The 72,089-nt window shown below is 46.2% G+C and overlaps 1 protein-coding gene across 1 annotated transcript; it reads right to left on the reverse strand.

Annotated features, from left to right (window-relative positions):
• Positions 1 to 7,160: 7,160 nt before the first annotated feature.
• On the reverse strand, positions 7,161 to 35,229 carry LOC137374179 (uncharacterized). The gene is made up of 6 exons (XM_068039967.1): positions 35,108 to 35,229; positions 33,582 to 33,953; positions 31,879 to 32,187; positions 30,606 to 30,695; positions 12,449 to 12,565; positions 7,161 to 9,272 (listed from the first exon to the last, which is right to left on the reverse strand). Exons 1-6 carry the CDS (start codon positions 35,160 to 35,162, stop codon positions 9,109 to 9,111), a joined length of 1,107 nt encoding a protein of 368 aa, XP_067896068.1. The 5' UTR covers positions 35,163 to 35,229; the 3' UTR covers positions 7,161 to 9,108.
• Between the last annotated feature and the right edge of the window lie 36,860 nt (positions 35,230 to 72,089).

A 72,089-nucleotide genomic window follows, 5' to 3' on the forward strand; every position in this document is an offset into this window, starting at 1 on the left:
TCAAAATTGCCTGACAAGAACTGTTCTAGGAAGATCCCAGTGACAGCCGTCTATACAGATTTGGGACGCAAACCATAAAGGACTTCTGACATCTTTTCATATCTCCTCTTCTTTCTTCAAGAATTAGCAAATATTTTAGCCAACATATTCTTTTTGTTTTTTTGTACTAAATCTCTGAAGAGCAAATCTCTATTTTTTCAGTTAACTGGTGTCTCTGTGTGTGTGTGTGTGTGTGTGTGTGTGTGAGGGGCGAAGATAAAAAGGGAACTTTTATATTTTGTTCTGTGTGTATACGCTTTGCTTCATTACTGGTTAAGACTTGTTTATAATAAGTCTTTATAATAAGCTCTAAGTCTGCCAAATGATGCTTCACCTCCCGAAGGACGTGGATGAGCTTTCCGGACGTCGATGGTGGGCACTGAGGAAATGGCTTATTACCTGCACCAGATTCCACCCCCCCTCCCCCCCCCCTTTACCCCCCTTCCACCCCCCCCCACCCCCGTCCCCTTCCCTGCTCCACCCTCTCAGCTCACCCCCACAACCCCGTCCCAGCCCGCCCCCCCCTCGCACCATCTTCACCCCGCACCCCCTTCCCCTGCACCCCCCCCCACCCCCTCCCTCTACCCCTCCCCCTTGCATCCCCTCCTCCCACCGGCACCATCCTACACCTGTGTAGGGGCCCCAACAACCCCACTGCCTTGTGGGCGTCTCGGGAGAGACCAAGGCTAAGGGAGTAAACCCTAACAGAAAATCCGGAGCGGAACCCCGTAGGCGGTCATGTGTCACCTTTGGCATGTTTCCGGCAGTTCCTGCAGCCATACTGGTGCCAAACGTCGTGTCCTGCACTCCTTTGGACCCCACCAGAAAGGCCGAGAGGGGGGTTTTGACGACTGGGCAACTCTCAACCTCCATAAATTTGCCCAGGCATGCGCCATGGAGAGGTCACTCCATAGTTGCCTCACAGCGACTGAAACAACACGGAAGGCAGCAGTTACGGGTTATAAGTCCAGATAAATTGGCGTAGAAACTGGGCGCCACGGGTTGCCTTTGTCGGTGGGAGAGGTCATTGCACCTCACTGGACAGCTACCGCCCGCCTCAAACCGGGCAGCCCCCGGTCAATAAGGTTCTGTCCCGCCACAGTCTGCCTGCTTCAATGGGTGCTTGGAGCTCAGGGTCATTGCCCGAAAGGTGGACTGATACACCGCACCAAACAACATGAAAAAAGGAAAGAAGGTACCAGCCCTTCGCTTTGCAAGCTGGAACGTCAGAACTATGTGTCCTGGCCTGTCGGAAGACCTTACACAAATCAACGATTCTCGGAAGACCGCCATCATTAACAACGAGCTCAGTAGACTCAATGTGGACATTGCAGCACTTCAGGAGACTCGCCTCCCCGCGAGTGGCTCTCTAGCAGAGCAAGACTACACCTTCTTCTGGCAGGGCAGGGATCCTGAAGAACCAAGACAGCATGGAGTGGGCTTCGCCATCAGAAACTCCTTGCTCAGCATGATAGAGCCTCCCTCAAATGGCTCGGAACGCATACTGTCCATCCGACTGCTCACCACCTCTGGTCCAGTACACCTACTCAGCATCTATGCTCCAACACTCTGTTCCGCACCTGAAGCTAAAGACCAGTTCTATGAACAACTCCATAACATCATTAGCAGCATCCCCAACACCGAACACCTATTCCTGCTGGGGGACTTTAATGCCAGGGTTGGGGCCGACCATGACTCATGGCCCTCCTGCCTTGGGCGCTATGGCGTTGGAAGGATGAATGAGAACGGGCAGAGACTGCTTGAGTTGTGTACCTATCATAACCTCTGCATCACCAACTCGTTCTTTCACACTAAACCCTGTCACCAGGTTTCATGGAGGCACCCAAGATCACGTCGTTGGCACCAGCTAGACCTCATTGTCACAAGGCGAGCCGCCTTAACCAGTGTTCAAATCACACGCAGCTTCCACAGTGCGGACTGCGACACCGACCACTCCCTGGTGTGCAGCAAGGTTAGACTCAGACCAAAGAAGTTGCATCACTCCAAGCAGAAGGGCCACCCGCGCATCAACACGAGCAGAATTTCTCACCCACAGCTGTTACAAAAATTTCTAAATTCACTTGTAACAGCCCTTCAAAACACTCCCACAGGGGATGCTGAGACCAAGTGGGCCCACATCAGAGACGCCATCTATGAGTCAGCTTTGACCACCTACGGCAAAAGTGCGAAGAGAAATGCAGACTGGTTTCAATCTCATAATGAAGAGCTGGAACCTGTCATAGCCGCTAAGCGCATTGCACTTTTGAACTACAAGAAAGCCCCCAGCGATTTAACATCCGCAGCACTTAAAGCAGCCAGAAGTACTGCACAAAGAACAGCTAGGCGTTGCGCAAACGACTACTGGCAACACCTATGCAGTCATATTCAGCTGGCCTCAGACACCGGAAACATCAGAGGAATGTATGATGGCATGAAGAGAGCTCTTGGGCCAACCATCAAGAAGATCACCCCCCTCAAATCTAAATCGGGGGACATAATCACTGACCAACGCAAACAGATGGACCGCTGGGTTGAGCACTACCTAGAACTGTACTCCAGGGAGAATGCTGTCACTGAGACTGCCCTCAATGCAGCCCAGCCTCTACCAGTCATGGATGAGCTGGACATACAGCCAACCAAATCGGAACTCAGTGATGCCATTGATTCCCTAGCCAGCGGAAAAGCCCCTGGGAAGGACAGCATTACCCCTGAAATAATCAAGAGTGCCAAGCCTGCTATACTCTCAGCACTATATGAACTGCTATGCCTGTGCTGGGACGAGGGAGCAGTACCCCAGGACATGCGCGATGCCAACATCATCACCCTTTATAAAAACAAAGGTGACCGCGGTGACTGCAACAACTACCGTGGAATCTCCCTGCTCAGCATAGTGGGGAAAGTCTTTGCTCGAGTCGCTCTGAACAGGCTCCAGAAGCTGGCCGAGCGCGTCTACCCTGAGGCACAGTGTGGCTTTCGTGCAGAGAGATCGACTATTGACATGCTGTTCTCCCTTCGTCAGATACAGGAGAAATGCCGTGAACAACAGATGCCCCTCTACATTGCTTTCATTGATCTCACCAAAGCCTTTGACCTCGTCAGCAGACGTGGTCTCTTCAGACTACTAGAAAAGATCGGATGTCCACCAAAGCTACTAAGTATCATCACCTCATTCCATGACAATATGAAAGGCACAATTCAACATGGTGGCTCCTCATCAGAGCCCTTTCCTATCCTGAGTGGTGTGAAACAGGGCTGTGTTCTCGCACCCACACTTTTTGGGATTTTCTTCTCCCTGCTGCTTTCACATGCGTTCAAATCCTCTGAAGAAGGAATTTTCCTCCACACAAGATCAGGGGGCAGGTTGTTCAACCTTGCCCGTCTAAGAGCGAAGTCCAAAGTACGGAAAGTCCTCATCAGAGAACTCCTCTTTGCTGACGATGCTGCTTTAACATCTCACACTGAAGAATGCCTGCAGAGTCTCATCGACAGGTTTGCGTCTGCCTGCAATGAATTTGGCCTAACCATCAGCCTCAAGAAAACAAACATCATGGGGCAGGATGTCAGAAATGCTCCATCCATCAATATTGGCGACCACGCTCTGGAAGTGGTTCAAGAGTTCACCTACCTAGGCTCAACTATCACCAGTAACCTGTCTCTAGATGCAGAAATCAACAAGCGCATGGGTAAGGCTTCCACTGCTATGTCCAGACTGGCCAAGAGAGTGTGGGAAAATGGCGCACTGACACGGAACACAAAAGTCCGAGTGTATCAGGCCTGTGTCCTCAGTACCTTGCTCTACGGCAGCGAGGCCTGGACAACGTATGCCAGCCAAGAGCGACGTCTCAATTCATTCCATCTTCGCTGCCTTCGGAGAATACTTGGCATCAGGTGGCAGGACTATATCTCCAACACAGAAGTCCTTGAAGCAGCCAACACCCCCAGCTTATACACACTACTGAGTCAGCGGCGCTTGAGATGGCTTGGCCATGTGAGCCGCATGGAAGATGGCAGGATCCCCAAAGACACATTGTACAGCGAGCTCGCCACTGGTATCAGACCCACCGGCCGTCCATGTCTCCGTTATAAAGACGTCTGCAAACGCGACATGAAATCGTGTGACATTGATCACAAGTCGTGGGAGTCAGTTGCCAGCATTCGCCAGAGCTGGCGGGCAGCCATAAAGACAGGGCTAAATTGTGGCGAGTCGAAGAGACTTAGTAGTTGGCAGGAAAAAAGACAGAGGCGCAAGGGGAGAGCCAACTGTGCAACAGCCCCAACAAACAAATTTCTCTGCAGCACCTGTGGAAGAGCCTGTCACTCCAGAATTGGCCTTTATAGCCACTCCAGGCGCTGCTTCACAAACCACTGACCACCTCCAGGCGCGTATCCATTGTCTCTCGAGATAAGGAGGCCCAAAAGAAAGAGGGGGAAAGAGGGAAAGATAATAAACATAATTTTGTTGTTTATTAAAGAAACCTGGTTGGTGTTTTTTATTCTGGGGTAAAAAGAGTCTATGATTGACCATATCGGTAAGGGGGAAAAAATTTAAATATATGTTGTGACCTGTGGAGAAGTGGAACTAGAATAAACAGTGCACTCCTCCTGCCTCGGTTGTGAAGACTTTTCCTTTAGAAACTGTGAAAGTAGAGGTTTCACTTTGGCACATCTTCCCAAAATGGCCAACTTTCTTGCAGTGAAAGCATTTTACTTTGTTTGCAGGACACTGTTCGTGCCTATGGGTTTTTATGGTGCCACAGCACTGGCAGAGTTTCATGCCATCTTGCACTTTCCTTCCCAAGTGTGCCTTCTTTTCTGGTGCTTCTTTTACAGCCCTGTGCTTTAAGTATCGCCGTGATACTAAATGCAGCAGCTCATTTACATGGCTGGGGCTGACCGCCCCCCCCACCCCCCCCCACAAAGATGTGGAGGACGTTCCATCCCCAGCAACGGCGTCCGGGGCCACTGCCATTTTTAAAGGGCTTCCAACCTGTACATTTAATTTAAATTTTTAAAGTTACATGAGTGTTAAAAATTAAATAAAGTTATCCCGAACCTCTCCCACCATCCCCCCCCCCCCACCCCCGCTCAATTACCATTAAATTTATTACTTGCCCTCTCCCCCCAGAAAAGTTTACATTGTGCTCCCAACCTCCCCCCCAATAAAGTTCATAAACTATGAACTTTACCCCTTCACACCACCCTCGAGACCAATCAAAAATGTTTAACCCTGCTCCCCCCTCCTACCTTGAAAGCTTACCTGCCCGCCCCTCCCAACCTGTGTTCCACCTCGTATCTCCAAAGGCATGGGAGTGCTGGCTGCCGTAACCAATATGGCCATGACGTCGAGAGCGAGGAAGTATTTAATTCAGGAGTTTAAATACATTAACATATTCAAATTGTGCTGCCGGGCGATGGGGGGTGTTGCCGGCAATATGGGGGTGGACCTTCCCGGTGTCGATACCCTTGGCAGGCCTAAAGGCCTGCTCAGGTCGGGGAAAAAGAACCCGACCCAAACCCGACTGAACCACAGCGGACCCAAGCCCAACCCTGCCCGGGTCCCTCCAAATTTGCTCCGCGCCCAACCCGACCCGAGCCCGACCCGACCCGACCCGAACCCAACCCGACCATCCTTTTACCTACCTTCCGACTTGGAACCTCCAGGAAGCTGCAGCCTGTGCATGATGATGTCATAGTGACATCACTCACTCACTGCGTAGACTCAGTTTCGTCCCGGACTCCCAGCTCAGGTAAGTTTTTTCATTTTAATGCTTACCAGCAGAGCACTTACCGTGTGCGCCCAGCCCGACCCGAGCCCGGCCCGACCCGAGCCCGAAAGCCGGACCGGGAAGAGGGGCCCGAACTGACCCGAACCTGACACAGGTCATTGGGTCCCGTCGGATTTGGGTCGGGTAGCAGGCCTTTAGGCTGGCCTCTCCTGGAGCCATTTTCTGGGCACCCTGCCATGACCCCCGACATTGGGGTGGTGTTGGGGGGGGGCGGGGGGCGGTAAATTCCAGCCCTGTATGATCGTTGTAGGTTTCCTGAACCAAGGTTTTTCTTCCCCTCTCAGGATTGCTTTGTTCTGCTTATGGACCTCTGCTTGTCTCACCAGCTGTATTGCTTTTTCTAGGGTGAGGTCTTCCTTTGACTGCAGTAAATCCGGCAGCGGCATCATAATAAATCATCAGCAATACCTACTACAGTGCAGGCTCATATAAATTCTGATTTTAGGTCTCCATATTCGCCTCCATCAACAAGCCTGTAAATGTCATTAATAATAACATTTACCTGTTCACCTGGTTTCTGGACCCTTCTGTTGAATTTGGCCCTTTCTAGAATCCTGTTGCTGCTCAGGTTGAAATACTTATCAAAGGCATTTGAGACTTCTTCAAATTTATCTTCTGTCTCATTAATGCCTTGTCTTGCAATAACATTGTCTGCTTTTGTTCCTATAGAATAAAGTAATGTATTGACTTGTTCTGCTTCAAATTTGCTGACTAATTTTGATGCAATTTTGTACCTCAAAAATCTTTTTCTCCAAAGTGACCAGTTTTGAGTTTGATTTGGTCCTTCCATGTGTCCAAATCTCTCTGGTAGCATAAAGTCCAGACCCATGGTTTTTCTAAGCTTTCTAGGCAGTTTATTTGCTGTTTGAAATTTTTCCTTCCAGTATTGAAGGTTTTCCCATGCTTCTCGGGCCCATGTAATGGTGCTGACCTTGGAACCACCCTCACAAAGGATTCCGTTTTCTCGGTGCTGCCTGTCTAGTGTGCTGTTAAAACAATTTCCTACCATTTTTTAAGGGTTGCTCACCAGATCCCTGAACGTTGCTTAGTTCTCCGACTTGAAACCTGTGATTGCTGGACCAGGAATTTTTTCACAGAGCACCATGCCTCTGCGGTGCAGCCTCTCCGTGCCTCCACTTCATCCATGGAGCAGCTCTGGAGCTCCTCACAGCCTCTTTTCGAGTTCTGCAGTTTTGGTACCTTCAGGTCAGACTTTCCAACTTTCTTGAAAGTAATTGTTAAAAATTTTCTGCTTGTTGTACGGCAAGAACCACCGCTTGTTTACCATGTTGTATGTTTGGTTATTTCAGCCAGAAGAGATTTCTGAGTATTCGGTAGGTTTTAACAATAACTAGTTTATTACATATTACAGAACTATATACAACTTCACTTAAATAAAAACAAAAAATGTTGAAAATACTCAGCAGGTCTGGCAGCATGTGGGGAGAGAAGCAGAGTCAACGTTTCAGGTCAGTGACCTTTCATCAGAACTGGCAAAGGTTAGAAATGTAATAGCCTTTAAGCAAATAAAATTGGGGTGGGGCAAAAGATAACAAAAGGGAAGGTGTTGATAGGACAGAGGATCACAGAGAATAACTCACCAGAAGGTCATGGAGCAAAGGCAAAGGGTGTGTTAATGGTGTGGTGAAAGACAAAGCATAAGTGCAGAGAGGGTGTTAAATGAGAGAATCCTCTGGTGCCATGCTGCTTCTTCTCCTTCAAGTCTCTCTCTCATGTGATCGCTTACATCATCATAAGCAAGGTGTTACTCACACTGTCCCAGACAAACCCTTTAGCACAATAGCAGTTAATATTTTATGGATGATATGTTAAATTGCATGCACCCCCCCCCCCTCCACCCCCACCAAACCTCAGGAGATGTAAGGGTGCAACAGCACTATTTAAAAAGGGCAAGTAGGTTCTTCTGGTGTCCTGGACAACATTTATCCCTCAACCAACATCACAAAAGTGCTGATTGTCTGGTCATTTACCTTCATTAGTTCTGACACACTTCGGAATATCCTCAGCTCGTGAAAGGCGCTATATAAATGCCAGTTCTTTCTTCCTTTCTATGACTATAAATAATCGCAATCTTGGCCTTTGAAACAATTACACATGTAGGCATCACTTTCAGCTTTACTCACCAATAAATGATTAATCAAATGCAAAATGAAGTTGATGGTATATACTTCAATACACAATCAGAATAGGCTCAGCCAACCAAAGATTACCTGAATGGTCATGTGAGACAAACTTTCCTGTTTGTATGCTGTCAGTGCAGATATTCGGAAATTCACATCAGTTCATAATGTTCTATCCATTAATTGTAGTCCATTTAGTTAAACTTAATTTTAACAGTTGGAACATTTTGGGTTGTATTTTTCTGATATACATTCCACGTGAGGGGTGGGGAGCACAAGTGGAAAAAGCAGCCCAATGACTAAACAACCAGTCTCTGTGCTTTTACTTAAAGGTAAGCACAAGATTTTGTGATGGTATCCTCTGTTAAGGGATACTGAGTGTCAGTTTCTCCTTTCAAATGTTTTTAAAACGTGGGGTATAGTTCATTTTACAGCAGATCGTGCATGGTCTTTGTTTAAGGAAAGGGTTAGAAGGCCACATGGTGTTTTTACATGCCATATATTATCTTCTTAGCTGCATCCCCAATCAGCCAATCATAGAGCATCATTATCAGTGAAGATGGAGAAGTCCCTGGTGGTGAAGGCTGTCCTTTTCTGGTTGAAGCTGAACACTTGACTGGGGAAATTATATACAGTTATCGTAATGGATAATGTGAGTGCCTTTTAACTGTTTTCAAAATTAAACTCTTTTTAATTTTCAAAAGAGGTTCCATGACTTTACATGAACTATGGTCTTTGTTATATAGCATATTATGCAGAGTTATTCCAAACAGAATAAAAGTATGCCAATACGTAAAAGAATACAGCGATGAATAACTTACAACAACGTAATGTTATAAACAGCAACATAGTGGAAATGTTCTGTATAATAAATGCAAGGAAAACATTTTAAGCTCCCTGAACATATCACCCAGAATTAGCAAAGTAAGAACTCCAAGAAAGTTAAGTGTAGGAGTGTGCATCAAATTGGCGTATTCGTTCTGATTCCGTTACGCATTCCTCTTGATAGCTTATGCGAGGTAGTGCACAAAATGGCCACAGAGAAACACCACAGCCCAGCTGCAGAACAGCAGTTACAATTGAGAAGACAGATAACAAAACAGAATCATAAAATAGCATTTTTTTAAAAAATTGATGTCATTTCAACCTTCTGAAAAAGTATTTTCATATACAACCAATGGAATATGTCGAATAAAACTATAGTTAGAATTTGAATTTCGATTAGAGTGCTGACATTCTGAGGCAGTCGTTTCTTTTCTTGATCCAGCGACAAAATTAACATAGATCTGAATGTCTTCAGAATCAACTAAAATGAAAGAAAAATTGACTAAAAGTAAATTGCTGTCATTTAATTCATTCTGTGATATAAATACAACAAAAGAACATAAAATCTCAGAGGAATCAGTATCAATGCTCTGAATGAATGTTGTAAAACCCAAAGCAAACTGACACGGAAAGCAGATTTTATCATTTTGTATGAGTGTATGAAGTTTGCCATCTGCTAATGAGACTCTTGTTCTGTCATTGCTAGCAAAACCATCACTCAGTTTTAGTCACTTGAAAAATTACTCAGCTAAGGCAACAAGAACAGTCTTTCAAGAAGAGTTTTTCAAATTCCTTTTTAAATTTGTAGCTGCCTGTCAATTAATTGTTTTAAGAAGAGTGTTGTAATTATTTGTTTCACAGTCCTGAGCCATATAATGTAAGAATAGTCACAAATCAATACTATATGTTGTATGATTCACAGAGATCTATACTCTTGGAGGTTTACATGTGATTGGTTGCCTTTCTTTGGATGCTGGGAAGGTTAGGTAGACTCAACAATTTGTGTATGGTCTGAGGAAGGAATAGCTTAATGAGTGAATGGTCAATTTGTTTCATATCTTTTTAATAATTATTGCCGAACAAACTCATTTCTTCCTGTCAAGTGTATACTTCTCACTTGGTTTTATGTTCTTTCTGCACCAGTATGCAACATCCTCAAATTAAATGTTGTACCTGAGCGAATGTGCTTATACTGAACTCTACAAGAAGTTTTGTCGTGTAAACTGTATCTGTACCTGTACTGCACCCAGTATGACGGTGGAGAATAGCAGAAGTGACCTTATCGATGTAGCAATTCACAGGTACAGTGAAGAATATCCCCTGCTAACAGTGTCAGCCAAAAGCTGGGCTAAATCCAATGTCAATATAAACTTAAATTTTTGACTCTGAATGTGTCTTTGTGTAAAGTAATTACAGCTCTAGGTTAAATTGCCAGGATATTTTGGGAGACAGTCTAATGCGAATAGTTAATGATACAATCTGAAACATTGGGCCGAATTTTAACAGGCTGTTTTAGATGGTGCGGTCGGGTGTGGGGGGGGGGGGTGTGGGGGGGTGCATTAAGTAGGGATGGAAGGTGTTGGACAAGAAGTCTGATGTTGTGACGTCCCTTCCACATTTTATTGTCGGCAGCCAACATGGAGGGCGGGCTTCACACATTCATGAGGTGGGAAGCCAATTAAGGTACTTAACATCCCAATACACTGCAATTTCAGTGTTTCAAAACTTTCTGATGGCACACAGGAACCATGGGACTTCAGGGCCTCGCCTGGTGAAAGGAGGTGACAGTGTTGGCTTCACTGGGAAGCCATTGGGTGAGGCAGCATTGCTTGGCAGGAAAGGTGGAGGAGGAGGGGATCATCGGGAAGCACTGTAAGGAGTGGGGGCTAATGTGGCAGAATTGTGGGGAGCCATACCAGGGTGGCATCAGGGAAGTGCCACCTCATCAGAGGTCATAAGAAAGGAGAGGGAGGAGGGTCTGTTTGATCTGAAGGCCTTGCACTTAAAGAGAGGCAACCTCACATGGGCCTCATTCACCCTGGCTTCGAGGCTGCCATGAAGGAGGAGCAGCAGCAAAGAGGGAGGGAGGAGCATGAACTGGCAAGGGCAGCAGTGCAGTCTTGAGGCTCACAGGAAGGTCAGCTTCAGCCACTGAAGGCTAGAGAAGGATGCAGAGGGGCCTGCCAGCTGGTTCCAGCACTCAGAAGAAGTTACCCTCCAGAGAGGGACTACTGGCTGAGGCTCGGCTACCTGCAGATGTCCAAGCGGCAGTGTCTCCGAAGACTCTGCCTCTCCAGGGGGGCTGTCACTGATCAGTGGGCCATGATTTAGGACCAGCTGAGGCCCATGGGACTTGTTGGCTACCCAATGCCTGTAGCGCTGAAAGTCACCATGTCACTGAACGTCCAGACCACTGGATCATTCCAGGGATCCACTGGAGATATGTGTGGGATCTCTCAGTCTGCAGCAAGGAGGTCACCAATGACTTGTTCAGGACAGCCAGTGAATATCTGTGCTTCCGCACTGATTCAAACAGTCAAGCTGAGAGGGTGATAGGAATTGGGCCCATTGCTGGATTCCCCCAGGTGCAGGGGGTCATCAACTGCATGCATGTGGCCTTCAAGGTTCCCACAGACCAGCCTGCTGCCTTCCTTAACTGGACAGGCTTCCAATCCCTCAACATACAATTGGTCTGCAGGTGTGTGCACGATACATGGGAAGCAGCCACAACGCCGACAGGCTAAGGCAGTTCCAGGTGTCAGAACTTTCCCCCCGCACGCCCCCTTGGGGATGGATCCTAGGAGACAAGGGCTACCCACTGAGAACATTTTCTGGGGACAGGAGCATACTGGTAATGTTACTGGATTAGTAATCCAGAGATCCAGACTAATGCTTTGGAGACATGTGTTCAAATCCTACCATGGCAGCTGGGGGAATTTAAATTCAATTAATTAATAAATCTGGAATAAAATGTTAGTCACATTAATAATGATCATGAAAATACCGGATTTTTGTAAAACAACAATCTTGTTCACTAATGTCCTTTAGGGAAGGAAATCTGCCGTCCTTACCTGGTCTGGCCTACATGTAACTCCAGATCAACAGCAATATGATTGACTCTTAACTGCCCTCTGATATGGCCTAGCAAACCACTCAGTTGTAGGTAGCTCACCACCACTTTCTCAAGGGCAATTAAGGATGGGCAATAAATGCTGTCCTTGCCAGTGACACTCACATCACAAAAATAAATTTTTAAAAACATGGCTACTGATGCCTGAGAGGAACCCATATACGCATGCAGAGGAAAAAAGGTACAATATTTGCTTTGGATCAACCAGACCGATCATCAAGCAGGCCATTGGTCTCCTAAAGATGAGATTTAGGTGCCTAAATTGATCTGATGGAGACCCTTGGTGAGGGTTCGTGTATTGTGGTGGTTTGCTGTGCACTGCACAACCTGGCTGTACAGAGGAGGGAGGAGTTAACCAGTAAGAATATGGTGGAGTGAGATGCCTCCTCCGATGACAAGGATGCGGAGGATGTTGCCCAGGCAGTGCCAGATGAAGGGCCCCAGGCACAGCAGGAAAGGCGCCATGAGATATAGCACAAGGAAGGTAGAAGATGCCCTTATATATTCACAATTCCTTTGAGCCTTACCGTTAAGCAGCCCTGTTGTTGCCTTCTTCCTTCTGTTATGAAGCACCCAGGTGCACCTCACAGACTGGTAAGGCTGAAGAATTGAACTCTCAGGGCTTGCTCCCTTGCTTCCAGCCCCTTGGGTGGAAGGATTCAAATTAATTACCAAAGGGCATCAACAACAGAAAGGAGATGTGCTGAATTAATACCATTATTTTATTGCACATCACAACCAATGCACGACTACCCATTTCTATTGCATCTTCACCTGTGATCCTCTAAGTGAATCAAAGTGCTCTTGTTACATTTTTTAGGGTGCACCTACCTGGTGCTCCTCCTGCGCTGTCAGCTGAGGTGGAGACCAGCTGCTGATCTTGATGCCCACTGGCTTGGGATGACATTATTATTCGTTTATGGGATGTGGGCATCACTGGCTAGGCCAGCATTTATTACCCATCCCTAATTGCCCTGAACTGCTGCAGTCCATGTTAGGTAAGTACACCCATAGTGCTGTTAAGAAGGGAGTTCCAGGATTTTGACCCAGCGACAGTGAAGGAACGGCGATATTGTTCCAAGTCAGGATGGTGTGTGGCTTGGAGGGGAACTTGCAAGTGGTGATGTTCCCATGCATCTGCTGCCCTTGTCCTTCTAAGTGGTAAAGGTCGCAGGTTTGGAATGTGCTGTCTAAGGAGCCTTGGTGAGTTGCTGCAGTGCATCTTGTAGATGGTACACACTGCTGCCACTGTGTCGGTGGTGAAGGGAGTGAATGTGGAAGGTGGTAGATGGGTGCTAATCAAGCGGGCTGTTTTGTCCTGGATGGTGTCGAGCTTCTTGAGTGTTGTTGGAGCTGCACCCATCCAGGCAACTGGAGACTATCTCATCACACATCTGATTTGTGCCTTGTAGATGGTGGACAGACTTTGGGGAGTCAGGAGGTGAGTTACTCACTGCAGGATTCCTAGCCTCTGACCTGATCTTGTAGCCACTGTATTTATATGGCTACTCCAGTTCAGTTTCTGGTCAATGATAACCTCCAGGATGTTGATAGTGGGAGATTCAGCGATGGTAATGCCTTTGAATTTCAAGGGGAGATGGTTAGATTCTCTCTTGTTGGAGATGGTCATTGTCTGGCACTTGTGTGGCACGAATGTTACTTGCCACGTACCAGTCCAAGCCTGGATATTGTCCAGGTCTTGCTGCATTTCTACACAGACTGCTTCAGTATCTGGGGAGTCGCAAATGGTGCTGAACATTGCGCAAACATCAGCGAACATCCCCACTTCTGACCTTATGATTGAAGGAAGGTCATTGATGAAGCAGCTGAAGATGGCTGGGCCTAGGACACTACCCTGAGGAACTCCTGCAGTGATGTTCTGGAGCTCAGATGATTGACCTCCAACAACCACAACCATCTTCCTTTGCGCTAGGTATGACTCCACCCAGTGGAGGGTTTCCCCCCTGTTTCCCATTGACTTCAGTTTTGCTAGAGGTCCTTGATGCCATACTCGGTCAAATGCTGCCTTGATGTCAAGGGCAGTGACTCGCACCTCACTTCTTGTGTTCAGCTTTTTTGTCCATGTTTGAACCAAGGCTGTAATGAGGTCAGGAGCTGAGTGGCCCTGGCGGAACCCAAACTGAGCGTCAGTGAACAGGTTATTGCTAAGCAAGTTCCGCTTGATAGCACTGTCAATAACACCTTCCATCACTTTACTGATGATTGAGAGCAGACTGATAGGGCAGTAATTGGCTGGATTGAATTTGTCCTGCTTTTTGTGAACGGGACATACCTGGGCAATTTTCCACATTGACACCCGTCCTCTGGCTGCCTAAGACCTGGAGGGTCCAGACACACTGAGGGCCTCCTGCAAAAGTGCAGGAACAGCAGGCAACATTCAGGCAGGGAGTCTGGAACTGCAGGCAACATTCAGGCAGGGAGTCTTGAACTGCAGGCAACATTCAGGCAGGGGGTCTTGAACTGCAGGCAACAATCAGGCAGGTGGTCTGGAACTGCAGGCAACAATCAGGCAGGGGGTCTGGAACTGCAGGCAACAATCAGGCAGGGAGTCTGGAACTGCAGGCAACAATCAGGCAGGGAGTCTTGAACTGCAGGCAACAATCAGGCAGGGGGTCTGGAACTGCAGGCAACAATCAGGCAGGGAGTCTGGAACTGCAGGCAACAATCAGGCAGGGAGTCTTGACATGCAGGCAACAATCGGGCAGGGAGTCTGGAACTGCAGGCGACATTCAGGCACGGGGTCTGGAACTGCAGGCAACAATCGGGCAGGGGGTGAGGAACTGCAAGCAACATTCAGTCAGGGAGTCTGCAACACCAGGAAACATTCAGTCAGGGGCTCTGGAACACCAGACAACATTCAGTCAGGGGCTCTGGAACACCTGGCAACATTCAGTCAGGGGCTCTGGAACACCAGGAAACAGTCAGGGGCTCTGGAACACCAGACAATATTCAGCCAGGGACTCTGGAACACCAGGCAACATTCAGTCAGGGGCTCTGGAACACCAGACAAAATTCAGTCAGGGGCTCTGGAATACCAGACAACATTCATTCAGGGGCTCTGGAACACCAGGATACAATCAGGGGCTCTGGAACACCAGACAATATTCAGTCAGGGGCTCTGGAACACCAGCAAACATTCAGTCAGGGGCTCTGGAACACCTAACAACATTCAGTCAGGGGCTCTGGAACACCTGACAACATTCAGTCAGGGGCTCTGGAACACCAGGCAACATTCAGTCAGGGGCTTTGGAACACCAGACAACATTCAGTCAGGGGCTCTGGAACACCAGACAAAATTCAGTCAGGGGCTCTGGAAAACCGGGCAACATTCAGTCAGGGGCTCTGGAACACCTGGCAACATTCAGTCAGGGGCTCTGGAACACCAGCAAACATTCAGTCAGGGGCTCTGGAACACCAGACAACATTCAATCAGGGGCTCTGGAACACCGGAAAACATTCAGTCAGGGGCTCTGGAACATCAGGCAACATTCAGTCAGGGGCTCTGGAACACCAGCAAACATTCAGTCAGGGGCTCTGGAACACAAGGCAACATTCAGTCAGGGGCTCTGGAACACCAGCAAACATTCAGTCAGGGGCTTTGGAACACCTGACAACATTCTGTCAGGGGCTTTGGAACACCAGGCAACATTCAGTCAGGGGCTTTGGAACACCAGACAACATTCAGGCTGGGGTTCTGGAACATCAGGAAACATTCAGTCAGGGGCTCTGGAACACCAGGCAACATTCAGGCTGGGGTTCTGGAACACCAGGAAACATTCAGTCAGGGGCTCTGGAATACCAGACAACATTCAGTCAGGGGCTTTGGAACACCAGACAACATTCAGTCAGGGGCTTTGGAACACCAGACAACATTCAGTCAGGGGCTTTGGAACACCAGACAACATTCAGTCAGGGGCTTTGGAACACCAGGCAACATTCAGTCAGGGGCTTTGGAATACCAGGCAACATTCAGTCAGGGGCTTCGGAACACCAGGCAACATTCGGTCAGCGGCTTTGCAACACCAGACAACATTCAGTCAGGGGCTCTGGAACACCAGGCAACATTCAGTCAGGGGCTTTGGAACACCAGACAACATTCAGTCAGGGGCTTTGGAACACCAGGCAACATTCAGTCAGGGGCTTTGGAACAACAGGCAACATTCAGTCAGGGGCTTTGGAACACCAGACAACATTCAGTCAGGGGCTTTGGAACACAAGACAACATTCAGTCAGGGGCTCTGGAACACCAGGCAACATTCAGTCAGGGGCTTTGGAACACCACAACATTCAGTCAGGGGCTTTGGAACAACAGGCAACATTCAGTCAGGGGCTTTGGAACACCAGACAATGTTCAGTCAGGGGCTTTGGAACACAAGACAACATTAAGGCAGGGGCTTTGGAACAACAGACAACATTAAGGCAGGGGCTTTGGAACAACAGGCAACATTCAGTCAGGGGCTTTGGAACACCAGACAACATTCAGTCAGGGGCTTTGGAACACAAGACAACATTAAGGCAGGGGCTTTGGAACAACAGACAACATTCAGTCAGGGGCTCTGGAACACCAGGCAACATTCTGTCAGGGGCTCTGGAACACCAGGCATCATTCCGTCAGGGGCTCTGGAACACCAGACAACATTCAGTCAGGGGCTCTGGAATACGAGGCAACATTCAGTCAGGGGCTCTGGAACACCAGGAAACAATCAGGGGCTCTGGAACACCAGACAATATTCAGTCAGTGGCTCTGGAACACCAGCAAACATTCAGTCAGGGGCTCTGGAACACCTAACAACATTCAGTCAGGGGCTCTGGAACACCTGACAACATTCAGTCAGGGGCTATGGAACACCAGGCAACATTCAGTCAGGGGCTTTGGAACACCAGACAACATTCAGTCAGGGGCTCTGGAACACCAGACAAAATTCAGTCAGGGGCTCTGGAAAACCGGGCAACATTCAGCCAGGGGCTCTGGAACACCTGACAACATTCAGTCAGGGGCTCTGGAACACCAACAAACATTCAGTCAGGGGCTCTGGAACACCAGACAACATTCAGTCAGGGGCTCTGGAACACCGGAAAACATTCAGTCAGGGGCTCTGGAACATCAGGCAACATTCAGTCAGGGGCTCTGGAACACCAGGAAACATTCAGTCAGGGGCTCTGGAACACAAGGCAACATTCAGTCAGGGGCTCTGGAACACCAGCAAACATTCAGTCAGGGGCTTTGGAACACCTGACAACATTCAGTCAGGGGCTTTGGAACACCAGGCAACATTCAGTCAGGGGCTTTGGAACACCAGACAACATTCAGGCTGGGGTTCTGGAACATCAGGAAACATTCAGTCAGGGGCTCTGGAACACCAGGCAACATTCAGGCTGGGGTTCTGGAACACCAGGAAACATTCAGTCAGGGGCTCTGGAATACCAGACAACATTCAGTCAGGGGCTTTGGAACACCAGACAACATTCAGTCAGGGGCTTTGGAACACCAGACAACATTCATTCAGGGGCTTTGGAACACCAGACAACATTCAGTCAGGGGCTTTGGAACACCAGGCAACATTCAGTCAGGGGCTTTGGAATACCAGGCAACATTCAGTCAGGGGCTTCGGAACAACAGGCAACATTCAGTCAGCGGCTTTGCAACACCAGACAACATTCAGTCAGGGGCTCTGGAACACCAGGCAACATTCACAGGGGCTTTGGAACACCAGACAACATTCAGTCAGGGGCTTTGGAACACCAGGCAACATTCAGTCAGGGGCTTTGGAACAACAGGCAACATTCAGTCAGGGGCTTTGGAACACCAGACAACATTCAGTCAGGGGCTTTGGAACACAAGACAACATTCAGTCAGGGGCTCAGGAACACCAGGCAACATTCAGTCAGGGGCTTTGGAACACCAGACAACATTCAGTCAGGGGCTTTGGAACAACTGGCAACATTCAGTCAGGGGCTTTGGAACACCAGACAACATTCAGTCAGGGGCTTTGGAACACAAGACAACATTAAGGCAGGGGCTTTGGAACAACAGACAACATTCAGTCACGGGCTCTGGAACACCAGGCAACATTCTGTCAGGGGCTCTGGAACACCAGGCAACATTCCGTCAGGGGCTTTGGAACACCAGACAACATTCAGTCAGGGGCTTTGGAACACAAGACAACATTAAGGCAGGGGCTTTGGAACAACAGGCAACATTCAGTCAGGGGCTTTGGAACACCAGACAACATTCAGTCAGGGGCTTTGGAACACAAGACAACATTAAGGCAGGGGCTTTGGAACAACAGACAACATTCAGTCAGGGGCTCTAGAACACCAGGCAACATTCAGTCAGGGGCTCTGGAACACCAGGAAACATTCAGTCAGGGGCTCTGGAACACAAGGCAACATTCAGTCAGGGGCTCTGGAACACCAGCAAACATTCAGTCAGGGGCTTTGGAACACCTGACAACATTCAGTCAGGGGCTCTGGAACACAAGGCAACATTCAGTCAGGGGCTCTGGAACACCAGCAAACATTCAGTCAGGGGCTTTGGAACACCTGACAACATTCAGTCAGGGGCTTTGGAACACCAGGCAACATTCAGTCAGGGGCTTTGGAACACCAGACAACATTCAGGCTGGGGTTCTGGAACATCAGGAAACATTCAGTCAGGGGCTCTGGAACACCAGGCAACATTCAGGCTGGGGTTCTGGAACACCAGGAAACATTCAGTCAGGGGCTCTGGAATACCAGACAACATTCAGTCAGGGGCTTTGGAACACCAGACAACATTCAGTCAGGGGCTTTGGAACACCAGACAACATTCATTCAGGGGCTTTGGAACACCAGACAACATTCAGTCAGGGGCTTTGGAACACCAGGCAACATTCAGTCAGGGGCTTTGGAATACCAGGCAACATTCAGTCAGGGGCTTCGGAACAACAGGCAACATTCAGTCAGCGGCTTTGCAACACCAGACAACATTCAGTCAGGGGCTCTGGAACACCAGGCAACATTCACAGGGGCTTTGGAACACCAGACAACATTCAGTCAGGGGCTTTGGAACACCAGGCAACATTCAGTCAGGGGCTTTGGAACAACAGGCAACATTCAGTCAGGGGCTTTGGAACACCAGACAACATTCAGTCAGGGGCTTTGGAACACAAGACAACATTCAGTCAGGGGCTCAGGAACACCAGGCAACATTCAGTCAGGGGCTTTGGAACACCAGACAACATTCAGTCAGGGGCTTTGGAACAACTGGCAACATTCAGTCAGGGGCTTTGGAACACCAGACAACATTCAGTCAGGGGCTTTGGAACACAAGACAACATTAAGGCAGGGGCTTTGGAACAACAGACAACATTCAGTCACGGGCTCTGGAACACCAGGCAACATTCTGTCAGGGGCTCTGGAACACCAGGCAACATTCCGTCAGGGGCTTTGGAACACCAGACAACATTCAGTCAGGGGCTTTGGAACACAAGACAACATTAAGGCAGGGGCTTTGGAACAACAGGCAACATTCAGTCAGGGGCTTTGGAACACCAGACAACATTCAGTCAGGGGCTTTGGAACACAAGACAACATTAAGGCAGGGGCTTTGGAACAACAGACAACATTCAGTCAGGGGCTCTAGAACACCAGGCAACATTCTGTCAGGGGCTCTGGAACACCAGGCATCATTCCGTCAGGGGCTCTGGAACACCAGACAACATTCAGTCAGGGGCTCTGGAATACGAGGCAACATTCAGTCAGGGGCTCTGGAACACCAGACAACATTCAGGCAGGGACTCTGAAACACCAGACAACATTCAGGCAAGGGCTCTGGAACATCAGGAAACATTCAGTCAGGGGCTCTGGAACACCAGGCAACATTCAGTCAGGGGCTCTGGAACATCAGGAAACATTCAGTCAGGGGCTCTGGAACACCAGGCAACATTCAGGCTGGGGTTCTGGAACACCAGGCAACATTCAGTCAGGGGCTCTGGAACACCAGGAAACATTCAGTCAGTGGCTCTGGAACACAAGGCAACATTCAGTCAGGGGCTCTGGAACATCAGGAAATATTCAGTCAGGGGCTCTGGAACACCAGGCAACATTCAGGCTGGGGTTCTGGAACACCAGGAAACATTCAGTCAGGGGCTCTGGAACACCGGACAACATTCAGGCAGGGGCTCTGGAATACCAGACAACATTCAGTCAGGGGCTTTGGAACACAAGACAACATTCAGGCAGGGGCTTTGGAACACCAGACAACATTCAGTCAGGGGCTTTGGAACACCAGACAACATTCTGTCAGGGGCTTTGAAACAACAGGCAACATTCAGTCAGGGGCTCTGGAACACCAGACTACATTCCGTCAGTGTCTCTGGAACACCAGACAACATTCAGTCAGGGGCTCTGGAACACCAGACAACATTCAGTCAGGGGCTCTGGAATACCAGACAACATTCAGTCAGGGGCTTTGGAACACAAGACAACATTCAGGCAGGGGCTTTGGAACACCAGACAACATTCCGTCAGGGGCTTTGGAACACCAGGCAACATTCCGTCAGGGGCTCTGGAACACCAGACAACATTCCGTCAGTGGCTCTGGAACACCAGACAACATTCAGTCAGGGGCTCTGGAATACGAGGCAACATTCAGTCAGGGGCTCTGGAACACCAGACAACATTCAGTCAGGGGCTCTGGAAAACCAGGCAACATTCAGGCAGGGGCTTTGGAACACCACACAACATTCAGTCAGGGGTTTTGGAACACCAGGCAACATTCCGTCAGGGGCTCTGGAACACCAGACAACATTTCGTCAGTGGCTCTGGAACACCAGACAACATTCAGTCAGGGGCTCTGGAAAACCGGGCAACATTCAGGCAGGGGCTTTGGAACACCAGACAACATTCAGTCAGGGGCTTTCGAACACCAGACAACATTCAGTCAGGGGCTTTGGAACACCAGACAACATTCTGTCAGGGGCTTTGGAACAACAGGCAACATTCAGTCAGGGGCTCTGGAACACCATACTACATTCCGTCAGTGACTCTGGAACACCAGACAACATTCAGTCAGGGGCTCTGGAATACGAGGCAACATTCAGTCAGGGGCTCTGGAACACCAGACAACATTCAGTCAGGGGCTTTGGAAAACCGGGCAACATTCAGTCAGGGGCTTTGGAATATCAGGCAACATTCAGTCAGGGGCTTTGGAATACCAGGCAACATTCAGTCAGGGGCTTTGGAACACCAGGCAACGTTCAGTCAGGGGCTTTGGAACACGAGACAACATTCAGGCAGGGGCTTTGGAACACCAGACAACATTCAGTCAGGGGCTTTGGAACACCAGACAACATTCAGTCAGGGGCTTTGGAACACAAGACAACATTCAGGCAGGGGCTTTGGAACACCAGACAACATTCAGTCAGGGGCTTTGGAACACCAGACAACATTCAGTCAGGGGCTTTGGAACACAAGACAACATTCAGGCAGGGGCTTTGGAACACCAGACAACATTCAGTCAGGGGCTTTGGAACACAAGACAACATTCAGGCAGGGGCTTTGGAACACCAGACAACATTCAGTCAGGGGCTCTGAAACACCAGGCAACATTCAGTCAGGGGCTCTAGAACACCAGGCAACATTCCGTCAGGGGCTCTGGAACACCAGGCAACATTCCGTCAGTGGCTCTGGAACACCAGACAACATTCAGTCAGGGGCTCTGGAATACGAGGCAACATTCAGTCAGGGGCTCTGGAACACCAGACAACATTCAGTCAGGGGCTTTGGAACACCAGACAACATTCAGGCACGGGCTCTGGAACACCAGACAACATTCAGGCAAGGGCTCTGGAACACCAGGCAACCTTCAGTCAGGGGCTCTGGAACACCAGGCAACATTCCGTCAGGGGCTCTGGAACACCAGGCAACATTCCGTCAGTGGCTCTGGAACACCAGACAACATTCAGTCAGGGGCTCTGGAATACGAGGCAACATTCAGTCAGGGGCTCTGGAACACCAGACAACATTCAGTCAGGGGCTTTGGAACACCAGGCAACATTCTGTCGGGGCTCTGGAACACCAGGCATCATTCCGTCAGGGACTCTGAAACACCAGACAACATTCAGGCAAGGGCTCTGGAACATCAGGAAACATTCAGTCAGGGGCTCTGGAACACCAGGCAACATTCAGTCAGGGGCTCTGGAACATCAGGAAACATTCAGTCAGGGGCTCTGGAACACCAGGCAACATTCAGGCTGGGGTTCTGGAACACCAGGCAACATTCAGTCAGGGGCTCTGGAACACCAGGAAACATTCAGTCAGTGGCTCTGGAACACAAGGCAACATTCAGTCAGGGGCTCTGGAACATCAGGAAATATTCAGTCAGGGGCTCTGGAACACCAGGCAACATTCAGGCTGGGGTTCTGGAACACCAGGAAACATTCAGTCAGGGGCTTTGGAACACCAGACAACATTCAGTCAGGGGCTCTGGAACACCAGGCAACATTCAGTCAGGGGCTTTGGAACACCAGACAACATTCAGTCAGGGTCTTTGGAACAACAGGCAACATTCAGTCAGGGGCTTTGGAACACAAGACAACATTCAGGCAGGGGCTTTGGAACACCAGACAACATTCAGTCAGGGGCTTTGGAACACCAGACAACATTCAGTCAGGGGCTTTGGAACACAAGACAACATTCAGGCAGGGGCTTTGGAACACCAGACAACATTCAGTCAGGGGCTTTGGAACACCAGACAACATTCAGTCAGGGGCTTTAGAACACAAGACAACATTCAGGCAGGGGCTTTGGAACACCAGACAACATTCAGTCAGGGGCTTTGGAACACAAGACAACATTCAGGCAGGGGCTTTGGAACACCAGACAACATTCAGTCAGGGGCTCTGAAACACCAGGCAACATTCAGTCAGGGGCTCTAGAACACCAGGCAACATTCCGTCAGGGGCTCTGGAACACCAGGCAACATTCCGTCAGTGGCTCTGGAACACCAGACAACATTCAGTCAGGGGCTCTGGAATACGAGGCAACATTCAGTCAGGGGCTCTGGAACACCTGACAACATTCAGTCAGGGGCTTTGGAACACCAGACAACATTCAGGCACGGGCTCTGGAACACCAGACAACATTCAGGCAAGGGCTCTGGAACACCAGGCAACCTTCAGTCAGGGGCTCTGGAACACCAGGCAACATTCCGTCAGGGGCTCTGGAACACCAGGCAACATTCCGTCAGTGGCTCTGGAACACCAGACAACATTCAGTCAGGGGCTCTGGAATACGAGGCAACATTCAGTCAGGGGCTCTGGAACACCAGACAACATTCAGTCAGGGGCTTTGGAACACCAGACAACATTCAGGCACGGGCTCTGGAACACCAGACAACATTCAGGCAAGGGCTCTGGAACACCAGGCAACATTCCGTCAGGGGCTCTGGAACACCAGACAACATTTCGTCAGTGGCTCTGGAACACCAGACAACATTCAGTCAGGGGCTCTGGAAAACCGGGCAACATTCAGGCAGGGGCTTTGGAACACCAGACAACATTCAGTCAGGGGCTTTCGAACACCAGACAACATTCAGTCAGGGGCTTTGCAACACCAGACAACATTCTGTCAGGGGCTTTGGAACAACAGGCAACATTCAGTCAGGGGCTCTGGAACACCAGACTACATTCCGTCAGTGACTCTGGAACACCAGACAACATTCAGTCAGGGGCTCTGGAATACGAGGCAACATTCAGTCAGGGGCTCTGGAACACCAGACAACATTCAGTCAGGGGCTTTGGAAAACCGGGCAACATTCAGGCAGGGGCTTTGGAACACCAGACAACATTCCGTCAGGGGCTTTGGAACACCAGACAACATTCAGTCAGGGGCTTTGGAACACCAGACAACATTCAGTCAGGGGCTTTGGAACACCAGACAACATTCAGTCAGGGGCTTTTGAAACCCAGACAACATTCAGGCAAGGGCTTTGGAACACCAGACAACATTCAGGGACGGGATCTGGAATACCAGACAACATTCAGTCAGGGGCTTTGGAACACCAGACAACATTCAGTCAGGGGCTTTGGAACACCAGACAACATTCAGTCAGGGATTTTGGAACACCAGGCAACATTCAGTCAGGGGCTTTGGAACACCAGACAACATTCTGTCAGGGGCTTTGGAACAACAGGCAACATTCAGTCAGGGGCTTTGGAACACCAGACAACATTCAGTCAGGGGCTTTGGAACACCAGGCAACATTCAGTCAGGGGCTTTGGAATATCAGGCAACATTCAGTCAGGGGCTTTGGAATACCAGGCAACATTCAGTCAGGGGCTTTGGAACACCAGGCAACATTCAGTCAGGGGCTTTGGAACACCAGACAACATTCAGTCAGGGGCTCTGGAACACCAGGCAACATTCAGTCAGGGGCTTTGGAACACCAGACAACATTCAGTCAGGGTCTTTGGAACAACAGGCAACATTCAGTCAGGGGCTTTGGAACACAAGACAACATTCAGGCAGGGGCTTTGGAACACCAGACAACATTCAGTCAGGGGCTTTGGAACACCAGACAACATTCAGTCAGGGGCTTTGGAACACAAGACAACATTCAGGCAGGGGCTTTGGAACACCAGACAACATTCAGTCAGGGGCTTTGGAACACCAGACAACATTCAGTCAGGGGCTTTGGAACACAAGACAACATTCAGGCAGGGGCTTTGGAACACCAGACAACATTCAGTCAGGGGCTTTGGAACACAAGACAACATTCAGGCAGGGGCTTTGGAACACCAGACAACATTCAGTCAGGGGCTCTGAAACACCAGGCAACATTCAGTCAGGGGCTCTAGAACACCAGGCAACATTCCGTCAGGGGCTCTGGAACACCAGGCAACATTCCGTCAGTGGCTCTGGAACACCAGACAACATTCAGTCAGGGGCTCTGGAATACGAGGCAACATTCAGTCAGGGGCTCTGGAACACCAGACAACATTCAGTCAGGGGCTTTGGAACACCAGACAACATTCAGGCACGGGCTCTGGAACACCAGACAACATTCAGGCAAGGGCTCTGGAACACCAGGCAACCTTCAGTCAGGGGCTCTGGAACACCAGACAACATTCAGTCAGGGGCTCTGGAACACCTGACAACATTCAGTCAGGGGCTCTGGAACACCAGCAAACATTCAGTCAGGGGCTCTGGAACACCAGACAACATTCAGTCAGGGGCTCTGGAACACCAGACAACATTCAGTCAGGGGCTCTGGAAAACCGGGCAACATTCAGTCAGGGGCTCTGGAACACCAGGCAACATTCAGTCAGGTGCTCTGGAAAATCGGGCAACATTCTAGCTATGAAGAGAGGTTGAGTAGATTAGGATTATTTTCATTAGAAAGACGGAGGTTGAGGGGGGACCTGATTGAGGTGTACAAAATCATGAGAGGTATAGACAGGATGGATAGCAAGAGGCTTTTTCCCAGAGTGGGGGTTTCAATTACTAGAGGACACGAGTTCAAAGTGAAAGGGGAAAAGTTTAGGGGGGATATGCGTGGAAAGTTCTTTACGCAGAGGGTGGTGGGCACCTGGAACGCATTGCCAGCGGAGGTGGTAGATGCGGGCACGATGGAGTCTTTTAAGATGTATCTAGACAGATACATGAATGGGCAGGAAGAAAAGAGATACAGAACCTTAGAAAATAGGCGACATGTTTAGAGAGAGGATCTGGATCGGCGCAGGCTTGGAGGGCCGAAGGGCCTGTTCCTGTGCTGTAATTATCTTTGTTCTTTGTTGTTCTTTGTATTCTGTCAGGGGCTCTGGAGCATTTGGTAACATTCAGTCAGGGGCTCTGGAACACCAGGCAACATTCAGTCAGGGGCTCTGGAACATCAGGAAACATTCAGTCAGGGGCTCTGGAACACCAGGCAACATTCAGGCTGGGGTTCTGGAACACCAGGAAATATTCAGTCAGAGCCTCTGGAACACAGGCAACATTCAGGCAAGGGCTTTGGAACACCAGACAACATTCAGGGAGGGGATCTGGAATACCAGACAACATTCAGTCAGGGGCTTTGGAACACCAGACAACATTCAGTCAGGGGCTCTGGAACACCTGACAACATTCAGTCAGGGGCTCTGGAACACCAGCAAACATTCAGTCAGGGGCTCTGGAACACCAGACAACATTCAGTCAGGGGCTCTGGAACACCAGACAACATTCAGTCAGGGGCTCTGGAAAACCGGGCAACATTCAGTCAGGGGCTCTGGAACACCAGGCAACATTCAGTCAGGTGCTCTGGAAAATCGGGCAACATTCTAGCTATGAAGAGAGGTTGAGTAGATTAGGATTATTTTCATTAGAAAGACGGAGGTTGAGGCGGGACCTGATTGAGGTGTACAAAATCATGAGAGGTATAGACAGGATGGATAGCAAGAGGCTTTTTCCCAGAGTGGGGGTTTCAATTACTAGAGGACACGAGTTCAAAGTGAAAGGGGAAAAGTTTAGGGGGGATATGCGTGGAAAGTTCTTTACGCAGAGGGTGGTGGGCACCTGGAACGCATTGCCAGCGGAGGTGGTAGATGCGGGCACGATGGAGTCTTTTAAGATGTATCTAGACAGATACATGAATGGGCAGGAAGAAAAGAGATACAGAACCTTAGAAAATAGGCGACATGTTTAGAGAGAGGATCTGGATCGGCGCAGGCTTGGAGGGCCGAAGGGCCTGTTCCTGTGCTGTAATTATCTTTGTTCTTTGTTGTTCTTTGTATTCAGTCAGGGGCTCTGGAGCATTTGGTAACATTCAGTCAGGGGCTCTGGAACACCAGGCAACATTCAGTCAGGGGCTCTGGAACATCAGGAAACATTCAGTCAGGGGCTCTGGAACACCAGGCAACATTCAGGCTGGGGTTCTGGAACACCAGGAAATATTCAGTCAGAGCCTCTGGAACACCAGGCAACATTCAGTAAGCGGCTTTGGAACACCAGGCAACATTCAGTCAGGGGCTTTGGAACACCAGACAACATTCAGGCAAGGGCTTTGGAACACCAGACAACATTCAGGGAGGGGATCTGGAATACCAGACAACATTCAGTCAGGGGCTTTGGAACACCAGACAACATTCAGGCAGGGGCTTTGGAACACCAGACAACATTCAGTCAGGGGCTTTGGAACACCAGACAACATTCAGTCAGGGCTTTGGAACACCAGACAACATTCAGTCAGGGGCTTTGGAACACCAGACAACATTCAGTCAGGGGCTTTGGAACACCAGACAACATTCAGTCAGGGGCATTGGAACACCAGACAACATTCAGGCAGGGGATCTGGAACACCAGGCAACATTCAGTCAGGGGCTTTGGAACACCAGGCAACATTCAGTCAGGGGCTTTGGAACACCAGACAACATTCAGTCAGGGGCTTTGGAACACCAGACAACATTTAGTCAGGGGCTTTGGAACAGCAGACAACATTCAGTCAGGGGCTCTGGAATACCAGGCAACATTCAGTCAGGGGCCCTGGAATACCAGGCAACATTCAGTCAGGGGCTTTGGAACACCAAGCAACATTCAGTCAGGGGCTCTGGAATACCAGGCAACATTCAGTCAGGGGCTCTGGAATACCAGGCAACATTCAGTCAGGGGCTCTGGAACTCCAAGCAACATTCAGTCAGGTGCTCTGGAATACCAGGCAACATTCCGCCAGGGGCTCTGGAATACCAGGCAACATTCAGTCAGGGGCTTTGGAATACCAGACAACATTCAGTCAGGGGCTCCGGAATACCAAGCAACATTCAATCAGGGGAACAGGAATGCCAGGCAACATTCAGTCAGGGGCTTTGGAACACCAGGCAACATTCAGTCAGGGGCTCTGGAATACCAGGCAACATTCAGTCAGGGGCTCTGGAATACCAGGCAACATTCAGTCAGGGCTTTGGAACACCAGGCAACATTCAGTCAGGGGCTCTGGAACACCAGGCAACATTCAGTCAGGGGCTCTGGAACACCAGGCATCATTTATTCAGGGGCTCTGGAATACCAGACAACATTCAGTCAAGGGCTTTGGAACACCAGGCAACATTCTGTCAGGGGCTCTGGAATACCAGACAACATTCAGTCAGGGGCTTTGGAATACCAGACAACATTCAGTCAGGGGCTTTGGAACACCAGACAACATTCAGGCAGGGGATCTGGAATACCAGGCAACATTCAGTCAGGGGCTTTGGAACACCAGACAACATTCAGGCAGGGGATCTGGAATACCGGGCAACATTCAGTCAGGGGCTCTGGAATACCAGGCAACATTCAGTCACGGGCTTTGGAACAGCAGGAAACATTCAGGCAGGAACTCTGGACCAGCAGACAGCAGTCAGGCAGGGGTTCTGGAACACCAGGCAGTATTGAATGCAGAATTGGCAGCCTGTTAAATATAGTGCCATGTGCTTCCACCCCCTCTATTTAAATTAGCCCCTGTGCATAATATTGCAGGGGCTCAGTGGCAGCACTTCCATGTCGGAAGGCCACTGAGTTCAAAGCGTGCCACCGCAGAGCACGGCATGCGAATAAAATCAAGACCATGTTAAGACAGCATACTAACCCACTACACCCACCTATCAGTTATGCATCCCCTGCATGGATCCATCTACTGGAACCTGAATTAAGTCAGAAAGATAGTGCAAACATTGAAATAAAAGCAAAATACTGCAGATGCTGGAAATCTGAAACAAAAACAAAAAGTGCTGGCAAAACTCAGCAAGTCAGGCAGTATCTGTGGAGAGAAGCAAAGTTAACGTGTTAGGTCTGTGACCTTTCATCAGAACTAGCAAAGGTTAGAAAGGAATTAGGTTTTAAGCAAGTGAAGGGAAGGGGGGTGGGGGAGAGAAGAAAGGCGAAGGTGTTTGATCAGGCAGAGGGTGATTAAATAACAAAGCTGTCATGGGACAAAGACAAAGAGTGTGTTAATGCTTGTGGTGAAAGACAAAGCATTAGTCCAGAGAGACTGTTAATAACAGAATAATGAGTAGATCTGACCACATGAAAAGCAGGCACATGGTTAAAAAATGAAATATTTAAAAAAGAGCTAGTCATGCTCTGAAGTTATTGAACTCAATGTTCAGTCTGCAAGGTTGTGGAGTGCCTAATTGAAAGATCAGGTGCTGCTCCTCGAGCTTGCGTTGATGTTCACTGGAACACTGGAGCAGGCCAAAGACAGAAATGTTGGCATGAGAGCGTTGTGGGGGTTGCGGGGAGGGGTGGGGTAGTGTTGAAATGGCAAGCAACAGGAAGTTCGGGGTCATGCTTTTGGACTGAGTGGAGGTGTTCAGCAAAGCGGTCACCCAATCTTCATTTGGTCTCCCCAATGTAGAGGAGACCACATTGTGAGCAGCGAATACAGTATACTAAATTGAAAGAAATACAAGTACAAGTATTCCTGTCCACTCTATCTAGGCCCCTCAGAATTATGTACACCTCAATTAAATCACCCCTCAGCCTCCTCTGTTCTAAGGAAAACAGCTCTAGCCTATCCAATCTTTCCTCATAGCTTCAACTTTCAAGCCCTGGCAACATTCTTGTAAATCTCCTCTGTAATCTCTCCACAGCAATTATGTCCTTTCTGTCAGCATTCCAAAGGGATTGTTCCCTCCGTGACACCCTGGTCCACTCCTCCATTACCCCCAACTCCTCCTCCTTAACTACAATGTCTACATCAACCCTCTCCAGAGGAACCCGCTCTCCCATTGGTACTCAGAACTGAATACCGGTTAGAAAGTGGGATGCCCTCTGGGAACTCCTGCACTACCTGCCTTGACCATCTTGTCTGTCTGGCAGTCACACAGTCCCTCTCTGCCTGTGCTGTTTTCAGCTCCAGGGTGACTGCCCCCTGAAACGTGCTATCCATGTAGTTCTCTGCCTCACGGATGCGCCACAATGACTCCGAAACCCGGAGCTCAAGCTTCTGCAGCAGTGACACTTGCTGCAGATGTGTTTGTATAGGGCACATGGTGCGTCCATGACTCAGTCCAAAAGCATGACTCCGAGCTTCTGGTCGCTTGCCATTTCAACACCCCCCTGCTCTCATGCCAACATTTCTGCCTTTGGCCTGCTCCAGTGTACCAGTGAACATCAATGCAAGCTCGAGGAGCAGCACCTGATCTTTCGATTAGACACACTACAGCCTTACGGACTGAACATTGAGTTCAATAACTTTAGAGCATGACTGGCCTTTTTTTAATATTTTATTTTTTAACCATGTGCCTGCTTTTCATGTAGTCAGAGCTGTTCATTATTCTAATATTAACAGTCTCTCTGGACTAATGCTTTGTCTTTCACCACAAGCATTAACACATGCTTTGCCTTTGTCACAGGACAGCTTTGTTATTTAATCACCCTCTGCCCAATCAAACACCTTTCCCTTTGTTCTCTCCCCCACTCCCCTCCCCTTGCTTAAAACCTAATTCTTTTCTAACCTTTGCTAGTTCTGATGAAAGGTCACAGACCTAAAATGTTAACTTTACATCTCCACAGATGCTGCCAGACCTACTGAGTTTTACCAGCACATTTTGTTTTTGTGTTAGTGCAAACATTGATACTGACTCCATTTTCACACGGTCAGTTAAAAGCTATCCATCGGCCTCAACTTTGATGATTTGAAAGCAAAGGCTCTAATAATCTGGATCTTACCTTTTCTTGAATACTTCAACAGTAAATAGCCAACGACAGTTACTAGGGTTAGGCATAGAAAAGCAAGCACCCACCATATATACACTCTGCCTGTAATAAAAAAGGAAACCCTTTGAATTAATGGCTTCATCACCAGCAGGCCATCTGGTAACTAATACAGTAAATTTTTTCCAAGATCAAATATATTTTACTGTTCTTGTTTATACTGATCCACTAAACATAGAAACATCTGTGTTCCAGCAGTGTAAATTGAGCATAAAGTTAACCAGCTTAAGGCATGGTATTTTAGAATATACTCCCAAGTAAAATGGCTAATGCAGTGTCAATTAACTCCTGGATAACAAAAAACTGGATGGATGTTTGGTTTGTAACAGGGTTGAGCGTTATAAGTAGTTGATGGAATGATGGAATGCTGTCCATAAGTCAGGGGTAATTAGTGGAGAGTGAGACAGGAGCAGGCCGAAGGTAAATGTTGGTGTATGGGGAGGGAAGAAAGTGGTCAGTGATTTGCAATGAGTGTGATCTGTGGCAGGTGATGCCTACATTTTCCTTGTGGGCCTGGGAAAACTCTTCGCTCTGCAGACCAGTTTGTTGCTTATGGGGCAGCTGCTGTAGGCACCCGTTGTCTTCCAGGTTAAGATAATGATAGGATCCTTTTTTTTATTCTTTCATGGGATGTGAGCATTGCTGGCAAGGCCAGCATTTGTTGCCCATACCATAACTGCTCTTGAGAAGGTGGTGGTGAATGGCCTTCTTCAACTGCTGCAGTCCATCTTGTGTAGGTACACCCACAGTGCTGTTAATGTAAATGAACTTGATTTGCATAAATGTAAGAGTTGTTCACCTGAGTCATGGAATGGAGCCATTCCCTGTCGGTCATGAGGTGTTAAAATTTCCATCTTAGTTTTGTACTACTTTCTTTTGCTAGCGTGTAAACTTAATTCATAAAAATAAATGTAACATGTAGGTTTAGCCAGAGCAATCAGAGAGAACTGGAGTGCACAGTGGGCGAGTTGCTCAGTGTTAATATTTTAGTAAAAAGGATTCATTATTTCTGTACTTTTCATGTTCATGGCTACTAAGACAGTAAGTTTTGAAACACAGGAGATACCAGGTCTACTTATGGAATCTGCAATTTTCTGTAAATGGCTAATATAGTGTTGGAAGATAGAATGAACCTGAATACTACCCAGACCGTTTCATTTTCTGGTTAAAAAGGAACAGAGAGTGATTTAAAAGTGAAGAAGGGAAGAAAACTGTAAAACTGAAATACCTTCATGCTGTCCATCAAATGGTATGGTTATTCTCTTAATCAGAGGACTTTGCAACATTGAGTGATTCACATGACATGAATATATATCCTCCTTCTGCCAGTCAGAAAGGTTAATATAACTTGTTCTGGAATTGCTGTTGTTTGACATCATAGTAATTTCAGAGTTAATCCATGCTGAGCCTTCCTTTCCTTCTTTTCTCCACCTCAGTTGGATGTTGTCAGGATAGAAATTCTCTGCTCTACAAACGAGTTGTATGCAACAGCCGTTTTCAGGCCGGGGAAGAAATTTAACTTCCACCTCTGGAGGAGCTTGGTGAAGAAAATGCAACAAGCTTTATGAAATTTTGCAAAATTATAGATGTTACTTTATTTACCTTTGGGAAAAAACCCATTGTGCATGTTGTTCTCTCAGCTTAATGCTGTGCATTGATTATATAATAGACAGAAAAACATATTAGTTACGAGGAAGGTTTGTGTTGGAGTTCCCCAGGTGTCAGTGTTAGGACCCTTGCTCTTCCTGATATATGTAATTACCTCGACCTTGGTGTACAGGACACAATTTCAAAGTTTGCAGATGATACAGAACTTGGAAGCATTGTGAACTGTAGAACTTCAAAAGGATGTAGACAAGTTGATGGAATGGGCAGATAAGTGGCAAGTGAAGTTCAATGCAGAGAAATGTGAAGTGATTCATTTTGGTAAGAAGAGCATGGAGAGACAATATAAAATAAAGGGTACAACTCTAAAAGGGGTGCAGGAGCAGAGGGACCTGGGTGTATATGAGCATAAGTCAGTGAAGATGACAGGACAGGTTGAGAGAGCGGTTAATAAAGCATACAGTATCCTGGACTTTATTACTAGGAGCATAGAGTACAAGAGCAAGGAAGTTATGTTGAACTTGTATAAGACACTAGTTCGGCCTCAGCTGGAATATTGTGTCCAATTCTGAGTGCTGCACTTTAGGAAAGATGTGAAAGCATTGCAGAGAGTGCAGAAAAGATTCATGAGAATAGTTCCAGGGTTGAGGAACTTCAGTTACGAAAATAAACTGGAGAAGTTGGGACTGTTTTCCTCAGAGCAGAGAAGGCTAAGAGGTGATTTGATAGAGGTATTCAAAATTATGAGGGGGAAACTGTTCCCACTCATGAAAGAATCGAGAACCAGAAGGCACAGATTTAAAGTAATTGCTAAAAGAAGCAAAAGCGAGACAAAGAGAAACTTTTCCACTCATGAAAGGATCGAGAACGAGAAGGCACAGATTTAAAGTAATTGGTAAAAGAAACAAAAGCGAGACAAAGAGAAACTTTTTCACACAGCGAGTGGTTAAAGTCTGGAATGCACTGCCTGAGACTGTGATGGAGGCAGGTTCAATCGAGGCATTCAAAAGGGATTTTGATAGTTATCTGAAAAAGAAGAATGTGCAGGGCTATGGGGATAAGATGGAGAAATGGCACTAAATGAATTGTTCATTCGGAGAGCGGAAGCAGACACGAAAGGCCAAATGGCCTCCTTCTATGCTGTAACAATTCTGTGATTCTGCGATGTGGATAATAATCCTAAGAAATTTCTTTACAAAGATAGTAACAATTCATCTAACTTATGACCAGAAAAGACAATTATTAGGTGAAAATACAACAAATTTATGTTATCAATACAATTGCATAGTAATATATAACATATATATTTCATATAATAATTCATACCTTCTACTATAAGGCTTGTTGTGTCCCCTTGTATTTCGTGGGTAGGTGGTGGTATAAGGAATACAATCCTACAGTAATAAAGGTCTGCGTCATTTAATTGGAGATCTCGGATGAAAAAGTGAGTAACATTAGCACTGAGCTCCAAAGAAATGTTCACTCGACTGTTGCATTCAGAACTCCATGTCGGCATCTTATTCGTATAAAGTATTCTACATAGAGGCTTTTTCCACATATTCCTCCACCAGGAAACAGACATCATTTCTGCCTTGGATCGATTGTACCAGTAGGAATAAGTGATGTTAACGTTTTCTCCCTTTACTGCTCTGAGAATAGTTGGAGTTTGGAGAACTTGGTCTTCACTACATGTCAAAACTGTTCCCATGTAAAATCAAAACAGATGAGCATTGTCAGTTAAAAACTATTCAACTATTTCTCTGTGAATCTGCTCAGTTACTTAAAGACATGATTTTAATATTAAAATTGAAATGATAATTCTTACTGAGCAAGAAATTACATGGGTTCTGTAGATCTGCATAAGTTGTGTTCATTTTTTTCTTTTGTTTTGAATCAAAGTTTGATTCTAAGAAACAATGAAATCAAGGTATGAAACCTAGATGAACTGTACAATCAATCATGGAAAAGCATTGTCACTGCTTGTTTTAATAATACTAATTTGTTATAGGGAGAGGTTTGTAATATTAGTTTGAAAGACCAAGATATTTGTAATATCAATGTGCTTTGTCAAAAGAGGTCTAAAATATCATTGTTTGATTCAATGAGAGTTTAATGCCTTTCCAATTAAGTCAGGTACATTGAAATGCAGCATTAAGATTGTTGCCAGCAAAATAACTGATTCGGTTATTTCTCATGTTCAAACATTAACCAGTGCAAGGATCCTGCATGGTTCTGCTCTATTCCTAACATCAATGCGTCTTCTTGGTGAATTTATATCTCTTACTGTGCTGGATAGTCTACACACTGCTAAAACAAAATTGAAACTATGCATTGCTTGTACTGGAGAGTTTTCGACAAGTTTAATACCTTCAAAAGTCTGCAAGTGCCTGTTTCAAAAGCACAGCTCACCTATCACCATGCTAACTGTGGGGATATGTTCATAATGCACCAGACACGACAAGATTTAGAATGAAAGTTTTTGAACTTTAATTGATGTTTAAATAAAATTACATTTAAAAACTGGATAGCAGGAAATAAGATTGACAAGATTAATACCATTGCATTACCAGTCACATCTTAACATATTTTTCTGCAGACAAATGCTTCATGAAACATGGTTTCCTCTTCAAATTCGTGACATATTCCTTTCTAAATAATTTAGTTTTCTGTGAAAAAAATACAGACCAACACCCGGTGGTGTCCTCTGCGATATTTAGGCCACCTGAAAGTTTGGCAAAAAAACCTGCAAGGCCAGGAACTTCAGTGACAGAAAAATGGCAGGAACTTAAAAATGTTTTGCAGACTGTTCTCTCAAAATCACTAGCATTATAAGAATAAATAAGCATCCTTACCTACAGTAACCATGAGGAGAATCCACTTGGTAAAACAGTTAATGAATAAAGACATTTTGCCTAGCACCAGCTCAATTGACAAGTTCAGTTTTGAGACAGGGATAGCAGCAGCTTCTGCTAAAAAGGGGAAATGTATCTTTGTGGGTTTTCTTATATCAGTCTTCCTGTTTGACAATGCATTGTGGTGCTGGTGTAATAATCTTTATTTTTAAATATATATCAAAATTAAGTAACCTATTAAAAAGATTAATTCAAAGCATGTCTGTGTGTGACAATTCATTGCATGTTTCTGTTAAGACTGAGCGAACCTTGTGTATTTTTCATGAGCTTTTCTGGCACTTCAATTCTACAACATAAGCAATTTCTTGTCAGTGCTTCAGAATTACTTAACTTGGTGTGGGGCTGTTAATTCTTTCCTTTTATTCACTTTTCACAAATCTGTAATTAAATGGTATTAGGAAATTTCTCTTGGAGAATTTCATGCATACTTATCAGGGGGCTAAATTGAATTGCTCCCCAAAATGGGATGGCATTGCGTGATTACTCTGCGCCTGTTCAAAGTGATACAGGCAGCATGCAAACTTTATGTTCCGGCTCAATTCCATAATTTGACATGCAGACCAGCATTGAATGTGCTGCTGAGTGGACGCACACCTTAATAAGCAGCCCAAGTTAGTGCAAGGCAAGCACCATTTACATTTAGCATGCATTACTTAAAGTCAACCTGTACCTGTTATTGGGGAAGTGCATTCTTGCTGCAGCAGGAACTGAAACTGTTTGAACAACTTTGGAAGACCTTCAGGAAGGAACTGAAATGGTGCAACAGGCCAGAGAGCTTGCCCCCAGGTTTTGGGATGTGATGCTGGAGTCACAAGTGCAAGAGATTGACTGGAGGAGAGATGTTCTCCTCCATCAAGAGGCCTGGAAACCCTCCAGACTGGTGCTTAGAAGGTTTTGGGAGCAGGTGGCCAAGGCTGTCAATGCTAATATTCTGCCATAAAGTACCTGGATGCAGAGCCATAAGAAGATTAATGACAAGTGGTCAAAGTTAGTGAATCCATGCTTACATGACCATAATACAGTAAGTTTTAGCATAATCGTGGAAAAGGACAAAGATAAAACAGGAGTGAAAGTTCTAAATTGGGGGAAGGCAAATTTTAAGAAGCTGAGAAGAGACCTGGCGAAAGTGGACTGCATACAGCTACTTGAAGGAAAATCAGCGGCAAACGAGTGGGAGGCATTCAAAAGCGAGATTCTACTGGCACGGTATAGACATGTCCCCCCAAAGATAAAGGGTGGGTACTGCCACTTCTAGAGCCCCCTGGTTATCTAGAAGCTTACAGGGTAAGTTAAAGCAGAAAAAGAAAGCTTATGACGATCACAAAAATCTTAATAGTTTAGAAAGCCATGTGGAGTATAGAAAGTGCAGGGCAGAAGTAAAAAAGGAAATTAGAAAAGCAAAGAAAGGACATGAAAAGCTATTGGCCGGTAAAATCAAGGAAAACCCAAAGATGTTTTATCAGTACATTAAGAGCAAGAGGATAACTAAAGAAAGGGTAGGGCCTATCAGGGATGTACAAGGGAACTTGTGCATGGATGCAGAAGATGTGGGCAGGGTTTTCAAAGGTACCTGGACATGCACCTGAAGTGCTGTAATCGGCAAAGCTATGGACCAGGTGCTGGAAAGTGGGATTAGATTGGGCGGCTAGTTTTTTCGGCCGTCATGGACATGACGGGCTGTATGACCTCCTTCTGTGCCATAATCTTTCTATGGTTCTATGGTTCTCTGACATATCCTTCCAACTGCACCACCAGCTTCCATTCACCCCACCCTCTTCCCTCACCTACCAATAGTCAATGTCAACCACAACTCAAATCTCACTTTCATATGCTTCAGCATAGACATTCATGTCTCACAGCATCCACATACCACCATCTATTCAATTGTAGCAGGCACATCGCCCAAACACATTGCACCACAATAACTGACACATTTCCCTTTCTCTCACAGGATAAATTGCCTACTCTGTGTACTTCCAGTGCACACACGTACTATCACCCTCAACAACAAGGTAATCAGTGCTGACTGTGCCAGAAATGGTCAGTAGCAGCCCTCACACCATTTTCCACCAGAACTAGCACTGTTAGCGCCAAAACCACTGGTGTTATGTTAAATTTTGCAGCCTCAGTAAATTGCTGGAGAAATACAATTTCTATTGATTACATGTAACTCAGATCATCATTATGGTAAAATGTTTAAATGTGGTATTAAAATATTCACTTAACAATTAACAGAAGTGAACACAAATTAGTGAAGATAGAATAGTTCAGAGGTTAAGTTTCTGTTCAGTCCAGTCCACCTCCCATTTAATCCTTGTATGAAGCAGTGTTTGCGGGTGGGAGATAATTGTACCCAAGTGCACAGACATTATTCAGCCCTCATTCTAACATCATACATTTTGTCCTTACTTGCTGTTTCCACAAGTTGATCTACCATCGTGATGCACATGGGGGCCTGAATTTTATTCTGCTCTGCGGCAGCGTGCTTTGAACTCGGCGGCATGCCCGCATTCAGTGGCTGCCGCCAAGCCCCCGCGATATTATACGCAGGGGCTCATTAGCATCACTGCGCCGCCCCCCCCCCCCCACCTCCCATCTTACATGGAGAGAGGCGGGACATCCAGCGCAGTGAGGAACCTTTTGACAGCTGTGTAGCAGGTGCTGGGGTCCTATTTAACGTGCCCCAGCACCTGCTACCTGACAGCTGTGAAATAAATACTTACCTCGCCGTTGAAGAGTGGGGCTGCTGTCAATCTGGTAGCAAAGCAGAAAGTGCTGAAAAAACTCAGCAGGTCAGGCAGCATTTGTGGAGAGAGAATCAGAGTTAACTTTCAGATCTATGACCAAGATCACAGACCTGAAAGTTAACTCTGCTTCTCTCTCCACGGATGCTGCCTGACCTGCTGAGTTTCTCCAGCACTTTCTGCTTTGCTGTCACATACTTACCCTGCTGTGTCCCAGTGTCCTGTGAGGTTGCGATCCTCTTCTTCCACTCAAGTGTACCATTCCTTCTTGTAGGTGTGCCACACCTGGGTGAATAATCTTAATTTTGCACGTTCCAGTCGTGAGACTTAACTGTACTACAAAATGCAAATACACAACAGAAATAAAACCATAATTGATGAATATTTACATACTATGGGTTTCTCATCATCTGACTGTGAAAAGCTGCAGACTAAAATATGCATTCAGAATCTGTATTCATTTCTCTGCTAACTGTTATGTGAAAAGACATTAAATGACCTTTGTTCAAAAAACAGGAAAATATGTTAATGTTCTAGCTGCATTGCCAACTACAAATATTACGCCAATAATTATGATCAGCTGCTGCAGAAGTAAAGTGTTTGTGAACATGCGTCAATGTGTAACAGTTGAAAAACCATGACACCAGCACAGATTTCCTCACTAGTCCTGCACTGGTTTTCCAACACGTGCAAGACAAACCTTGCAGCCAGAAGTTAGAGCAGTTACACGATGGAGTCACCTTTGCAATTAAAGGACCACACCAAAACCCAAGGATGCCAGAGGGGTACTCGAGGCTGACCCCACAGTTCAGCAAAGCCTCCCTGGTTACTCTCCTCCAGGCTGTGCGGACAAGGCGGGAGGTGCTTTTCCCCAGCCATGGTAAGAAGAGGCCCTCCTGCCTGAACAAGGCAGCCTGGCTGGAGATGGCAAAGGAGGTGAGTAGCCGTGGGGTCATCCGGCGTGAAAGGGTCCACTGCCGGAAGCGGATGAACTAGCACTCCCTCAGCAAGCTGGGGCCCTCTAGGCTTCGTGCACACAGGGTACGAGTGCCATATTCATCCACAGCCAAAGGGCAATCAGGTCAGCAGCCTTCCTCCAGTCAGGCTGCTAGCGCAGAGGTTGCACCGAGAAGGGTTTACAGAGAACACATTGACACAAATGGGAATGTACGGGTGTCACAGCAATGTAAATACGTCTTTCACTAAATGTTCCTCACCAAGATGTGTGTCCTATTCTCTGTGTGAATGATGTGTTCCAGCATGTAGCACCAATGTCACATCCATTTGCACCGTTGGCCCTTCAGGAGAGCCAAAATATGCAATAACATCATTGCCATGCCATCATTACTCATGAGCTTCTCCATGGATGCAGTGACATGGACATTGGCTCACTCAGCTGCTGCCTCTAATGGTTTACACAGGGATGTTGCAGATGTAGACTGGTGCACAGCAGGTGAACGAGGGTGATGTGTGGCTTGCAGAGCTCATGTTGGTTCCTATGGAGCAGAAAGCCTTTGTCTGATAAGCCACTGCCATACATCCCTAGCTCACTGCTAGCCCTGCATGCAGACCCTGTGTGCCATCTGCCCTCTCATGCGCCTTCCCTATCGTAGGTCCTCAGCTTCCTCATTGTCTGAGAAGGAATCCTGTTGACGTCTCTCCTCATTACGCCATGCTTCCCCCTTTTGGATGCATAGTTGTGCAGAGCACAGCGAGCAGCAAAGTAAGGAGCTGGCCTTTTCATTCCGTAGTACAGGGTATTACTCTATCCATCCAGGCATTGGAAGTGCTCTTTTAGCATGCCGATGGCCTGCTCTATGGTGGCTCTTGTAGCTCAGTAGTTGGCATTGTATCTCTCCTCTGCAACAGTGGTGGGATCACTCACTGGTGTCGGGAGCCATGTCTGCAAGGGATAGCCCTTGTCTCCAAGAAGCCACCCCTCCATCTGAGCCACTTCAGTGAACAGCAGTGGCAGCTGGGACTAGCGCAGGGCCCAGGTGTGTGGGTTGTTAACCAGCATTACTCAAATAGACACAAAAGAAAGCTAGAATGGTCTGTGACCTTTAAGCTGGTCTACATTATATCCGTTTCACAAGTCGGGGCGGTGAGTGGGATAGCATTTGTGTACTGAGAGGTGGAAGGATGTTTACCGAAGGCAGCCAAAGCCACAGTGATAAACAATCTACCATTGAGTAGCCAAATGTTCTTTAATGAGAAATATTTCGGTCGGAGATGTTCAAACATTTTGTCCCTCTGGACCACTTAAGTTCACACAATAGATCCTGTTGGGTGTTTCCAATCGAGTGAGGGTCGTTCAGCCTTGCTGGTGACTACTGAACCCACTTATTTACGCTTGAAGGTCTGGAAGGCCCTTATGAATCACACTGAAGGATGACGAATGATGCAATCGACACAGGTTTCAGATTTCAACATGTACAGTGAATCTCAATATGGCAAAACTAAAGCAAACGTTCTTATATGACTAACAACAAATAGATAACTTCCCCTTGGAATTCTTAAACTAAGACTGGCTTCACCCCTTTGGGGCAGTCCTTCCTCCAGTGGCCTGCTTTCCCACACCCATAGCACGTCTCTGGCTTGCTGGTGTCACACCCTTCCTGACGCCATTCTTTCTTAGACTCACTGGTTCGAGCCTCATGGAGCTTGCCCTTTGGCTTGACCCCCCCTCCGGACTCGGCTTTAAAAGCCAGGCTGAGCTTCCTCAGCACACCTGCAGCCATGTTTGCGAGGTCTTCGGGGTCAAACCAATTCTCGGCCCTGCTCCTGACCCCGGGCAAGCTGTTTACCACGAGGTGCCTAAGCCAGTGATTCCTGGGAGCCCCAATCAACTGTGCCCAGACGACCACCCCCGTAGCTGCCTTTGCATAGACCGGCCAGAGCCGGTCCCCAAATGCATCTGGGATCTCTCCAGGCAACTGCCTGATCTTTTCAACCTGTAAGAATGGATCCCCTGGTTATGCCCCATAGCTACAAGGATCTCATCCTTTAGGGCCTCTGTGGTGCCTCCCCCCATCTTGGTAGCTGCGGGGAGACTCAGATACAGCCTCCCATCTCGGGAGAACAGCATCAGCCTGTTCATCTCGCCCTCGCTACACCCGTTGATCCCCCCAATCTGCTCCATCTCCATGAAGTGAACTGAGGGGTCCCCATCCTGTCTTAACTTGGCCATTCCTGCAAGCATGGCTTGCAACTGAGGGTTGGTGTAAGGCACCACATAGTCGCTTTGCAACGGCCCTTGGTCTCTGTTTGCTGCTGGCGGACCAAACCTTTGCTGTTGCAGAGGACACATGGGATTCCCTAGCATCTATTGCTCTTCCTGGGATCCCATAACCTGAGCCCTACTGGCGGCTCTGCGGTAACCCTACTGGCGGGCTCCGCTTCCTGGACCCTACTGGCAGGACCTACACTCTGAATCTTGCAGGCAGATTCTACAGTAACCCTACTGGCGGGCTCACCCTGACCTTCCTTGTCCCTGACTAGCTCAGCTGCCCCCGGAGCTATCAGACTAACCATCCCTCTGGCCTTCAACAAGGCTTTGGTCAGCTTTTGGATCTCCTCCCTACAGGGTCTGTGATCCGCATCCTTGCACCTCCTCTCCTGCACAACCTTGTACGCTACCCTCATGTCGCTGAGGTGCCCCTCGGCTGTACCAGCCCTGGCTTGTAGCCTTTGATGTCCTCTCGGAGACCCTGAACTTGCACTTGAGCTTCAGTTACCTGACATTTCAAATACTCGTTCTGGATACAAGATGCTTCCTCTCGAGCCCCGCACTCCTTCCTTGCGGAGTGGAGATCCTCCAGTAATCTACTCCCAGCCATCCCTCTAACCTCACCCTCTTCCTCGGAGGCCTGCAGCTCTAATTCAAGGCCACTCACTTACTCCCTGAGCTTCTGGATTTGCTTTTGCAGAGATAGCAACCACACAGCCTTTCCCTTGGACTTTTTGCGACTCTTGCTACCTGTCCAGTCCTCTGCCCTCTGCTGAGGGCCATCAGAATGGATCACGTCCAGAATCCATGGCTGGGCCACATTAATTTGCACGTACACATATGAGGAGATTCTTTCCTCCATACCCAAACATCCACCTGAAAGCATTTCCATATCTTTCAGTGAGTTCATTGCCAAACCTCCTACCTGACTGTCTAGATCTGTAGGGTGTTCCGATCGTGCGAGGGTCATTCAGTCTTGCTGGTCATGACTGACCCCACTTATTTACGGTCAAAGGTCTGGGCTTACCATTATGAATCACACTGAAGGATGTTGAATAATGCACTCGACACAGGTTTCAGATTTCGAATAATAAAAGTGTGTTTAACATGTACAGTGAATCTCAATATGGCAAAACCGATGCTAACATTCCTATATGACTAACAACAAATAGATTACTTCCCCTTGGACTTCTTAAACTAATCCCCTTCGTGTTCCCTTACTCACAGTCAGTTAACTCCCAACATTACACTAACCTTCTTTTCTAAGGTTTGGTCAGGACATGTGGAGGTAACTCTCCACACGCCTGTGAGTTGAGTATTGTGCAGGCTGTAGATGAAATGCTCACCCCGCTGACTTTGTCTGCCGGGTTGTGTCTTCTACGATCGAAGTCCTTGGGGGCCGTACCCGTTCCTTTGGGCATGCGACTTCCTTTGGTCCTGGTTGTAGAGAGAGCAGCGTGCTCTGATCTTCTGTCCTGTTGAGCTGTGTGGCTGGTGTCTGTTTGACATCAACTGTTCGACCCACCTCTCCTTCACAGGCTGCTTCAGTTCTAATGTTTCAGCGGTCCTGCTTTTTCCGCCAAAACCAAATGTTTCCTTGTTTTCTGACTGATCTTGTCAGATGGTGGAAAATGTTTCGATTGGTTCCTGGAGAGAAAACTTTGTTTGAATGTGTAGTATCTTCCCGCCTCTCATCTAGCTGGTTTCGGTGGAGTGGGGGTGGTGGGGGGGGAGACAATGGGAACTGCTGGTCTTGTGTCATCTAGTTGAATACAATACGAGGTATGAACTGTTTCCGATGGGTTCTGTTGTCCAGACCGATTGACTTGATTATATCAACCGGTGGATTTCGTTGTCTCTTTAGCCAGCTTGAAGCCAGTGATAACATAGGGGGCTGGCTGAGCGCAGAAGGCAATGTCTCTATTGGGGTGGGTTTTGGTTTAGCATTTGAAAAGCTTGTCCTTTCTGGTCTGAGACCAACAGTCTGTCCTTTGGTAACTGTGTTTTAAACAGGGTCCTTTTCACAGCCATTTTCCCAAAACTGGGGTTTTATCCCTGGAAAATAAAGTCTTGGATTAAAAATGGGAATCCTGTATTCTCAAGGGCCATATATACAGGCTTGAGGGGCTGAATGGCCTACTCTTGCCCCTACGTTCCTATGGGTGTGAAGCCAAGGCTCTTCATGGCAGGCACAGCTTGAAAATACAGGTACATGTCTAATTGTGTGTTGAATTATTTGCCTTCTTGGTCATGTTCTTTGTATTTATATGATGATAAACTGTTTATTTATCATATAAATACACAAGCACAGGACCTAAAAGGCAATTAACACAATTGCTCACATGATTGTAAGATTCCTAGGTTTTGTGCACAAACTTACTGAACATGGCATCACAACACAAAAGGCCTCAGTTTATTTACAAGGAAAACAAAATGATCTAGAGATAAATTAACCGGATATATCTCAGATACACGGATTCATACTGGTAAGATGCCTTATTTCTCCCTCCCGTGCTTGGGTTTGAATCAATTCAGTTGCTCAACTCTTCACTTTATTCAAGTATTTTGATTTATCATCCTCCCTACTAAACATATAATTTGTTGCACAGTTAGCTTAAAATAACTACATATACAAGTCAATCGGAAACCATTGTAAATGTTCATTATTGTATGTTTCAGGAGGTGATCACCCACATCTTAAGGCAGAGAGGAAATGGGTGACTGTTAGATGTATAAGTAGGCAGTAGTGCATAAGTCCCCTGAATGCGTCAGTACCCAATGTCGCCCTCATCCTGATGACCATCTGTGTGTGTGGCTGCATCAAGCTGTACGTAGAGCCCCAGTACACAAATAGCAAGTGTCACTATGTGCTGAGGTTCTATCTGGCCCCAGTGTTGCGAAGGATGGGCCTGGTCACATTGCCGCGAAACACTCTATCCAGTTGGACCGTACTGTGCCACCTATTCTTCGTGGAAAAGTTTGTGCAGATAAACACCTTTGATCACCAATCCATCAGGCAGTGGGCTGCAGGGAATGTCATCAAGGCACTAAGGGAAAAGAAGATGGTGGATCCTGTCGGATGGTTCCCCGAGCAAACTGCCAAAGTCATTTGGCAGAATGCCTCATCACCAGAACTTTCAAACAAGCAGCAAGACGTAGCTTGGCTGGCGGTAAGAAGAGCCCTCCCCGTCAGATCCTTCCTGCACGTCCGGAATATCACGACCTCCGCATGCTGCCCTCGAGGTGGCTGTGGTGGGGAAGAGACGGTTGCCCACCTCCTTCTGGAATGTGCCTTTGCAAAGCAGGTGTGGAAAGAGATGCAGTGGTTTTTGTTGAGGTTCATCCCAAGCAGCTCTGTAACACAGGAGTCTGTGCTCTATGGGCTGTTCCCAGGGACACACACCAAGATAAACATCAACTGCTGCTGGAGGACCATCAATGCGGTGAAAACGCTCTTTGGTCTGCCCAAAACTTGCTGGTCTTCCAGTGCAAAGAGTTGTCCACGACCGGGTGTTGCAGACTGGCACATTCCAAGGTCCAGTACTACGTGCTGAGGGACGCATTAAAGCTTGGGGCAGCCACCGCAAAGGCTCAATGGGGAAAGATCACCGTGTAAGGTCCTCCCGCCATAGTGAACTAAGGGGCTGAACCCATGGGAAACCCCTCAGGCTGCATACACCAAATATGGGTTTGCTGTAAAATGTACATTGTCTGTAACATGGAATGGAAGAGTTATGAGGCAACTCACTCCTGTATTGAAGAAAATTGATTTCCTTTGAACTTTCTGGAATATCAGCTTGGTGCTGTTTTGAACTGTTTTGTAATGTATTTTCTTACAGATTTTATGAATAAAGTATATTTTTGGGGGAAAAGAATCAGTATTCAGTTCTGAATACTGGTGAAGATGAGGGTTCCTGTGGGAAGTGCAGCTAGAGCCAACTCCATGGCAGCATGGGTGGTTCAGCTGTAAAGGAAGATTGGGAAAGTAATAGTGATAGGAGATAGTGGAACAGGCAGGCATTTCTGCAGCCCTAGGCATGATTCCAGGATGGCATGTTGCCTCCCTGATGCCAGGGTCAAGGATATGACTGAGTAACAGCAGAGCATTATAAGAGGGGAAGGTAGACAGCCAGTGGTTGTGGTCCAATGAAATAGGTAGAAAAAGCGATGAGGTCCTGCAGGTGGAGTTTAGGAAACTAGGAAAGAGATTAATAAGCAATCTCTGGATTGCTCCTGGTGCCACACAATATTGAGTATAGAAATAGGAGGATAGAGCAGATAAATGTGAGACTGTAGAGATGGTGCAGAGGGAGGGCTTTAGATTCTTGCAATATTGGGACTGAGGGAGATGGGAACTGTACAAGCCAGATGGATTGCACCTCAACAGAGCCAGGACCAATGTACTCATAGGGCATTTTGCTAGTGCTGTTGGGGAGAGTTTAAATTAACTTGGTAGGAGGAATGGAAACTAGGATGTAGCATTAGTAAGAAGAAACAGGTGCACAAAGGATTAGGAGAGACATGTAGTACTAGAATAAGAAATAGTCAGACTAAGAGAGATTACAGTGCATGTACATAAATGCATGAAGCATGGTAAGTAAGGTTGGTGAGCTACAGGCACATATAGCCACATGGGAATATGATAACATAGTGATAACAAAGGCCTGGCTCAAAAAAGGACAGGACTGGTTCTAAATATTCCTGGATACAGAGAGCAGGATTTTATCCAGCCCTTGGAGACTGAGTGGGAGGCAGGGGCAGACAAAATGACATGGGAAGGTGTTGGGTGGCATGCCAAAAGCTCTCCTGCCACCATGCCATTTTGTCAGCGATGGGGAAGGTGGAAGATGGCCCACCCACTGGAGGCCAATTGAGCCACTTAAGTGGCCAATTAAAGGCCACTTAAAGGCAGCTTCCCACCTCCACTCCCATTTAACTAACATCAGAGGGAACTGCTGCCACATGGAGACACCGCCAGGTAAGACTTGCTGGCTTCCTAGCAGGCTTGTGGAGGGGGCCCTTTTAGGAACAATCCATGGCCCATGGAGGAGGGCCTCCTCCCGCTGGGTGATGGCCGCCCCCACGGAAACAACCCACCTGCCTTCACCAACCACCCACCCCATCTCTTTGCCAGGCCTGCCTGACTGGCCGCAGTGACCCTGACCCCACTTAAATCGGTCCCAGGGTGTTGTCCACAATGCTACTCTCGGTTGCCTGCAGTTCCAGCAGTGGCCACCACTCCGGTGGCACTGCTGGGATTACTGAGCTGCCAGCCCGCTGATTAGCCAGCAGCTCTTGGGGTGGGTTCTTTTCCCTTAAAGGGGACAGCAGCTCCGATGGCGGGCAGTTAATTACCTGCCCACCTTTGAATTCAGCGGCGGTTGACAAATGGCCGAGGTGGAGTCACCAGCCCTGCTTTCTGGACTGTCACTGAAACCCCCGTTGCCTAAATAAAACTTAGCCAGCATGTTCAGGAAAGATAGGGAAGGAAAGAAAGAGGAAGAATAGCAGTATTGATTAGGGAGAATATGACAGTGTTGGAGACAGAGGATGTCCTGCAGGGGTCAGAGACAGAATCCATTTGCTTACAGCCAAGAAACAATAGAGGTGCCATTACACCACTGGGTGAATTTAATGGCCACAAAACAGAGTCTTTTTTTTATTTCACGACACAGAAGGAAGCCATTAGGCCCATCGAGTCCATGCTGGCTCGCCACAGAGTAATCCAGTCAATCCCACTCGCCCACTCGATGCCCGTAGCCCTGCAAGTTTATTCCCTACAGGGGAGGTGGTGATGTAGTGGTAATATCATTAGACTAGTAACCCAGAGCTCCAAGCTAATGGCCTGGGGATATGGGTTCGAATCACACCACAGCGGATGGTGAAATTTGAATCCAATTAATAAATCTGTAGTTAAAAAGCTAGTCTAGTGGTGATCATCAAACTATTGTCCATTGTTGTAAAAATACATCTGGTTCATTTTATGTCCATTAGGACAGGAAATCTACCATCCTTACCTGATCAGGCCTACATGTTACTCCAGACCCACAGCAATGTGGTTGACTTTTAAATGCCCTCTGATATAGCCTAGCAAACCACTCAGTTTGTATCAAACCGCTATAGAGTCCAAGAAACGGTATGAAACCAGACAGACCATCCAACATTGACCTAGGCACTATAAACGACAATGGCAAACCCAGCCGTGTCGACCCTGCAAAGTCCTCCTTAGTAACGTTTGGGGGCTTGTATCAAAGTTGGGAGAGCTGTCCCACAGACTAGTCAAGCATGACATAGCCATACTCACGGAATCATACCTTACAGACAATGTTCCAGACACTGACATCACCATCCCTGGGTATGTCCTGTCCCAACGGCACACACACCAGAGGTGGCGGCACAGTGGTACACAGTTGGAAGAGAGTTTCCTTGGGAGTCCTCAACATTGTCTCTGGAACCCATAATGTCTCATGGCATCACGTCAAACATGGGCAAGGAAACCTCCTGCTGATTACCACCTACTGCCTCAGCTGATGGATCAGTATTCCTCCATATTGAACACCAATTGGAAGAAGCACTGAGGGTAGTGAAGTGGGATCAGTAGGGCAAAATTAGTAGATTATTTAGCATTAGGATACGTTAACAGTCTTAGAAGAAAGATGGAAATACTGTAGTTGTGGGAACCAGGGCATGAGGGGTTGCGTGGCAATGGGCATGGGAAGTTGTACAACCCAGAAGTCTAATTGCCTTCGCATCTGTGTAAACATACTGTCCTTGAGATAAGAATATGAAAACATCAATCCTCAAGGATGGGGAGGAGACGACAGGGGAATGATTAGTGAGACAATACAATCCAGTTTATTGATCAAGCTACAGCTTGGAATGTGTTGGGGGGTAGTGTGGACAAATGAGTAATGGTTATTGTATTCTATAAATGTTTACTACAAACTCTGTTTCATTGAGAAATCTCTGGATGTTTCACCAGACACTTCTCCCTTGTGCCGGTGCTTGAATAAACCTTTACTACTTTAATCCCGTGGACTTGAGAGCAGTTATTTTCTCCATAACAATTTGGCGTAGTTGGAAGGATCCTCAAGACTCAGTCACGGTGCCCGGTCGAAGGTCGGCCTCAGAGAGCAGGTGAGTACATTTACTTTACCACCCATTAGAAAGGGAGGTCAGTGTTGGGATGGGAAGCTGGCGGGCCGATTTGAGGATCCGAACCAAAGGACGGGCCCACGGGTGGAGTAACTAAAGGCAGCACAGCGCCGGGATCACGGTTCCTTCAGTAACTGAGGATGTAATATGTTCTTGGGGTTAACCAGGCGAAGTAAGAACGATCGGAGAGTAAACGAGAGGTCCGTTTCCCATGTAGGAATGATCATAGGGTAACAAGAGGTCTGTACCCACCAAATAGTAACAACAGTCAGACTATAAAACATCAGCCATGGCAAATAATGATCCAGAGTGGGGACCCAAAGGGTCACTCACCAAATCTTTGGCAGCCAAAAACAAGAGAACTTTAGATAAAATGATCAGGAAGATTGGGATCCCTCGAGGACCTCGGATAAGTATAACAAACGGTGAAAAGAACAGACAAAAGGGAATAACTATATTATGCAAGTGCTACTTTACCATGTGTCAGTCTGGAAAGTCTCAATTAGCTAGGCTAAGTTACAAGTGTTAGAAGGGCGAGAGCCAAAGTGGGAAAGTGAGACTATCAGGTTAAGGTAAGAGGGACATCTTAAACAAGATGCTTTAATGAAATTTAAAAGTGATAAAAACAAGTTACTGTGTCTTTGTTCGAGTCTGCATGAATGTTGGAAGCTTCTACTTGTCTGTGTAGCTGTGTGCTGTGGAGCTGACAGTCATTAACTCTTTGTTGTCTGGCTTTCATGTTGAAAGTATGAGTCTGTTACTTGTTCTCTTGCCCGATTCTTGCACCTGTATATTTCTGTAGGAATCTTGAGTCATGATTTGGGTGTGAACTAGCTGAACCTGTGTGTGTTTCTTGGGCTGGGGACTGGGAAGTTAATGCAGATTTTTGGTACTTTGAATTCATAACCCATTACAGGAATCAATATTTCTAAGTTGTATGGAATTAAGGAAGTGTGAATGTGATTGCTGAGTGTGTTCATTTCAATTTAAAATTGTGCACTCAGAAATGAGATATAAAACTGAATTATATTTTAAATTAAAAATTGTGGTGGCATGTTTATTTTTATTTTAAAAGTCGGTTTTGAAACTCTGAAATGCCAATGCACAATTTTGTAAGAGATAAGCTTCAGCCTTGGAGGCTTGGAAATGTCTGGCTGAAATCCAAGTTGAAGTTTTTAAATGCTTTGCTTTAATTGGACCAAAGTTTAAAACCTACTATTGCTTTTTTGCAGTTTAAAGACATATCTTACTGACTGTTAAAGGATAAATAAAGGAGCTAGTGAAAAGATTTTAAAGTTAGTTTAAGAGGCTGGTGTTAAGTCTTCATTGTAAGAATATTAAATAACCTTTTCTTTAGTTCTTAGTTTATTACAGTCATCTGAAAAGATGCCAGAAGAAAGAACATGAAAAAATTATGTAATTTACCTTTTCTTTTAAAAGATAATGTATTATTCTGTTCTATGTGTAGTTAATAAGCATTGGTTTGAATTAAATTTAAATTATTAAGGATAACTGACCTGTTAAGTTGGGAAGACTGGAATTTCATTAGTGACCTTCCAGATATAAGGCTCGCTCATATATAACATTGGCAGTTTTGACTTTAAAATGTATAGTGCTGTGAATTGGAATTTGGAATCACCTTCATTGTATTACAAAAATTCCTTGAGGTAGGAACCTCTTACAAAATGTTAAAAGTTTGGAAACAATTGGAGTTTAATCTAAAATGCTGTTTTCCCTGATAGAGATGTTTTGAAGTTTAAGGGGAAAAGCAAATTTAGACAAACTAAAAAAAAAAATTCTAAGTGGTTTCTATGAATATAGAGAAATGTTGCCTTTGGGAAGAAATCAATGGAACATTAACAAAACCTGTGATCCCAGCAACACTGTTATTTGAATTTGGGATAACTTTGAGGTGCAAAAAGTCCAGTGTAATTTAGCAAGTTACTTTTAAGAAACGAAAATGTCATCTAGGATAAAGAATAAACAAATAGACAAAGGATACAAAGGAAAAGGGAATTGTAGCTCTGTGTCATGGGCACATAAGGCCAAGAGAGTGGGTGCGCGTGTGCAGCAGTCATGAGGAAAGATAAATGATCTAAGAAGGTCACAATAAATAATTTGGGGTTGTTTTACCATTTTAGGGATCTGTCTTGAACAGACATAGACAGAAGTCAGAGAAGGGTGAGGAGGAATAAAGTTGGAAGCATCACAGTAAATTAAAATGCTGTCGGAAAAGATAAAAAAGGAAGAAAACTTGTGTGTGCATAAGTTTATATTTGTGTATTATATTAGTGTACTGTAATTTCCTCGTCTGTCTGTGTTAGCTCTGTTTGTGTCACCAAACTAATGGCTTATTAACCCTCAGTGGCCTGGTCCTGCATGATGTTCTAAACTTTTGATAGCTGTATAAAATGGATGAGAAGCTGTTAAAGTACACAGTTTGTTTTGGCAAGGGGAGAGAGAGAAGGATTCCTTTAAGGGCGAACAATAGGTAATGATACTCGGCACTGTCAATTCGATTGTTCCTGTGGATAAAAAAACCTCGAAGACCACCCTTTCCTTCCCCCAAGCTTGTGAGAGGCCGCTGTTTGAAGTTTGGCAGATTTAAAAGAAGGAACAAGACCACTGATGCACTATATTTCCTTTGTTTTCTTTCTTTCATCTTAAGTTGTTAAGTTGAATTAGTGTTATAGAGTCATCGAGTCATACAGTCAGAAACAGGCCCTTCAGCCCATCTTGTCCATGCCGGCCATCAAGCACCTTTTTTATTCATTCATGGGATGTGGGCGTCGCTGGCCAGGCCAGCATTTATTGCCCATCCCTAATTGCCCTTGAGAAGGTGGTGCCTTCTTCAACCGCTGCAGTCCATGTGAGGTAGATACACCCACAGTGCTGTTAGGAAGGGAGTTCCAGGATTTTGACCCAGCGACAGTGAAGGAACTGCGATATAAGTCAGGATGGTGTGTGACTTTGAGGGGGACTTGCAGGTGGTGGTGTTCCCATGCATTTGCTGCCCTTGTCCTTCTAGTTGGTAGAGGTCATGGGTTTGGAAGGTAATGTCTAAGGAGACTTGGTGTGTTGCTGCAGTGCATCTTGTAGATGGTACACACTGTTGCCACTGTGCGTTGGTGGTGGAGGGAGTGAATGTTTGTACCTATTCTAATCCCATTTCCCAGCACTTGGCCCATAGCCTCGTATGCTATGGCATTTCAAGTGCTCATCTAAATACTTCTTAAATGTTGTGATGGTTTCTGCCTCTACCACCTCTTCAGGCAGTGTGTCCCAGATTCCAAAAATCTTTCCTCAAATCCCCTCTAAACCTCTTGCCCCTTACCTTAAATCTATGCCCCCCGGTGATTGACCCCTCTGCTAAGAGAAAAAGTTTCTTCCTATCTAATCTATCAATGCCCCTCATAATTTTGTATACCTTAATCATGTCCCCCGTCAGCCTTCTCTGCTCTAAGGAAACCAATCCTAGCCTTTTCAGAAGTTGCAGAAATTGTGTGGATAATGTATGTGTGTAAGTTTTAATGTGCTTCCTTCCCTAAATGGCAGTTGCTCAAAAGGGGGACCAGCACACAAAAAAAGGAATTTCACAATGGGAAATGTGAGTTGGATCAAAAGGAAGATCTAAACAAACGAAATGTTTAAGTTATAAGATTTGAATGGAGATTTCTGGCCAAGAATCACATTTTGATAAACGTGGGAATTTTAATCCAGACATAAATGCATGCATGTGAGAACAAGGTAATTTTTAATGTTCAATACTGCTAATTGGGAAATTTCTTATTTGTCTGAAAGGTACGTGCTTAGACTATTCCATAGCTCATGGTTTGTTCTGTCTTCGTAGGTAAACAGGTGGTGACATCATCACTAGTCCATCTGAGATGGGTCACCCCACCCTCTTTCAGACGTGCAGAAAGTTAACCCTTTCCGCTAGCAGTTAAAGCTGACCATACAACTTTCAAAATTTATTGCAACAACATTGCTGACAGCTTCAGGAATTTGATCAGATATCTGCAATAAATTGAAGGTGATGAATTAAATTACATTAATTTGAGTTGGTATTCTAACCTGAAACTTAAAGAGATTCTAGGAAGCAACAAAACCACACACACAGTCTTGGTGGTTTCTGCTTGGTCAACAGTAAATATTGGACTAAATAAGAAAATAACATCACTGTGTATCAGCTCAGAGGTTTGGTACAGGTATATCCTGAACAGACAGATTGAAAAGGAAAAATCTTAAAGTAATGGGATTGGTATTTTATTTTCCAGGAATGCCGTACGGGATGACACCACTCCCAGTGGTCTCAAGACAAACTACATGACTCACATTCTGTTTCTGCCAGCAGGAGGGCCAGCAGCAGATCTCTTAATTATTTTGTTTCAGGTAAACCACAAGAGCAATGGCAGCCCGATCACCCTCCTGGTAACCACGGTAACAAGAGAGGCGCCCACCATAAATATCCACGGAAGCACTTGCTTGCATCCAGGACAGTACGCGCAACTACCGAAAGGAGGCAGCACCTCGAGGGCATCCAACACCAGAGTGAACATCATGGTGGGATGGACTAATCTGCCTCCAGTTGTTTGAGAACTCAAAGGGAAGGGCCTGTGACATGTTGGCTCAGGACTTGATGGATAACATTGTTTCAGATATTGAAGATATAAGATTTTGTACGGCCCCCCGACACATACTGTGTCAGGCTGTGAAAAGATTAGACCTTACTAAACTGCATGCCCTAGCCACCACTAGAAGGTTTATAGAACAAAACCATCAAGCAATCGTGAGAGACAAAGTGCAGGTGAACCTAGCCAAAGGAGTGGCTAGAGTATTGGAGGACTTGGCCAGCAATTAAGCCGAGATGGCAAGAATGACATTATAACTGGTAGGCAGTGGGAAGGATCGCTACAGCCATTGTGGTCCTGTTAGTTGGTCTCTGTATTTGTTGCTGCCAAAGGCTGTTGATATCCCAAGTGGTGCAGACAGTAATGCTGGCCAATAAAGGGTACACCTCGGTATCCCCTGCGGTCGGAGCCCCTCTCCCAGGGAATATAAAACATGAATATTTATAAAGATTGCACTATATAACGGGATAGAGGTTCCAGGCCTAGCCCAGGTCAATAGGACTTTGGTGAAGCCATAAGAGAATGTTAGGGTAGGAGATCCGAAGCTCACTGAACTCCAGTAGGATCCCTGGAACAATCAGCAAGTGGAGGATGTAGGGAATGTCCCACCTGGGCCAGGTGGTGTGCCTGACCAGGGGTCCAAAAGGAAGGACTGAAGTGAGACCAGTAGGGCAACATTAGTAGATTATTTAGCATTAGGATGCGTTAACAGTTTTAGAAGAAAGATGGAAGCACTGTAGTTGTGGGGAATCAGGGCATGATGGGTTGCGTGGCAATGGTCATGGGAAGTTGTACAACCCAGAAGTCTAATTGCATTTGCATCTGTGTAAACATACTGTCCTTGAGATAAGATTATGAAAACATCAAACCTCAAAGATGGGGAGGAGATGACAGGGGAATAATTAGTAAGACAATACAATCCTGTTTATTGATCAAGCTACAGCTTTGAAATATGTTGGGGGGTAGTATGGACAAATGAGTAATGGTTATTGTATTCTATAAATTTGTATACAGACTCTGTTTCATTGAGAAGCCTCTGGATGTTTCACCATACACTTCTCCCTTGCGCCAGTGCTTGAATAAACCTTTATTTACTTTAATCCTTTGGACTCGTGAGCAGTTATTTTCTCCACAACAGTAGCAAGGGCACAAAATGTACTCTGGGTGGGGGACCTCAACGTCCATCACCAAGAGTGGCTCAGTAGCACCACTACTGACCGAGCTGGCCGAGTCCTAAAGGATATAGCTGTTAGACTGGATCTGCAGCAGGTAGTGAGGGAACCAACAAGAGGGAAAAATATACTTGACCTCATTCTCACCAATTTAGCTATCGCAGATGCTTGTCCATAACAATATTGGTCGGCGTGACCACTGCACAGTCCTTGTGGAGACAAAGTCCCGTCTTCACATTGATGATACCCTCCATCATGTTGTGTGGCACTACCACCGTGCTACATGGGATCAATTTCAATAAGATCTAGCAACTCAAAACTGGGCATCCATGAGGCGCTGTGGGCCATCAGCAGCAGCAAAATTGTATTCAACCACAATCTGTAACCTCATGAACCGGCATATCCCCCATTCTACCATTACCATCAACCCTGGTTCAATGATGAGTGTAACAGGGCATTCCAGGAGCAGCACCAGGCATACCTCAAATGAAGTGTCAGGCTGGTGAAGCTACAACAGCAGAAGCAGCATGCAATAGACAGAGCTAAGCAATCCCACAACCAATGGATCAGATCTAAGCTCTGCAGTCCTGGCACGTCCAGTCGTGAACAGTATTGAACAATTAAACAACTAACAGGAGGAGGTGGCTCCACAAATATCCCATCCGCAACGTTGGGGGAGCCCAGCTCAATAGTGCAAAAGACAAGGCTGAAGCATTTGCAACAATTTTCAGCCAAAAGTGATGAGTGGATGATCCATCTTGGCCTCCTCCTGAGGTCGCCAGCATCACAGATGCCAGTCTTCAGCCAGCCAATCTGATTCACTCCATAATTATATCAAGAAATGGCTGAAGGCACTGGATACTGCAAAGGCTATGAGCCCTGAGAACATTCTGGCAATAGTCATAGAGAGATACAGCACTGAAACAGGCCCTTCGGCCCACCAAGTCTGTGCCGACCAACAACCACCCATTTATACTAATCCTACATTAATCCCAAATTCCCTACCACATCCCCACCATTCTCCTACCACCTACCTACACTAGGGGCAATTTGCAATGGTCAATTTACCTATCAACCTGCAAGTCTTTGGCTGTGGGAGGAAACCAGAGCACCTGGCAGAAACCCACACGGTCACAGGGAGAACTTGCAAACTCCGCACAGGCAGTACCCAGAAGTGAACCTGGGCCACTGGAATTGTGAGGCTGCGGTGCTAACCACTGCGCCACTGTGCTGCCCGACATGTGCTCCAGAACTAGCCATGCCCCTGGCCAAACTGTTCCAGTACAGCTACAACACTGGCATCTACCCAGCAATGTGTAAAACTGCCCAGGTATATCCTGTGCACAAAAAGCAGGACAAATCCAACCTGGCCAATTTCCACCCCAGTCTACTCCCGATCGCCAGTAAAGTGATGGAAGGTGTCAGCGCCAGTGCTATCAAGCAGCACTTGCTTAGCAATTACCTGCTCATGGATAAAAGAACTGAACTCAAGAGGTGAGGTGAGAGTGACTGCCCTTGACATCAAGGCAGCATTTGACCGAGTATGGCATCAAGGAGCCCCAGCAAAACTGGAGTCAATGGGAATCAGGGAAAAACTCTCCACTGGTTGGAGTCATACCTAGCACAATGGAAGATGGTTGTGATTGTTGGAGGTCAATCATCTCAGCTCCAGGACATCACTGCAGGAGTTCCTCAGGGTAGTATGCTAGGCCCAGCCATCTTCAGCTGCTTCATCAATGACCTTCCCTCCATTTTAAGGTCAGAAGTGGGGATGTTCGCTGAAGATTGCACAATGTTCAGCACCATTCGTGACTCCTCAGGTACAAAAGCAGCACATGTCCATATGCAGCAAGACTTGAACAACATCCAGGCTTGGGCTGTTAAGTGTCATGTAAAATTTGTGTCACATAAGTGCCAGGCAATGACCATCTCAAACAAGAGAGATTCTAACCATCTTCCCTTGACATTCCATGGCATTATCATTGCTGAATCAACATCCTGAGGGTTACCATTGACCAGAAATTGACCTGTATCAGACATATAAAATGCTGTGGCTACAAGAGCAGCTCAGAGGCTGGGAATTCTGTGATGAGTAACTCACCTCCTGACTCCCCAAAGCCATCTACAAGGCACAAGTCAGGAGTGTGATGGAATACTCTCCACTTGCCTGGATGGGTGCCGCTCCAACAACACTCAAGAAGCTCGACACCATCCAGGACAAAGCAGCCTGCTTGATTGGTACCCTATTCACAAACATTCACTCCCTCCATCACTGACGCACAGTGGCAGCAGTGTGTACCATCTGCAAGATTCACTGCAGCAGCTCACCAAGTCTCCTTAGACAGCACCTTCCAAACCCGCGACCTCTACCAACTAGAAGGACAAGGGCAGCAGTTGCATGGGAACATTACCACCTGCAATGTCCCCACCAAGACATACCACACGACACCATCTTGACTTGGAACTATATCTTTGTTCCTTCAATGTCGCTGGGTCAAAATTCTGGAACTCCCTTCCCAACAGCACTGTAGGTGTACCTACACCCCAAGGACTGCAACGGTTCAAGAAGGCAGCTCACCACTACCTTCTCAAGGGCAATTAGGGATGGGCAATAAATGCTGGCCTGGCCAGCGATGCCCACATCCCATGAATGAATAAAAAAGGTGCCCATCCAATTTCCTTTTGAAATCATTGATTGTCTCTGCTTCCACCACCTTCGTGGGCAGCGAATTCCAGGTCATTACCACTTGCTGCTTAAAAAAGATCTTCCTCACATTCCCTCTGCATCTCTTGCCTAAGCCTTTATACTGTGTACCATAGTTCATGTACCATTAGTTAATGGGAAAGTTTTTCTTGTCTAACTTATCTAAGCCTGTCATTATCTTGTGCACCTCGATCAAATCTCCACTCGATCTCCTTTGTTCCAGGGAGAACAACCCCAACTTTTCCAACCTAACCTTGTAGCTAAAATACCCTATCCCTGGAAAATCTCTGAAGTGGCCAATTAAGGGCCGCTCAAATGCAGCTTCCTGTCTTTTCTTCCATTTAACTAACATTGGAAGTGCTTGCTGCCACCTTGCGACACTGCCAGGTGAAACCTGGCGGCTTCCTCACGTGCTCGGTGGGGGGGGGGGTCCCTCCCTTAGGAACAATCCATGGCTCAGGGAGGAAGGCCTTGCCATCACCCACGCACCCGCTGCGGTGATGGCCGCCCCCACGGCAAGAACCCGCCTGCTCTCACTAACCACACCCCAACTCCCTCATGGGGCCTGCCTGACTGGCCCCAGTAACATTGACCCCACTTGTATTGGTCCCAGGGTATTGTCTACGATGCTGCTGCAAGTTGACTGCAGTCTCAGCAGTGTCCACCGCTCCCAATGGCACCGCTGGGACTGCTGAGCTACACCATTTCAAGGACCCTCACATCCTTCCTAAAGTGCGTTGACGAGAACTGGACACAATACTGTAGTTGGGGCCTAACTAGAGCTTTATAAAGGTTCAGCATTACGCCCCTGCTTTTGTACTCTATGCCTCTATTTACAAAGCCCAAGATCCCATGTGCTTTGCTAATCACTCTCTCAATATGTCTTGCTACCTTCAAAGATCGACATACATGCACCCCAGATCCCTCTGTTCCTGCACACTGTTTAGAACTGTGCCATTTAGTCTATATTGCCTCTCCCTATCCCTTCTGCCAAAATGCATCACCTCACACTTGTCCGATTAAATTCCATCTGCCACCTGTCTGCCCATTCTGCTAGCCTATCTATGTCCTGTTGCAGTTGATCGTATCATCGTCACTGTTTGCCATTCCTCCAGGTCTGTTTTCATTGGCAAATTTTAAAATTCTACTCTGTATTCCAAGATCCAAGTCATTCTTATGTAGAAAAAAAAGCAGTGGTCCCAGCACTGGCCCTTGGGGAATATCTGTGTCTACTATCCTGCAATTTGAAAAACAACTATTTACCATTACTTGCTGTTTTTCTGTCCTTGAGCAAATTTTTTATCTGATCGGACACAGACTCCCCTATTCCATGAGCCTCAATTTTGTTAACCAGTCTTTTATGTGGTACTTTGTCAAATGCTTTCTTAAAATCCATAAAATCAACATCCACTGCATTCCCTTCATCAGCCTTCTCCGTTTCTTCATCAAAAAATTCAATTAGATTAATTCGGCATGATCTGCTTTTTACAAATCCGTGCTGGCTCTTTAATTAACTCAAACTTCTCCATGTGCAAATACATCTCACAGGTGACTGTGCCATGTTTGCACTGAATTATGCAGACTTTACAACTGATGAGGCCAGACATAATGAGTGTTGCTCAGTTTTGTGGCTGTAGCTGGCTTCTTACAGGTCCAGGGAGTCATCAACTGCACACATGTGGCAGATCACTCTGGAGTCTTCTTTAACCAAAAGGTCTTCTACTTCATCAAGGTGCAGCTCATGAGCAAGCACAAAAAGAACTTCATGTATGTTTGTGCAAGATTTCCAGGGAGCTGCCATGATACTTTCATTCTGCGCCAGGCAAGCCTCCCTGAGATTTTCACACCTCGAAGCTGATGACACTTGTCAGGACACCAGACAATGATGCCCAGGAGAGATACAATCGAAGCCACCTGACCACAAGAGCTGTCATTGAGCAAGCAATCAGGATACCGAAGATGTGCTTTAGGTGCCTGGAACAATCCTTCAGTATGCACCAGCCCAAGTATCCAGATTGATACTGGTCTGCTGTGACATAGCACAGCAGCGAGGACTAGAGCTCCAGGAGGAAGAAAGTGATGAGATCACTACCAATGCAGTAGTGGAGGAAGAAAAGAGGAGCAATATGATAAGCAGGAAGAGGAGGAGGAACTTGATGTGGCGAGGGCACGAACAGCAGCGGACGTAGCTGATGGGGATGCCCAGGATGCCCTAATTCTGCCACAGTTCAGTTAGACTGAAGCAGTGAACCCAACAGCTGAATTTTGTACCAACTTGATCCCCACCGCCCCCCCCCCACTATTTCCCAACTCAAAACAGTCCAACATTCAACAAAGCATCCCTGTCACAGATTGCTCGTCTTTAACTCTCGTCTTACCATTCATCACAAGCGAGAAGGTCAGTTGCCAGGCTGCAGGCAAAAATGGTCAATTTGGGAAAATAAAAAAAACAAATAATTTTAATGATGCAGAAAAATTAAACAGAAAATGAATAATCTAACTGTGTTAAACACCATCTGCATAGCTTTATGCAACTACAATTTCTTGATTTTCTTTTTTCTATTTCTGCTACTTGGTAAAATCCCAAAGGTTTCAGCAGAGGTAGAGGCAAGCTGCTCAGACCCCTGCTCAGACTGCTGAGATGCTCTCAGTCGACATTCGCTAGGTTTTGGCGCCCATGAGAGTCCCGCCAATGACTGTCCCGCCTGCACCTGTCCAGCAGCAGGCCTGGCCATCAGGACAAGAGGCAGCATGTGAGGCACTGACTGAGACGGGCAACGGGTGAGGTGGAAGCACTTTGAGCAGCATCCCCAGTTCCATGACCCTTTCTCCATCTTCCCTCTCATGGCCCACCCACACCTTCCTGCTGACAATGAGTTGGGAGGGCTGAAGGGCTGACGTGAGGTTTTCATCACCTGTTTAAGGTGGCACTCATAATGTGCAAGCCATTGATGAGGGCCAGCATGCACTCATTTTACTACCGTGTCTGATGTTCCATTGCAGGTGGCCATTCTTTCCATGGACGTAGATATCATCACGAAGGCCTGCGGCATCATGGCACTCATGTTGGAGATGGATTCCTCCAATTTCTGTCCAAACATGTACAGTGCAGCTGGAAAGGCTGATAGAACCTCACACATTTTCTGCTGTTGCTCCAGAATTGTCCTCTTCAACGACGGCTCCTGAGGCTCAGCATTTGCATCCAGCTGAGCAGATCTTGAAGTGTACCTTTCCTCTAGTGGGGACTCTCCACTGCTGTACCTGTTGCCACCACCTGCTCTTGCTCATTTTCGATGTGTGAGACATCAAGTGAAAACTGTAAGAGGTTCCATTCCCCCTGACGATGGTTCTTGGACTTCAGGAATTACAAGAACAGAATGCACATGATGCAGAGTTTGGCTCAAACATAAATTTGTTGTTTTATTGAACCCACTAATATCCCTAGTACAGATACCTCTAAGGTTAGTTGAAAAGAAATAAACAAACTGTCCCCAGTACAAACCTTCTGAGGTTACCTAAAATTGGCACGTCCAATTCCCAGCTGAACTCTTCTGTGATTCGACCACTGTTCCCAGTTATACAAAACAAAGTCACTGTGACTTCATTTAAAACTTACAAAATACAGGCAAAACCACTACGCTTTTGTCCCAAAACCTTACAAAACCCTCAGACCAATACGATTCAGCTGAAAACACTTACACAATGCAGGCAAAAACACTACACTTTTGTCCTGTTACGACCACAGTGGGAGCAACGCACTGTTAATTCATTCCCACTACTCAACAGGTCATAGCATATTAGTAAAGTTTCCCACCTACCGGAAAGTTGCCAAATTAAACACTCTATTTGTTCCCCAGGATAAAGCACACCAAACCAGGTTTCTTTAAACAACAACAAAATTAACTATTTATTCATAAACTAAATCTCAAACAATAATGAGATAACTCTATATATGAAAAAGATTCTTTTAAAACTTCTTATCCTTCCTAACCCTCATGCATACACACATACATTTTTTAAAAAGGTTACCCGGGGAAAAAGGCTTCTTTGGTTTACAAATGTTTCTTAGGAATAATAAAATAATTGAGTTGTCATGGTCTGGTAGGATATTTCCAGGTCGGTGAGGTGTCGCGGAGTCAAATAGTTGGATGCCACTTGAAGTCTCTCCAGGCGAGGCTGTTGAACAGTCTGTGATGGGTAGGCTTTCAAGGCAATTTGTCTGCAGCAGGCATTACACAGGTCTTTCATATTTCCTGTTGTTCATGTTGGTCAGGTGTCCATACTTTACCTTAGTAAAGGTATAACAAGAGATCTGCTTGGGTTTTGAAGTAACAGTCTAGCAATTGAAGCTTTCTTGGGATTTCAGGATCTCCCAAAACACAAAAGGCAACAGGAATCTCTCTTGAGGCAGAGATTTTCCAGAGACTGGAGGCAATAGGAATTTGTTACCTTTAGAATTGCAAGGGCTTTCTCTCTGCAAAGTAGTTTTCCTCCACAGAGTAGCAACTCCTCTTTTCCTGGGTCTTTTCTCTCTCCAGGGATCTTTTCCTCTCTCTGGGCAGACCACAGCCACACCTCAAATGTAGGATTTCTTTTTCCAAGAGAGGCACATTTTCTTTTACTGAGAGCAGGTCTTTTCTCTGGTCTGCAAACAGATCCCAGCCAGCTCACTGCATGCTGCTGGTCCAGCGCCACTTCTTTCAAATGAAACTAAAACCCACAATCACATCATGTGACAGTCATAAATCTTCCTGTCATTTCCCCGTTGAGCTGCTTGGCAACAGGTGCCTTGCAGTCTGTGCACTCAGTTCAAACACCAAGTTTCAACATTCAATGCTCATGGAAAATCCTTTGTCTCAATTTTTAAAATACACAGAATTCTAAGCTTTCAAATAAAAATCAAAACTTTTGTGATAGTCTCAAAACCTTACAAAACCTTCAGACCAATATCGCTACAATTTGGCTGAAAACACTTACAATCCCCAAAACAGCTGGTCTGTCCGGGTGTTGATTATAAGTCCAGAGACAAGATGACCAATCCTCACCCTTCTTCCGACTGCAGACCCATCACTCCGATATGCCCTCCTTTTTATATTGATTCAACTCAAACATATCAAACATATTTCCTGTTGTTCATGTTGTTCAGGTGTCCAGTAGTTAACACCTCTTAGTTTATTCTACCAAATGAATATGATCAGTTCATACTGGTTGAAATAATAGTCATTCCATGAAAAAATAGCCGAGATGAATATGATCAGCTCTCATATCGTTAAAACAATCTTCCTGCTTTTTTGAGGCAATACAGTAAAAGCACCTGGCTCCAAGGTTGATGAAGGTGTGAATGATCCATTTCTCTCCTCAAGAGGAACCAATCATAGTTACAATGGCCAGATTCCAGCACCATTGTCTATGATGCGGGCCTTAGTTGTATTACAATTCCTCAACTGGATTATCTCAATGGCATGTTTCTTGCACCATTGTATATGGTAATCAGTCTGTTAATTGCATTACCCAGTGGTATTTCCCTGGTACCATTGTCCCATGATTGTAATCAATGTCTGAATCCTTTTGAAGTTCCAAAGAAGGGTCACTGACCCGCAACGTTAACTCTGCTTCTCTCTCCACAGATGCTGCCAGACCTGCTGAGTATTTCCAGCATTTCTTGTTTTTATTTCTGAATCCTTTTGATGAGCGACTATCTTTTACTAATTGTTCAAATTAACTGCTTGCTGCCCAGTCCTGTGCTGTTGGCTACAGCTTGGCTTTTGTATTTTATAGTTCAAAAACATGAGGTCAAAATATGTCCATGGGCCTGGATTTTTATATTCCATAAATTTCCCAGTTGGAGGGGATTCCAATCCTACAAAACCCAACTACTTGTCTTGGCCTTTCCACCAAGGTACGTATATCTAACCTGGTGTATAGTGTGAACATGTCGTGTGAGTGTAACCTCATCTGAGGATCCTTCATCTTCCTCTTGCACTGCCTCCTGAGGGATACGTGATGGGCTTGTGGAAGATGAAAGACATGAATTAGAACTGACAAGGTAAGAAGATATTCAGTCATCATTGCGCACATGATCATATTTCACTGGCTACTGAAATCAAGTCAGCATGTGTGAATATTCCTGTGATGTTTAATTCTGTCACCAGGTAGCTGAGACACTCCTATTTTTCCACCTCTGACATCCAGGCATATCGAGACTCGGCTTATCTCCAGCACCACCTCCTCAGCAGCTGTCTGTATGGAGATGGCAGGAGGGCCACCTCCAACTTTCTGCCTCCTCCTGGTGTTCTGTGGTCTCTTCTGCAAGGAGGGAAAGAAGAGAACTATGGGTAAGAGTAATGGAATGTGCTGAATGGATGGATGAACAACATTTGTTGAGGGTGACTATGAAGCTAACTATGCTTTAAGATGAGGATGTGTGTCAGTGGTGCTTAGTCAGATGGGGATGTAAGGAAGTGACTGAGATGGGTGGGTGCACCTGTAAATTAAACTGGTATCATGTGCAGGAGTAGGCTTAGGAAGGCAGAGTAAGGGGAGGATTGGGGTGAGACCCACATCAGGATATATTTGAATGGGCTATGTCATTTACCTTTCCTGCCCTGATTAAGTCATTAAATATCTTTCAGTACTGTACCCAGGAGTATGGCATCACACTCCTGCTGCTAATCTCCTCAGTGATGTCCAACTATGCCTTCTTTTCCACTGTGGCAGGCTTCTTCCTCCCATTGGCAGGTAACAGAATCTCCCTTACAGTCCACAGTATCATCTCTCGGGAGGCATCAGTGAAGCAAGGTGCTGCCTTGCAATGTTGTGTGTCCACTGCTGTACATTCTTGCTATGTTGAAACACACAGGAAATTCTTCAAGTTTCATCCTAGCAGGATTCTTTTAAATATTTCAGCAGAATTAAACTCTCGTGAGTTATTACCATGCTTGCTTGCGCTAATTTGTTGGGAAATCTCAAAAGTCAGGTGCAAATACAGTGGCTGGGTTAAAAAGCCACTGACAACTGTGTTGCTGAAACTCCCGGGTTCCTGAAACACTACCAGGCTCCCCCAATGCCAGCATGTCAAAAAGTTAAAATGCAGCCCCTACTATCCTCCTCACCACTTACTTAACAACCTCGCTTTGTATCATTAGCGAACATGGATACGTTATACTCGATCCCTTCATCTAAGACGTTAATATAAATTGAAATAACTGAGGCCCAGCACTGATCCTTGCAGTACTCCATTAATTATTGCCTGCAAACCTGAAAATGACCTGACGATTACTACTCTCTGTTCTCTGTCTTTTAACCAATCCTTTATCCATATTACTCCCAACTTCATGAGCTCTTATCTTGTGTAACAGCCTTTTGTGTGGCATCCTATCAAATGTCTTCTGAATATATAAATACACTCCATCCACTAGTTCTCCTTTATCTACCCTGTTAGTTAAATCCTCAAAAAAATTTAATAGCTTTGTCAAACAGAATTTTCCTTTCATAAATGCATGTTGACCCTGCCTAATTTTCTAAGTGCCTTGCAATCACTTCTTTAATAATGGATTCCAGCAATTTCACAATGACTGACATCAGGGTAACTTACCTGTAGCTCCCTGTTTACTTTCTCATTCCTTTCTTGAATAGATGTGTTACATTTGCTACCTTCCAAGCCATGGGGGTTGTTCCAGTAATCTAGGAAGTTCTGGAAGATCACAACCGATGCATTCCACTATCTCTACAACCATCTCTTTTAGACTCTAGGATGTAGGCCATCAGGTCCAGGGGATATGTCAGCCTTTAGTCCCATTAATTTCTGCACTACTTTTTCTTTATTAATATTAATTACTTTGCTTTAGTTCCTCACTCACATTAGATCCTTGATTCCCCATTATTTCTGGTATGCTTTTATTTCTTCTACTGCGAAGACAGATACAAAATATTTGTTTAATGTCTCTGCCATTCCTTATTCTCCATTATATTTTCTCCTTTTTCAGCCTTGAAGGGACCCATGTTTAATTTTGTTACTCTGTTCCTATTTACTTGTAGAAGCTCTTACAATCTGCTTTTTTTCTTGCTACTCTCATTCTATACACATTTTATGCCTATGTAAGTTTAACACTCTAGGCTCGGACTTAAGTACCTCACTCTTGGTCTCAATGTGAAATTCCATCATATTGTGATCATTCTACCCCAGAGGATCCTTTAGTATGAGATAGCCTATGGTTGGTTCCATAATGTATTGTTCTAGGAAACTGTCTCAAATGCATTCCATTAACTCGTCCTCCAAACTACTATTGCCAATTTGTTTTACCCAGTCTATGTGAAGATTAAGGTCCCCCTTAATTATTACATTATCTTTGTTACAAGCTCTTAATTTTAATTAATACTCTGTTCAACAGTAGAGCTACTGCTAGGGGACCTATAAATTACTCCCACCAGTGTTTTCTGTCCCTTGTTATTTCTTATCTCCTGCCATAACAATTCTACTTCCTGATCTTCTGAGACTAGATCCTTCCTCACTAGAGTCCTAGAGTCATTTACGGCATAGAAGGAGGTGATTCAGCCCATCGAGTCTATGCCAGCTCTCTGCAGAACAATCCAGTCTGTCCTACACCCCTGCTTGATCTCGATAGCCCTGCAAGTTTATTTCCTTCAAGTGCCCATCCAATTTCCTTTTAAAATCATTGATTGTCTCTGCTTCCACTATCCTCGGGCAGCGAGTTCCAGGTCACTACCACTCGCTGCATAAAAAAGATCTTCCTCACATTTGCCCTGCATCTCTTGCGCAAAATCTTCAATCTGTGTCCTGTAGTCCTTGTATTATCAGTTAATGGGAACAGTTTTTCCTTGTGTAACTTATCGAAGCATGTTAAAATCTTGTACACTTTTATTAAATCTCCGTTCAATCTCCTTTGCTCCAGGGAGAACTACCACAGCTTTTTAAACCTAATCTTGTAACTAAAATTCCCCCCATCCCTGGAACCATTCTGGTAAATCTCCTCTGCGTCCTTTCAAGGACCTTCACATCTTTCCTCAAGTGTGGTGACCAGCACTGGACGCAATACTGTTGCGGGGCCTAACCAGAACTTTATAAAGGTTCAGCATAACTTCCCTACTTTTGTACTCTGTGCCTCTATTTATGAAACCCAAGATCCCATATGCTTTGCTAACCAGTCTCTCATTATGTCCTGCCACCTTCAAAGATTGATGCACATGCACGTCAAACCCATTTATGTCTATCTGTGCCATTGGTGCATTTATCTTGATACAAATATTTCGTACATTGAGATAAAGTACGTTTAATGCCAACATATTACCACTTTTCCCTGATTTGACCTCATTCACTGCTGCACTAATTACCAATAAACTCTCTGGACTGAATTTTATTAGCTCACCGTCGTTCTCAGCGGCGAGCTTCAAAAAGTGCATGGCACACAGCCACCGCGACATCTCACACTGTGGCTCATTAACATGGAGGGGGCAGAATGCCCACCCCCGATGACGTAGAGGGGGCAGGCGCTTCGCCCCGGCAATGGTACCCAGCGCCAACGCTCAGGTGTCACGCCATTTTTAAAGGGCTTCCAGCCCTGAGAGGTCATTTTAATTTTTAAAGGGACAGGTTTGGCAAAAGATTAATCTAAAATTATACTCACACTTCCAATACCCTCTCCCACCCCTACCCCCAATGAATAAACTGTTTATTATTTGTCCTATCACCTCCAAAAAAGTCAATTTTCACTCACGACCTTCCCCCCCGAACTTTATTCCCTTTGACCCTAAACCCCTTCCCACCATCCCCGTAACCAATCCCGTTGGTTTTTGCATCTCCCTCCCCTCCCCCAGCCCTGAAAAATTCACTCATCCCCCCTCCTCACCAGTATCATGCCTCGGACCTCCAAACGGAGATCCAAAGGCATGGGAGTTCCGGCAACCGACCGGAATATTGGTGTGGGACAGCTGTCACTACAAGGTAAGTCATTATTCATTCATTTAATGTAATTAACATATTTAAATAAAGCCTCCATCACCATGTGGTGGGGAGGCCACCCTGAGGACTTGCCACTGCCAGTAAAATAGGGCAGGGCCCTCCCAGTGTCAAAGCCCATGGCTGGCCCCTTCTGGAAGAATTTTCCAGGCCCCCCCCACCCCCCACCACAACTCCCGACATAGGGGGGCTTATAAAATTCAGCCCTTCTCTCTCCCTTCCTGTTACTCTCTGCTCATCTTTACCTAAATCACGACACTGCTCCATGTCCTTGCCTTTTTTCTTTCGATTTATAAATTTCCCCCACCTGAGAACTCCACCCACTTTTTTAAATTTAAAGTCCTACCTACAGCCCTGGTTATTGATTTGCCAGGACACTGGTCTTAGGTTTGTTTAAGTGGAACCCTTCTCAATAGAATAGATTTAGAGAAACAGCACTGAAACAGGCCCTTCGGCCCACCGAGTCTGTGCCGACCATTAACCATCCATTTATACTAATCCTACACTAATCCCTTATTCCTACCTCGTCCTCATCTGTCCCTATATTCCCCTACCACCTACCTATACTCGGGGCAATTTATAATGGCCAATTTACCTATCAACCTGCAAGTCTTTTGATGGTGGGAGGAAACCGGAGCACCCGGAGGAAACCCATGCAGACACAGGGAGAACTTGCAAACTCCACACAGGCAGTACCCAGAATTGAACCCGGGCCGCTGGAGCTGTGAGGCTGCGGTGCTAACCACTGCGCCACTGTGCTGCCCCAGTAGCTCTGCCTTTCCCAAGTATTGGTGCCAGTGCACCATGAATCAAAACCTTTGTCTCCCACACCACTCTATCAGAATCTCTAGCTCTACCTATACGGTTGCTTCCTCCCATTTCTCCTCATAGCCCCCAGCAGAACAGCAAGGGAGGAGTCACTGAAGTGCAACATGTTCCTTATCATACCTGCTGCTGCAGATTGGACAGTAAACCCAGAAGTAAAATGTTAATCAACTGGATAAGTTAAAAAGCCTTTGACAGACACGCCAAACTTTCTTCAATGTTTCTTCTTCAGGCACCCCTGCTCCTGACATGTTTCTGAGTAAATATTGGGGCCATCAAGTCCACGATCAGAGATGGGGTGGAGGCCCAGAGCAGGGAAGGCCAGCTCCTCCTAGCCAATAAGAAACCTTATAAAAAATGGAAAATTACTTACCTGACCCTGGATTCCTACTGCCCTGAACTTTTGCTGATGCACCGGAGACCAGGAAAGCCATAATTAGGTCCACAGTTAAGATGGCGACACGCCCCAATGACATGTGATAGCTATCTCAGCTGTACGAAAAAGCATGTGTTGGTAGGCAGTACTGCGGACTTACCTCATAGGAAAAGAATATATTGGAATAGAAATTGAATCAAAGAATTTTATAAAGAAGTCTACTACTGAAGTGAATTTTATTCAAATCTAAATTCAGGTTTGTGCCAGTCAGAAGGTTAAAGGCCCGGGTATTTTTTTTCTTCCTTTTTAACTTCATTCTTATTACTAAGTTCAAAGCCAGTGCTTGTAAAAAAAATGTGCTCTGCAGGGCTGGTTAAGAACACATTAGATTTACTTTCACATTTCTGCATTTGATCAGTTATGGCTATCTGCTTCTTAATCCAGGTCAAGGATATGTAAAACTGCAGTGCTGCTATCTTTTCATTCATCTGCATATCTAGAATTAACTGATAACAAGTGTATTAGCTGAGCTGTTGTTCGTGACTGAAATTCAACAAACTAAGAAATCAAAATCTAAGCTTGAATTTCAGGGAATTTTGATTTTAGGAATGGTCAAAATATGACTTCTAGCCCATAATAAGTTCCTCTGATATTACCTGCTATCAGAGACTTGGTTTGTGAGGCACGATTGAAGAAACCAAAGCTTTACAGCTTTAAAGAAGGTGACCGAGAGGTGACCGAATAGAGATATTCAAGATAGTAAATGTTCCCGGAAAGTAAACACTAATTCAAGTTAAACTGTAACAATACGACAAGGAAAAACAAGTTCAAATTGGCAAAAAGAAAATTTAGGGATCATGTCAGGAATTTCATCACACAAAGGGATGGATTTTAACTTTTGGAAGGCCGACCAGTGGAGTCTTCTCGCTGGTGACCAGTTCTGGTGGCAAAGAAGCTCCCACGATTTTGCGGCCCAGGCTTCATTTGAATCCAATTGGTGAGCTGGGTTTAAGTGGCCGAAGTGCATAGAAACTTCAGTGCAGCCTGAAAAAGACACTTCAGTCCACACACTTAATCAAAAGACTGAAAGAGGTACACCTACATCACATTCCCCATGAACAGAGCAAAGCAAGATGAGAGAGCACTATGCTTTGTAACGAATGACAAGCTTTCCCTGGTTTCAAGGTTTCATTGATTGCAATTATAGTGCCTTGCGTGCTCTCCATCAGTACGCTGGCTTGTTTAGTTTAGTTTAGTTTAGAGATACAACACTGAAACAGGCCCTTCGGCCCACCGCGTCTGTGCCGACCATCAACCACCCACCTATACTAATCCTAGACTAATCCCACATTCCTACCACATCTCCACCTGTCCCTATATTTCCCTACCACCTACCTATGCTAGGGGCAATTTATAATGGCCAATTTACCTACCAACCTGCAAGTCTTTTGGCTTGTGGGAGGAAACCGGAGCACCCGGAGGAAACCCACGCAGACACAGGGAGACTTCACACAGGCAGTACCCAGAATTGAACCCGAGTCGCTGGAGCTGTGAGGCTGCGGTGCTAACCGCTGCGCCACTGTGCCGCCCATTGCGCCACTGTGCCGCCCTTTCTTCCACAAACACTTTGCATCTGTTTTTACCAAGGAAGATGCTGCCAAAGTACTCATTTAGTGCCTCAGCCATGCCCTCTGCCTCCTTGCATAAATCCCCTTTTGGTCCTTTATTGGCTGCAATCCTCCTTTTCCACATTTTACTATTTATATGCCTGTTCAAGACTTTTGGATTCCCTTCTATGTTAGCTGCCAGTATCTTCTCATACTCTTTGTTCCTCATTTCTTTATTCACTCCCCTTTGAACTTTATATATTCTTATTGGTTCTTATTTGTATTGTCCACCTGACATCTGTCACCATCTTTCTGCTTCACTTACTCTCTTTCATCATCCAGGGAGCTCTTGTTTTGCTTGTTTACCAATAAAAAGATTGCTTTGTTTGTGACCACAGGCAGTGTATCAGATGGGCCCATTTTATGGCAGCCATCATGCTTTATTACTCTTGCACCAGTCCTCTGTAGTGCTTTTGTTTCAACCAGGCCATCAGGTCACAGGCTGGCTCCTTGGTGACAGGAAATATCCTCCTGACGTGCTTTATGACTGGTGTGCCCACTACGCTGTGCAGATGCACAGCCGTGCAGCAGTTTGGAATGTATCATGCAGTGCAACAAACAGGCTGTGCTCAACAAAGAAAAGTTACAGGGAACACTGCTTAATGACTGCTGTCAGGAACCCAGACACAAATGTAGAACATGTCTACAATGAGAGGCATGCTGTCACCAGAAATCTCATTAATCATAATATCGGGGTGTTTAAGCAGCACTTATGCAGACTGGACCATTTTGTAGCTCAGCAATACACTCCTGAGCACCTTTCCAAATGTGTAACCCCATAGTCTACATTGTATACCTTTGAGAAAATGAGGGACCAGCCCATATCACCACCTGGGCAGCAAGAAGTATAGGAGAAGGAACAGCCTGAAGAGCAGCATTGACTACGAGTGATAATGGAATGCATAGATAACTTTTGTATAGATTTTCACATTTAATGAAGTACTGCATAAAAGATTAGTTGCAAAATTAGGACATTGATTTTAAATTGGAGCATGCTTCTAGTAGGAATCTGCTCCAACAAGTTTATTTCCTGCATGCCACTGGCAGCAGGGGGCCATGTGATTTTAACCGCCATGGTTTAATTGCACATTACTGGCGGGAAGATAGGGTTGCCCTTGGCCACCCTCCGGCTTCAGGGTAAGTAGCAGGAGGTTCCAGGGTGGTCCTTTGAGAGGGAAGGGGGAAGAGTTTGGAGCAGATGATTCCGCAACTTTTCCTGTGGAGCATTCCTGCTCCTTCTGACCCCACTAAGTACAGTTATTCATGTACCTAGAGTACCTCGTCAGTCTTCCCAACAGTTGGTGACTTGCCTCAGCATGGCAGAGAAGTTCTTACTGTGTTTTAAAGGGGTGCTGTCTTCTCAAAAAAGCACTTAGCCAATTTTTGTTCAGAGATAGATGTTACAAAAGTGCTTCTATATTTTTTGTTAAGTATATGTTTTTGAGGACTTATATTTAAATTGTGCAGATGGATTTGTGGAGAAGGCTGAAGATTTCATAGAAGCTGCACTTGGCTTTGTTACTGACAGTTCATTGAAAGGACACTGAGATGCTGTTTAAAAACAGCCTTGCTGGAAGTCATGTGCTTTAAGCGTAAGCAGCATGCGAGACAGAGCTAAGCAATCCCACAACCAACAGATCAGATCTAAGCTCTGCAGTGCTGTCACATCAGTCGTGAATGGTGATGGACAATTAAACAACTAGCTGGAGGGGGTGGCTCCACAAATATCCCCATCTTGAATGATGGGGGAGCCCAGCACATCAGTGCAAAAGATAAGGCTGAAGCATTTGCAACAATCTTCAGCCAAAGGTGCCGAATGGATGATCCATCTCGGCTTCCTCCTGAAGTCTCCAGCATCACAGATGCCAGTCTTCAGCCAATTCGATTCACGCCATGTGATATCAAGAAACAACTGAAGGCATTGGATACTGAAAAAGCTATGGGCCCTGACAACATTCTGGCAACTGAAGACCTGTGCTCCAGAACTTGCCGTACCCCTAGCCAAGCTGTTCCAGTACAGCTACAACACTGGCATCTACTCGGCAATGTGGAAAATTGCCCAGATATATCCTGTATACAAAAAGCAGGACAGATCCAACGCAACCAATTACTGCCCCATCAGTCTACTCTCGATCATCAGTAAAGTGATGGAAGGTGTCATAGACAGTGCTATCAAGCAGCACTTGCCCAGCAATAACCTGCTCAGTGACACTCAGTTTGGGTTCAGCCAAGGCCACTCAGCTCCTGACCTTATTACAGCCTTGGTCCAAACATGGACAAAAAAGATGAACTCAAGAGGTGTGATGAAAGTGACTGCCCTTGACATCAAGGCAGCATTTGACCGAGTATGGCCTCAAGAAGCCCTAGCAAAACTGGAGTCAATGGGAATTAGGGGGAAAACTCTCCACTGGTTGGAGTCATACCTCGCGCAAAGGAAGATGGT

Source organism: Heterodontus francisci, chromosome 10 (assembly GCF_036365525.1).
Source record: "Heterodontus francisci isolate sHetFra1 chromosome 10, sHetFra1.hap1, whole genome shotgun sequence".
NCBI classification, from domain to species: domain Eukaryota; kingdom Metazoa; phylum Chordata; class Chondrichthyes; order Heterodontiformes; family Heterodontidae; genus Heterodontus; species Heterodontus francisci.

Bases quoted from the DNA above. Each gene is read 5' to 3' on its own strand.
- LOC137374179 (XM_068039967.1), bottom strand. From the start codon at position 35,162: ATGTCTTTATTCATTAACTGTTTTACCAAGTGGATTCTCCTCATGGTT. The intron at 30,696-31,878 runs GTATTTCAGTTT...TTTTTATTACAG, and splicing joins ATTTGATGGACAGCATGAAG to GCAGAGTGTATATATGGTGG. The intron at 12,566-30,605 runs GTAAGATCCAGA...CTTCCACCCAAG, and splicing joins GTTGAAGTATTCAAGAAAAG to GGGCTGGAAGCAAGGGAGCA.